The 72,089-nt window shown below is 46.7% G+C and overlaps 2 protein-coding genes across 2 annotated transcripts; one reads left to right on the top strand and one right to left on the bottom strand.

The window, feature by feature from the left end:
- The first annotated feature begins 38,054 nt into the window (after window positions 1–38,054).
- LOC139833363 (uncharacterized) lies at window positions 38,055–41,797 on the top strand. The gene is made up of 3 exons (XM_071823626.1): window positions 38,055–39,483; window positions 39,561–39,777; window positions 41,706–41,797. Exons 1-3 carry the CDS (start codon window positions 38,458–38,460, stop codon window positions 41,795–41,797), a joined length of 1,335 nt encoding a protein of 444 aa, XP_071679727.1. The 5' UTR covers window positions 38,055–38,457.
- LOC127314151 (alpha-1,3-arabinosyltransferase XAT3) lies at window positions 41,721–46,068 on the bottom strand. The gene is made up of 6 exons (XM_051344614.2): window positions 45,646–46,068; window positions 45,362–45,472; window positions 45,231–45,278; window positions 44,995–45,117; window positions 44,726–44,824; window positions 41,721–43,121 (listed from the first exon to the last, which is right to left on the bottom strand). The coding sequence occupies exons 1-6, from the start codon at window positions 45,791–45,793 to the stop codon at window positions 41,953–41,955; spliced, it is 1,698 nt and encodes a 565-aa protein (XP_051200574.1). The 5' UTR covers window positions 45,794–46,068; the 3' UTR covers window positions 41,721–41,952.
- Window positions 46,069–72,089: the final 26,021 nt, after the last annotated feature.

Below are 72,089 nucleotides of genomic sequence, written 5' to 3'. Positions count from 1 at the left end.
AAAGTCTAAGCTTGGGGATGCCCCCGTGGTTCATCCATGCATATTTAAAGAAGACTCAAGCGACTAAGCTTGGGGATGCCCAAGGCATCCCCTTCTTCATCAACAATTTATCAGGTTTCTTCTATTGGAACTATATTTTTATTCGGTCACATCTTATGTGCTTTACTTGGGGCGTCTGTATGCTTTTATTTTTGTTTTTGTTTGTGTTTGAATAAATTCGGATCCTAGCAATCCTTGTGTGGGAGAGATACACGCTCCGCTTGTTCATATGAACACTAGTGTTCTTAGCTTTACTTTTAATGTTCATGGCGAAGGTTGGAAACAGAAAATGCTACATGTGGTAGTGGTATAATGAAACACTTGCATAATCTTGTAGATCATTGAGCTTTGATAACTTGATTCTTTGCAAACGTTTTGAGGTATTTAGATGGTAAGGCTTGCTGGATAAATAAGTTAAAATTAGTAGTGGATTGTTGTCTTTAAGCTTGTGCCGTACTACAAACTCTATTTAAATAGTTGAAGGTGTAGTTGGACTTGATAGCTTTCCATGTCTGAGAGTTCATCGTAATAACTAAGTTGTGCTGAAGGTCGAGGGAGCTAGCGGGGTACTTGTGCCACCGTGAATGGCCCTCCTTGGAGTAAATTTTAATCATGCTCTTAATGTTGAACCTGCTAGATGTTTGCAATAAGCTTGTGAGTTCTTTTTGACTAATGTTAAGCTACGGTGGCACTTCCACCATCCAAATTTGCTAGCCTCTTCGGTAGTGTGCATTGCCTTTTGCTCACATTGAGAATTGTGCATACTTCGCCGGTACATCCAAACCCGTGGGAGGACTTTCTCTTGTTCTCCTACACATAAGCCCATACATCTCCTCAAAACAGCCACCATACCTACCTACCACAACATTTCCATAGCTGTTCCGAGATATATTTACATGCCATGTTGTCATTTATTATTTATACATTGCTTTGCATGATTCTATACAGCTGATGTGAGGTTTACCCATGTTACGCTAGATCATTGCACATCCTGCTACACTAGCAGAGGCATACAGTTTCATACATCATGTTTTATTCAATATGAGTTATTTGTACCAAAAAGGGTGTTGTCATATTAGGATGTTGCCCCTAAAAGTGAAAAGAGCCATGGAGGCCATCAAAAAGAGAAAAAGAAAAGAAAGAAAAAAAATAGAAAAGAAAAAGAAAAAAAAGAGAATAAAGAAAAAGGGGCAGCATTACTATCTTTTATCCACACTTGTGCTCATGTTTTAGCACCTGCATATTCATAGTCATCATTTGTGCTCATGTTTAGCACCTACACTCCATATGAGAGAGTTTTCATGTTTTACTAGTATAACTATGTGGGGAATTTACACTATAGAACTTGGGTTGTATATTCCAATGATGAGCCTCCTCAAAAGTGCTCTAGGTCTTCATGAGCAACCAAGTTGGATGCACCCCCACTAGTTCCATTGGAGAGCTTTCATACACATATGGCTCTATGTGCATCCGTTGCATGGCAATCACTACTCCTTGCATAGCTTCGATCATAAGGCTTCCTCTTGTCTAATGGTCACTTACAGCTTTGCAAGCCTTTCTTCCATTTGGCCTTCCAAACCCCCATTAACGTTCTTCATGCCATAACATCCTGGTGCTAATACCAAATGCTTGCACTCACCGGTTGAGTAGACTTCGAAACAGTGGATTCATGACGTTCATGTTTATGTTTACTTGACTGAATCCTTCTTATGTTGTGAAAATTTACTTGATGCTTAGAAGGAAGGATAGAACTTCTACGCTGAATACTTAACACATCTTTAATGAACTTTGTACGGTTTCATGTCTTTAAAGCAATAGTTCATGAAAACTTCTAGCTTGTTTAACTCTTGCATTATCATCTCTTATATCAATATAGACATTTGCTTTGAGTGATTTGATCTCAGTTCATATGCTTTACATCATTATTGGATCAAGATTATGTTGGTAGCATGTCACTTCAGAAATTATCTTTGTTATCGTTTACCTACTCAGGACGAGTAGGAACTAAGCTTGGGGATGCTGATACGTCTCCAACGTATCGATAATTTCTTATGTTCCATGCTTGTTCTATGACAATATCTACATGTTTTATACATACTTTATGTCATTATTATGCATTTTTCGGAACTAACCTATTGACAAGATGCCGAAGTGCCAGTTCCTGTTTTCTGCTGTTTTTGGTTTCAGAAATCCTAGTAAGGAAATATTCTCGGAATTGGACGAAATCAACGCCCAAAATCTTAAAATTCCACGAAGCTTCCAGAATACCAGAGAGGGACCAGAGGAGGGCCACAGGGCCACCAGACAGTAGGGCGGTGCGGCCCAGGGGGGCGCGCCCCCCTATTGTGTGGCGCCCCCGTCAGCCTTCCGACTCTGCCTCTTCGCCTATAAGAAGCCCCCTGACCTAAATCTTCGATACGAAAAAGCCACGGGACGAGAAACCTTCCAGAGCCGCCGCCATCGCGAAACTCCAATTCGGGGGACAGAACTCTCTGTTCCGGCACCCTGCCGGGACGGGGAAGTGCCCCCGGAAGCCATCTCCATCGACGCCGCCGCCTCCATCATGCTCCGTGAGTAGTTCCCCCGTGGACTACGGGTTCTAGCAGTAGCTAGTTGGTACTCTCTCTCCCATGTACTTCAATACAATGATCTCATGAGCTGCCTTACATGATTGAGATTCATCTGATGTAATCGGTGTTGTGTTTGTTGGGATCCGATGGATGATACATTATTATTAGTCTATCTATAAAGTTTGTGAAGTTATTGCTGCTGCAATCTTGTTATGCTTAATGCTTGCCACTAGGGCCCGAGTGGCATGATCTTAGATTTAAGCTCTATACTTATTGCTTAGATTGTATCTACAAGTTGTATGCACATGTCTATGTCCGGAACCAAAGGCCCCAAAGTGACAGAAATTCGGACAACTGGAGGGGAAGGCGTAGGTATGAGGATCACATGTTTTCACCAAGTGTTAATGCTTTGCTCCGGTGCTTTATTAAAAGGAGTACCTTAATAGCCAGTAGATTCCCTTGAGGCCCGGCTGCCACCGGCTTGTAGGACAAAAGATGTTGTACAAGTTTCTCATTGCGAGCACGTATGACTATATATGGAAAACATGCCTACATGATTAATAATCTTGATGTTCTATCTTAATGCTATTTCAATCCTATCAATTGCCCAACTGTAATTTGTTCACCCAACACTTGTCACTTGTTATTGGAGAGTTACCACTAGTGTAGATCGCTGGGAACCCCGGTCCATCTCTCATCATCATATACTCGTTCTATATGTCATTGGAAGTAGTATCAACTATTTTCTGGTGCCATCGCCTCTGTGTTATTGCTACTGCTGCCGTGTTACTGTTACTATTGCTCTCATATTACTGCTGCTTTCACATCACCCCTGTTACTAGTGCTTTTCCAGGTGCAGCTGAATTGACAACTCAGTTGTTAAGGCTTATAAGTATTCTTTACCTCCCCTTGTGCCGAATCAATAAATTTGAGTTTTACTTCCCTCGAAGACTGTTGTGATCCCCTATACTTGTGGGTTATCAAGACTATTTTCTGGCGCCGTTGCCGGGGAGGCATAGCTCTACTCATAAGTTCACCTGGGGAGTACACTCTACCTCTCTCTCTATTTTTATTTTATTTTATTTTGTTTTGCCTAGTTTACTTTTGTTTAGTTTATTTGTTCTTAGTTTATTTCTGTCTAGTATTATTTTGCTTAGTTTACTTTTGCTTAGTTTCTTTTTGTCTTGCTTTATTTTTCTCATATACCCAAAAATCCATAAAAATTTGAAAAATCGAAAAATTAAAAACTGTTGCTATGGAAGAACGCATAACCATGTTGGAGCTTATAGAATTATATAATAATTATAGAGAATCAAGAACGGGTAAAGTCATGAGTGCTGTGATAGAAAAATTGAATACAATTGCTAAAATCTTGCTTAAACGCCATGATATAAATTGTTGCTCTAAAGAGGATACTAAACATCTGAAATTTCAATGTGGCTTTAGTGAAGAAGTTTTAATTAAGAACTATAATTGGAATAACTATATTCATCTTGGTTCGAAGAGGTAGAACAATTTGTTTTGTTTATGGGAGCTTCAGAGATCGAATCCTTCATAGCTAAAAATTATGAAACTTGTGTTGTTTGTAAGGACCTTAAAGATTATGTCTCTTCCATCCTTAATTTTTGCATAGAAAGTTACATCAATAATCCTTATATTATTGATTATAAAGAGAGACTCATTAATGCACAAGAATGCACTCACAATTTGCAGGAACCTGTGGAAGAAGAAATTGATGAACCTGAAAGCTCATTGGATGAAAAAGAGGAGGAAATTGATGAACCTGAAAGCTCATTGGATGAAAAAGAAGAGGAGAGTGATGAACAAAAGGAGGAAGAATGGATTAGCTACCCATGCCAACCTTCTAATGAGAGTAACCCTTTAACTCTTACACTATTTGATTGTCCTCCATGCTTACCAAAGGAGGTTGAATGTTATGTTCCTGTGGATTCTCTTGAAATAGTACCTATGAGTAAAACTTGTGAGAATAATTATGCTACTGTTATCTATGATAATCCATGCTATTTTGATAAATCTTATGATAATGCTTTGTTTGTGCCTGATGTCGAAATGCATGATACTAAAGAGTTTTGCGTAGCAAATGTTTATGATAAATCTCTAGATGATGGTCTTATGTTACTTGATAATATTAATTGTACTACTAATGAAAATGGGATTGGAGAATTATTGACTTTATCTATGAGTCCCATATCTTTAGAGATATCTATATTATTGATAAAAGTGGGTTTGAAAGTTTGGATCCCACTATTTTTGAGCTTGATAAAAATTATGCGTTTGTGGATCATGAAAAGCATGCTGCATGTGATAGTTATATTGTTGAGTTTGTTCATGAAGCTACTGAAAATTATTATGAGAGAGGAAAATATGGTTGTAGAAATTTGCATGGTACTAAAACACCTCTCTATATGCTTAAAATTCTGAAGTTACTCTTGTTTTATCTTCCTATGCTTGTCACTTTGTTCTTCATGAATTTATTTGTGTACAAGATTCCTATGCATAGTAAGTGGGTTAGACTTAAATGTGCTTTGAATTTGCTTTTTGATGCTTTCTTTTGCTTCAACTCTTATTTCTTGCGAGTGCATCATCAAAATTGTTGAGCCCATCTTAATGGCTATAAAGAAAGCACTTCTTGGGAGATAACCCATGTTTTTATTTTGCTACTGTTTTGTTGTGTCTTGGAAGTTGTTACTACTGTAGCAACCTCTCCTTATCTTTATTTTATTGCAATGTTGTGCCAAGTGAAGTCTCTAATAGAAGGTTGATACTAGATTTGGATTTCTGCGCAGAAACAGATTTTTATCTGTCACGAATTTGGGCTGGCTTCTCTGTAGGTAACTCAGAAAAATCTGCCAATTTACGTGCGTGTTCCTCAGATATGTACGCAACTTTCATTAGTTTTGAGTTTTCTGATTTAAGCAACGGAAGTACCTCTTAAAAATTCGTCTTTACTGGCTGTTCTGTTTTGGCAGATTCTGTCTCTGTTTTTTGCATTGTCTCTTGTGGACTTTAAGCAAGGCTTTCTACACATGGAGAGGTGTAGCTAATGTTTTATTGAGTTCTTGCAATGTGTCACTACAGGACTAAGGTGGATTAAAGTTTTTTCGAGTACTAACCCCTCTAATGAAGTTTATGAGAAGTTTGGTGTGAAGGAAGTTTTCAAGGGTCAAGAGAGGAGGATGATATATGATCAAGAAGAGTGAAAAGTCTAAGCTTGGGGATGCCCCCGTGGTTCATCCCTGCATATTTAAAGAAGACTCAAGCGTCTAAGCTTGGGGATGCCCAAGGCATCCCCTTCTTCATCAACAATTTATCAGGTTTCTTCTATTGGAACTATATTTTTATTCGGTCACATCTTATGTGCTTTACTTGGAGCGTCTGTGTGCTTTTATTTTTGTTTTTGTTTGTGTTTGAATAAATTCGGATCCTAGAAATCCTTGTGTGGGAGAGATACACGCTCCGCTTGTTCATATGAACACTAGTGTTCTTAGCTTTACTTTTAATGTTCACGGCGAAGGTTGGAAACAGAAAATGCTACATGTGGTAGTGGTATAATGAAACACTTGCATAATCTTGTAGATCATTGAGCTTTGATAACTTGATTCTTTGCAAACATTTTGAGGTATTTAGATGGTAAGGCTTGCTGGATAAATAAGTTAAAATTAGTAGTGGATTGTTGTCTTTAAGCTTGTGCCGTACTACAAACTCTATTTAAATAGTTGAAGGTGTAGTTGGACTTGATAGCTTTCCATGTCTGAGAGTTCATCGTAATAACTAAGTTGTGCTGAAGGTCGAGGGAGCTAGCGGGGTACTTGTGCCACCGTGAACGGCCCTCCTTGGAGTAAATCTCTTAATGTTGAACCTGCTAGATGTTTGCAATAAGCTTGTGAGTTCTTTTTGACTAATGTTAAGCTACGGTTTTTGGCACTTCCACCATCCAAATTTGCTAGCCTCTTCGGTACTGTGCATTGCCTTTTGCTCACATTGAGAATTGTGCATACTTCGCCGGTACATCCAAACCCGTGGGAGGACTTTCTCTTGTTCTCCTACACATAAGCCCATACATCTCCTCAAAACAGCCACCATACCTACCTAACACAGCATTTCCATAGCTGTTCCGAGATATATTTACATGCCATGTTGTCATTTATTATTTATACATTGCTTTGCATGATTCTATACAGCTGATGTGAGGTTTACCCATGTTACGCTAGCTCATTGCACATCCTGCTACACTAGCAGAGGCATACAGTTTCATACATCATGTTTTATTCATTATGAGTTATTTGTACCAAAAGGGGTGTTTTCATATTAGGATGTTGCCCCTAAAAGTGAAAAGAGCCATGGAGGCCATCAAAAAGAGAAAAAGAAAAGAAAGAAAAAAAATAGAAAAGAAAAAAAAAAGAGAATAAAGAAAAAGGGGCAGCATTACTATCTTTTATCCACACTTGTGCTCATGTTTTAGCACCTGCATATTCATAGTCATCATTTGTGCTCATGTTTAGCACCTACACTCCATATGAGAGAGTTTTCATGTTTTACTAGTATAACTATGTGGGGAATTTACACTATAGAACTTGGGTTGTATATTCCAATGATGAGCCTCCTCAAAAGTGCTCTAGGTCTTCATGAGCAACCAAGTTGGATGCACCCCCACTAGTTCCATTGGAGAGCTTTCATACACATATAGCTCTATGTGCATCCGTTGCATGGCAATCACTACTCCTCGCATAGCTTCGATCATAAGGCTTCCTCTTGTCTAATGGTCACTTATAGCTTTGCAAGCCTTTCTTCCATTTTGTAACACCCCAAATTTCAATAAAAAGAAAGTTAGAGAATTCCAGAAAGCAAATTTTCAAACAAACAAAAACTTTTCTTTTTGCATATAGTACCATGCATAGGACTTGTGCATTTGAGTGATATGCCATGATGATTGCTTTTACTTGTATTTGCTATGCTCTAAAACCCTAGTGTGATCATATGAAGATCACCAACCAAATAAAACAAAGAGGATGAAAATCCATAAAATGCAAAACCCTAAAAACCCTAACATATGCCCTATGGCATTTTTATAAATTTTGACCCTAGACCTATTTGGTCTTCACCATTAGTTGAATAATGTTATTAAACACTTATTACAACTTTTGGAACCAAAGTTTCACAATTCAAATGAAATTCAAACACAATTCCCACTCACATATGATAATGGTCAAAACTGAGATTTATAGTCTGATCACCACTTTGAGCCCCTGCAATTCAATTTTCCCAAACCAATTCTTGCTAACTCTTTGCACCATTTCAATGTCAACATCAAGGTGAACAACTTTGATGAAGATCACCCTGCCAAATTCATCTTTGATCAATAGCTATGCTCATCCAAAGTTGCAACATTTTAACAAGTGGAACAATCTCACACTTGTCAATTTTTGCAATTCTTGAATTCTACTTTTTCCACCACCACCTCAAATCACCTCTGGTCATTTACAACTAATACCAACACTCACTTTTCAAAAACTTTCACCTTTTGAATTATTTCAAATTTGGACAATTTTGTAAATTCCAAAATCGGGCACTATTTGCAACTATTGCAAATAGTGATTCTACTCTAACTAACCTACCCCAACCTATTCTAAATGGTCCCCTGGTTCCCTCTCTCACTAACACCAGCATAGAAACCCTAGGGAGAGAGAGAGAACAAGCAAGACATGGCCATGCCGGCCATGTTCTTCTCCCCCTCTCATCCTTGCACCTCAGCCCTGGCCCTGGTGCCCACACTCGCCACCGCACACTCCTACACCACCCTAGCCAAGCCACGGTCGAGCTCGACGCCAACCATCGCCGGAGATCGCGCGCCAAGATCAGCCCTGGATGCCGCTCGCGTCGCGCATGGATGCCACTGGCCACGCGCCGCGCCACCACCTCGAGCCCTCCCTGGACCCCCTGTGAACGCGTTGAGCACCGCAGTGACACCGCGACGCCGCCAGACACGCGCCCAGCCCAGACCCGTGACCGCCGGCGCCGGAGACGACGACCACATCCCGTGAATGCCGCGGCCGTCGTGGAAGCAATGCGACCCAACCAGGCCCTCCCCGACCAAGCCGTCGCCACCGTTCGCCTCGCCTGGACACGTAGAGCATCGCCATGACCACGCCTAGCTCGACCAGCCGCCGGAGAAGCCGCGCCATGGTCGACCTTGCCACTGCCCCGCAACCCGTGCTCAATCCTATAAATAGAGAGTTCCCTGGAAGCAACTGAGCACACCACCTCACTCCCCACCCTTCACCACTTCGCCTAGCACCGTTAGCCACCTCGATCGTCGCCGGAGCAAGGCCAATTGCAAGATCGGAGCCGCGGAAGCCCTGGAGCAATCGCCATTGATCCAGGCCACCTCGAGCTCCGCCACTGCTACCAGCTGCTTCGCCATCGTCCACACCTTCCCCGAGCACACTGCCATCCCTCGCTGGAGCCGCCGTAAGCTCTCCGACCCCCTACCAGAGCCGCCGGTGAACTCCCCTCTCGCCGGCGGGACGATGAACTGGAGCCGTTCGATCGGATTCTAATCCTACGCCCCACATTGAAACATACCGCTTCGGGCGTTATGAGCCACTGACGCCTGGCCCCCACCCTGTCAGGCAGCCCGCGCGTCTGTGGACCGTGGCTGGGCTGGACTGGGTTGGTTTGGGCCGTTTTCAAATTGTTTAGCCCAACTAGTTTTCCCGCCGGCCTGTTAAATTCAAATCCAGTTTAATTATTACAAATCCATTTCAATACTGCCCAAACTTTGAATTTTAATATTTTCAATTTGGCTAAACCAAATTTAGTGAATTTTATATTGTTAGAAAGCCACTGAAATTCTCTACAACATGCCACTGGCCCCATGGTCAGATTCTTTGTAGAATAAATATGATAAAAATAACAAGACAGGGACTTTTCCCTATTCAAATAATTCTTAAAAATCAACCAAAATAGATATTAAGTTATTTCCAACTCTAATAGCTCACATTTGACTTACACTAATTGTTTATGCAATAAAATGGTGTGGTCACTTTGCATGATCATGCCATGGTTTAAGGAATGGATATTTTGACTAGTTTAACTAGTTGATATTGTCCAAAACTATTGAAGTTAAATTGGGTGAAGTCTTACACTTCACTTAAACTTGTCTCACATGGATTCATGGGATGTTTGGACCCCTGGACTCAAACTCTCTTATATGAATTACTTGAGATTTAAATCAAAGGTAGTGTTATTTAAATGGTATGAGGTGATCCACCTCATTTAAATCATTTTCCCAAATGATGATGATGATGAACATTTGACTTAGGTCAATATGAGTTCATACATGATTGTTTGAGAAATTAAATCTTAAGAAGATTTCAATGAGAGGAAATTATTTCTCAAGAACCCTATGGAAACTATCTTTTACATATGAAATACAAAGAAGTGAATTCTATTTAAACCCCACAACCCATGCACCCTAGTTAATTTATTTGTGTGCATAGAATAGTTTGTGTGTTATATGTGATGTATGGAATAGCCATTGAATTAGTGAGTAATTATACTCGTATTCAAATTTAGACGGTAGCACCGGAGAGTACGCCGAAGAAGAAGGTTGCTACCAAGAGGAGGAGGAGGAACAGTTTGAGAACTACCAAGGCAAGCTAATATTCTTGCAAAGTGCAAAGCCCCCTTGGGGCAAGGCACCATGTTTCTTACCTTTTCTATATGAACCCATCCCAAGTTTTTACTTTACAAGTTTTTACTTGTTTTCTAAATGAGTTACTTTTATAGTTAACTTTGGTCAAAGTACAAGTTGATTACTAGAGTAGTGAGTTAGCCTTCTGCAAGCAAAGCAAGTTAGCACCCCTCAGGAATGAGAGCTAGTGCTAATGAATTAAAAATTGACTACTCTAGATGGGAACAATGTGAATTTGAAGGATTTTTGAAACCTTGGAATGAAGATGCATTCCATTGAATGATTTTTTGAAGGTGAATATGAACAAGAGAAGATGGTGATTTTTGATAAAACAATGATGTTGGTTTGAATGCGATACCTTTCCAATTATTAAGTACCCCCACAATACCTGATTATGGGTAGGGCTTAACTGGAAGTTTATGCGTCTTAGTATGGGTTCCCTCTAAACAAGCGTCATCGGGGTTATGCCGAAAGCTGCCTCTACAACAAAAGAAACGATATGATATGATGCGAAATGAGGAGAATGTCCGGCCCAAGCCCTGTGCAGTTCCCAGGCTGACTGTCTGTCTTCATTGGGAGGCCAAGCTCATGGGGAGAGGTGCTCATACTAGGGTTCGTAAGTGAAAGGTTATGGTTGATGATCCGCGTACTGTGTTACGATGATTCGGGAAAATCCCGACGGATGAAATCAAATGTTGTGGCACAAGTGTGCAACCTCTGCAGAGTGTAAACCTATTCGAATAGCCGCGTCCACGGTTACGGACGGTTGGAAAGGCCATACAGTTTCCGATGTCATATCTTTGAAAATGAGGTTGAAAAGGGTGATGGTGAATGACTTGTGGTGGATTGAATTGAAATCACCACTTGAATGGTGGGAATGACACTAATGTTCCCACTTGAGTTAGTTAGCACTTGAATAAGCTTTTCTCAAACTTTGTGAACTAAAACTAGCTTTATGCAAATAAAACTAGAGCTTAGCAAACCATACTAGAATGTCTAGCACTTACATTAGTATTAGTTTGCGAGTACTCAATGTACTCACGGCTTTGTCCCTGGCTATTCAAATGGCCAGAGTATGAAGATGACCAAGGAGATGACCAGCAGGATGCCTACGACAACTAAGCGCCTTCCGACGTCAAGCGTTGGCCTGTGGACTAGAGAGTCCTTGTATCTTACGCTTCCGCTATGTTGAACTATGAACTTGTGTTTGTTCGTTGATCAATAGATCAACTATTCGTGTAATATGGATCAGGTGATCCCAATTTGTAAGACTTATGGTTTGTAATGAATGATGACTGTGATACTTAACTATTATGCCTCGCAACAACAATATTCCTGGGATTGCGATGTATGACATAATAGGCATTCGGACTTAAAAATCCGGGTGTTGACAAGTTGGTATCAGAGCCATTGTTTGACCTTAGAAGACCTTAGTTAGAATGGGCGTTCTGAAAAATTTAACTTTGAAATCAAATGGAAGAAATTATTTGTGAAAATTTACTACACTCTTGTCTTTGAGACTTTGCCAAAATTTGAGGAATCATGTTCTATCTTATTTGAATCAACTTAAAACTTTGCCACACTGTGCACTCTCTAACTTACTCATCCAATTCTCTTTCAGATGGAGCCGAATGAACCCATCAACACCAAGTTTTATCAGCTTGGGAACGGAGGAAGCTTGATCTTCGAGCACGACCTCAACGCCGTCTCTGACTTCCTTGGGCGCCCACACCCCGAGTTTCACGGGGTTCAGCTGGACGACACGCCCGGAGGAGAGTTGCAGTGGGTGATCACTGCCGACTTGAGGGGCAAGATGGAGCCTCCCACCTCGGAGAGGATCCTCTTCTCCTTCCGCGAGAGCAACTGGCTCGACGGACTCGCACGTGGCCTACAGGAGGCACTTGCACGCCTCTGTGGACAGAACGTGGTGCGCATCCTCGCCTCTCGCTACGCCCACCTTGTGAGGCGTGATGCTGCGGGAGTGCCCATGGAGCTGCAGCCGCACCCTGAGTTGAGGCACCATGCTGAGCACCTGGACTTCATGCTCTACCAGACTCAGAGGGACCTCGACGCCACTCGCGCTTACGCGAACCAGACCCATGCTCACATCACCGAGCAGGGTGAGGCGATCAAGCTACTCAACAACGACCGCAGGAGCCTTCGCCAGCAGCGTGCCAAGAAGGACGCTACGATTCGCCGCCTTCGCGCCCGGATCGCGTCACTTGAGGCCACTGTCAAGGCCCAGGAGGATCAGATTCGTCAGCTGGAGGATGACGATGGAGGCATCGACATTCAGGGAGGAGACGCCTTTCTGAGCGATGACAACGACTTTGAGGAGGACGAGAATACCGAGGAGGAGGACTACGAGTTCCTGGAGGCAGGACCCGACGACTACGTCCCGATCGAGGTCGATGATGAGGAGTAGTTGCACTAGTTCACTTATAGTAGGTGTGAGTTGTATCCCGTCCTTTGTATCGTAGCATGAGAATGGTTCTTAAAACCATTGGAGTATGTGTGTAGTTTGTACTATGTGTTGCATGAATGAATGAATGTTATGTTTGTCATGAAAAGATTACAAATTTTCAAATGTTTTTCAAACTTAACCAAAATGAACCATAGAATGTTCCCTCTTATCTCATAATCTTCTACATCTTCAGATGGCCCCTCCGAATCGCACCAACGACGCGATGCTGCAACTTCTGCAAACCATGCTTGCAGACCGGGAAACCGAAAGAGCCGAACGCCAAGCCAACCTCATCGCTTTGCAGAACATCGCCAACCAAGGCCATGGAAATCATGACCACCCCAGATCCAAGCTCAAGAACTTCCAAAACACCAACCCTCCGGTGTTTAGCAAGACCGAGGAGCCCCTCGACGCCGACGATTGGCTCCAGACTATGGAGAACAATCTTGAGGTAGCCGGAGTGGAAGCCAACGAGAAGGTGTTGTTCGCCACTCACTATCTCGCTGGACCAGCCCGCGCTTGGTGGACAAGCACCCGTGCCATGAACGGAGGTCAATTCATGACTTGGGAAGATTTCAAACTCAAGTTCAGCAAGTACCATGTACCCCCGGGTCTTATCAAGAAGATGAGGGATGAATACCGTGAGCTGAAACAAGGTCGCATGACGGTGGTTGAATACCGCGACAAGTTTCTCACCTTGTCAAGGTATGCCCCTGATGAGACCGACACCGTTGAGAAGAGGAAGGAGAGATTCCTGAACGGACTGCATGATGAGATGCAGACTGTCCTCGTCAACATCCCCTTCGCCGACCTCGAAGCCCTTGTTGACTCTGCCATCCAGATGGAGGGCAAGTTAAACCAAGCCAATGAGAACCGCAAGCGCCGCATGGCAAGTCAGAGTGGATCAAGCCACCCCCAAAAGTTTCGCCCTAGCTCAAGCGGAGGTTTCACTCCGAGAAACAACAAACCCCAGATGCAGAACTCTCGCCCCGGTTATCAGAACCGGAGTGGAGGAAACTCCAAGCCAGGAGGCTACAACAACAACAACAACAACAACAACAACAACTACAACCGCGCTCCACCCCGAGCCCCTAACAACAACAACACCAACACCAACACCACTCCCAGAACCGGAAGCAATGCCGTTCCCGTTGCGAACAAGCAGGACAAGAGCACTATCACTTGTTATGAGTGTGGTGTAGTGGGGCACTACTCCAACGAGTGTCCCAAGCGTCTTGCCAAGCTCGCCGGCAACACCGTTGCACCTGCTCAGCAGCAACGCCGTGTCTCCACCGGCAAGAAGTTCGTCCCCAACAACCCCAACAACCGCAACGGCCGCCTCTACCACATGAACGCCGAAGAAGCCCAGGAAGCACCAGATGTTGTGCTGGGTATGTTTTCTGTCAACCACATCCCTGCTAGAGTGTTGTTTGATTCTGGAGCATCTCATTCCTTTGTCACCGAAGACTTTGCATCAACAAGTAAAATTCAACCCCTCAGTTTGAAGCATGTTATGATAGTTCAAATCCCAGGATCAACCACCAAAGCCAGAAAATTTTGCAAAAATGTGCCAATCAAAATCCATGAGGTAGATTTCTTTGCAAATCTAATCATACTTGGAACCAAAGGTTTGGAAGTTGTCCTAGGAATGGACTGGATGTCCAAGCACAATGGATTGATAGACTGTGCCAAGAAAGCCATAACCATGACTAGCAGCACCGGTATCGTAGTTGAGCACGTCTCTGAAAAACTACCCAGAAAATTCACCTGCAACCAAAGTGTATCCAAGCCAACTCTGGATCAAATCAGGGTCGTTTGTCGCTACCCTGATGTGTTTCCGGATGATCTACCCGGTATGCCCCCGGATCGGGATATCGAGTTTATCATCGAGTTAATCCCCGGAACTGGACCCATCGCCCAGAGAGCCTACAGCATGAACGCAACCGAGCTCGTGGAACTAAAGAAGCAAATAGACGACATGTTAGCCAAAGGTTTGATTAGACCAAGTGCATCCCCCTGGAGATCCCCCGTCTTGTTTGTCGACAAGAAAGATGGTGCAAATCGTTTATGCACGGACTATCGTAAGCTTAACGATGTCACCATCAAAAACAAATACCCCTTACCCAAGATAGAAGACTTGTTTGACCAACTCACCGGATCCCGAGTTTTCTCCAAGATTGATCTTAGAACTGGATACCACCAACTGAAGATCCGAGCCACCGACATTCCAAAAACTGCCTTTACCACCAGATATGGGTTGTATGAGTACAACGTCATGTCGTTTGGACTGACAAATGCCCCCGTTTATTTCATGAATCTCATGAATAAGATCTTCATGAACTTTTTGGACAAGTTTGTCGTTGTGTTCATCGACGACATCCTCGTCTACTCCAAGTCTGAAGAGGAACATGAACAGCATTTGGAGATTGTTTTAGAAACCCTTAGACAACACAAGTTGTACGCCAAGTTTAGCAAGTGTGAGTTTTGGCTGGAAGAAGTTGGATTCCTGGGACATATCTTGTCTGCAGGAGGAATTGCCGTAGATCCCGCCAAAATCAAAACTGTTATGGAATGGAAAGCCCCAACCACACAAACCGAGGTCCGTGCTTTTCTTGGATTAGCCGGATATTACCGCAGATTTGTAGAAGGTTTTTCGAGCATCGCTTGACCAATGACCCAACTGCTGAAAAAGGACAGAAAGTTTGAGTGGACCGACAAATGTGAAGAGAGCTTTCAACAGCTCAAGAGTAGACTGACAACAGCCCCAATCCTGATCATGCCAGATATCGCAAAGCCCTTTGATGTATATTGCGACGCCTCCAAGACTGGACTTGGATGTGTGCTTATGCAAGAAGGCAAAGTTGTGTCCTACCTTTCAAGACAACTCAAGCAACATGAACAGAATTACCCAACCCACGACCTCGAGCTTGCAGCCGTGGTCTTAGCCCTGAAAGTTTGGCGTCATTACCTCATGGGTAATCGATGCGAGATCTACTCCGACCACAAAAGCCTCAAATATATTTTCACCCAGAAAGAGTTGAACATGAGACAACGCCGATGGATCGAACTGATCAAGGATTACGACATGGAGATTCACTACCACCCCGGCAAGGCCAACGTGGTAGCGGATGCTTTGAGTCGACTGCCGTGCCAGTTGAACTCCATGCTCGCAACCGAACAGCCCAGCTTGCACCAAGAGTTTGAACAGTTCAGACTTGAGCTTGTTAGTGAAGGATTCCTAGCCAGCATAGAACTGCAACCCACCTTGGTTGGTCAGATCAAGGAAGCCCAGAAAGACAACGCTAGCATTGACGGAATCAAGAAACAGATAGCCAAAGGAAAAGCCCCCGGATTCACCGTAGACGAAGCCGGAGTTCTTTGGTACAAAGAACGTCTCTACGTACCATCAGACTCTGACTTGAAACAAGTCATCCTGCAAGAAGCCCATGATACCCATTATTCAATCCACCCCGGAGGTACTAAGATGTACCAGGACCTAAAGGAACAATTTTGGTGGCACGGAATGAAGAGAGAGATCGGTAGCTATATCGCTAAGTGTGACATCTGTCAGAGAGTTAAGGCAGAACACCAACGACCCGCCGGACTGTTACAACCCCTCCAGATTCCGGAATGGAAATGGGACTCCGTAGGAATGGACTTTATCACCGGACTGCCCAAATCTAGCAAAGGCAATGATTCAATATGGGTAGTGGTCGATAGATTGACCAAAGTCGCCATTTCATCGCCGTCAAAACCACCTATCAAGGCCCCAAGTTAGCTGAACTTTACATCTCCAGAATAGTCGCTCTGCACGGAACCCCCAAATCGATAGTGTCAGATAGAGGATCACAGTTCACCTCGAGGTTCTGGCAGAAAGTGCATGAAGGACTAGGCACTCGCCTAAATTTCAGCACCGCCTATCACCCTCAGACCGACGGACAGACTGAGAGAGTAAACCAGATACTGGAAGACATGCTTAGAGCATGCGTACTGGAATACGGATCCAAGTGGGAAGACTGCCTACCCTACGCCGAATTCTCTTACAACAATAGTTACCAAGCCAGCCTACAGATGGCCCCATTTGAAGCCTTGTACGGAAGGAAGTGCCGTACCCCCCTGAACTGGTCAGAAGTCGGAGAGAGCCAAGTTTTCGGCCCAGATGTTCTTCGTGAAGCCGAAGAGAAAGTCCACAAGATCCGCGAGTACCTCAAAACGGCGCAATCCAGACAGAAGAGCTACGCCGACAAGAGACGTCGGGAGATGACCTTTGAGATCGGAGACTTCGTCTATCTCAAAGTATCCCCCTTGAAAGGAATGCAAAGGTTTCAGTTGAAAGGAAAGCTTGCACCCCGCTATGTCGGACCTTTCCAAGTCCTTAGCCGCCGAGGTGAAGTATCTTATCAACTGGAGTTGCCTGAAGAAATGTCGGCTGTGCACGACGTGTTTCACATCTCACTTCTCCGGAAGTGCCTTGAAGTCCCGGACAAGACCGAAGTGTTCAAGAACATCGATCACCGATCGGTGGATATCAACAAGGATCTGACTTACCGCGAAGTGCCGATTCGCATATTGGAAGAAGCCTACCGAACCACCCGCACCCGAAGCATCAAGTTTCTGAAGATCCAATGGAGCAATCATACCGAGGATGAAGCCACATGGGAACGTGAAGACTTCATGAAGAAGGAGTACCCAGATCTCTTTAGTACCTAACTTTCTTTTCGATCTCGGGACGAGATCTTTTGTAAGGGGGAAGGGTTTGTAACACCCCAAATTTCAATAAAAAGAAAGTTAGAGAATTCCAGAAAGCAAATTTTCAAACCAACAAAAACTTTTATTTTTGCATATAGTACCATGCATAGGACTTGTGCATTTGAGTGATATGCCATGATGATTGCTTTTACTTGTATTTGCTATGCTCTAAATCCCTAGTGTGATCATATGAAGATCACCAACCAAATAAAACAAAGAGGATGAAAATCCATAAAATGCAAAACCCTAAAAAACCCTAACATATGCCCTATGGCATTTTTATAAATTTTGACCCTAGACCTATTTGGTCTTCACCATTAGTTGAATAATGTTATTAAACACTTATTACAACTTTTGGAACCAAAGTTTCACAATTCAAATGAAATTCAAACACAATTCCCACTCACATATGATAATGGTCAAAACTGAGATTTATAGTCTGATCACCACTTTGAGCCCCTGCAATTCAATTTTCCCAAACCAATTCTTGCTAACTCTTTGCACCATTTCAAAGTCAACATCAAGGTGAACAACTTTGATGAAGATCACCCTGCCAAATTCATCCTTGATCAATAGCTATGCTCATCCAAAGTTGCAACATTTTAACAAGTGGAACAATCTCACACTTGTCAATTTTTGCAATTCTTGAATTCTACTTTTTCCACCACCACCTCAAATCACCTCTGGTCATTTACAACTAATACCAACACTCACTTTTCAAAAACTTTCACCTTTTGAATTATTTCAAATTTGGACAATTTTGTAAATTCCAAAATCGGGCACTATTTGCAACTATTGCAAATAGTGATTCTACTCTAACTAACCTACCCCAACCTATTCTAAATGGTCCCCTGGTTCCCTCTCTCACTAACACCAGCATAGAAACCCTAGGGAGAGAGAGAGAACAAGCAAGACATGGCCATGCCGGCCATGTTCTTCTCCCCCTCTCATCCTTGCACCTCAGCCCTGGCCCTGGTGCCCACACTCGCCACCGCACACTCCTACACCACCCTAGCCAAGCCACGGTCGAGCTCGACGCTAACCATCGCCGGAGATCGCGCGCCAAGATCAGCCCTGGATGCCGCTCGCGTCGCGCATGGACGCCACTGGCCACGCGCCGCGCCACCACCTCGAGCCCTCCCTGGACCCCCTGTGAACGCGTTGAGCACCGCAGTGACACCGCGACGCCGCCAGACACGCGCCCAGCCCAGACCCGTGACCGCCGGCGCCGGAGACGACGACCACATCCCGTGAATGCCGCGGCCGTCGTGGAAGCAATGCGACCCAACCAGGCCCTCCCCGACCAAGCCGTCGCCACCGTTCGCCTCGCCTGGACACGTAGAGCATCGCCATGACCACGCCTAGCTCGACCAGCCGCCGGAGAAGCCGCGCCATGGTCGACCTTGCCACTGCCCCGCAACCCGTGCTCAATCCTATAAATAGAGAGTTCCCTGGAAGCAACTGAGCACACCACCTCACTCCCCACCCTTCACCACTTCGCCTAGCACCGTTAGCCACCTCGATCGTTGCCGGAGCAAGGCCAATTGCAAGATCGGAGCCGCGGAAGCCCTGGAGCAATCGCCATTGATCCAGGCCACCTCGAGCTCCGCCACTGCTACCAGCTGCTTCGCCGTCGTCCACACCTTCCCCGAGCACACTGCCATCCCTCGCTGGAGCCGCCGTAAGCTCTCCGACCCCCTACCAGAGCCGCCGGTGAACTCCCCTCTCGCCGGCGGGACGATGAACTGGAGCCGTTCGATCGGATTCTAATCCTACGCCCCACATTGAAACATACCGCTTCGGGCGTTATGAGCCACTGACGCCTGGCCCCCACCCTGTCAGGCAGCCCGCGCGTCTGTGGACCGTGGCTGGGCTGGACTGGGCTGGTTTGGGCCGTTTTCAAATTGTTTAGCCCAACTAGTTTTCCCGCCGGCCTGTTAAATTCAAATCCAGTTTAATTATTACAAATCCATTTCAATACTGCCCAAACTTTGAATTTTAATATTTTCAATTTGGCTAAACCAAATTTAGTGAATTTTATATTGTTAGAAAGCCACTGAAATTCTCTACAACATGCCACTGGCCCCATGGTCAGATTCTTTGTAGAATAAATATGATAAAAATAACAAGACAGGGACTTTTCCCTATTCAAATAATTCTTAAAAATCAACAAAAATAGATATTAAGTTATTTCCAACTCTAATAGCTCACATTTGACTTACACTAATTGTTTATGCAATAAAATGGTGTGGTCACTTTGCATGATCATGCCATGGTTTAAGGAATGGATATTTTGACTAGTTTAACTAGTTGATATTGTCCAAAACTATTGAAGTTAAATTGGGTGAAGTCTTACACTTCACTTAAACTTGTCTCACATGGATTCATGGGATGTTTGGACCCCTGGACTCAAACTCTCTTATATGAATTACTTGAGATTTAAATCAAAGGTAGTGTTATTTAAATGGTATGAGGTGATCCACCTCATTTAAATCATTTTCCCAAATGATGATGATGATGAACATTTGACTTAGGTCAATATGAGTTCATACATGATTGTTTGAGAAATTAAATCTTAAGAAGATTTCAATGAGAGGAAATTATTTCTCAAGAACCCTATGGAAACTATCTTTTACATATGAAATGCAAAGAAGTGAATTCTATTTAAACCCCACAACCCATGCACCCTAGTTAATTTATTTGTGTGCATAGAATAGTTTGTGTGTTATATGTGATGTATGGAATAGCCATTGAATTAGTGAGTAATTATACTCGTATTCAAATTTAGACGGTAGCACCGGAGAGTACGCCGAAGAAGAAGGTTGCTACCAAGAGGAGGAGGAGGAACAGTTTGAGAACTACCAAGGCAAGCTAATATTCTTGCAAAGTGCAAAGCCCCCTTGGGGCAAGGCACCATGTTTCTTACCTTTTCTATATGAACCCATCCCAAGTTTTTACTTTACAAGTTTTTACTTGTTTTCTAAATGAGTTACTTTTATAGTTAACTTTGGTCAAAGTACAAGTTGATTACTAGAGTAGTGAGTTAGCCTTCTGCAAGCAAAGCAAGTTAGCACCCCTCAGGAATTAGAGCTAGTGCTAATGAATTAAAACTTGACTACTCTAGATGGGAACAATGTGAATTTGAAGGATTTTTGAAACCTTGGAATGAAGATGCATTCCATTGAATGATTTTTTGAAGGTGAATATGAACAAGAGAAGATGGTGATTTTTGATAAAACAATGATGTTGGTTTGAATGCGATACCTTTCCAATTATTAAGTACCCCCACAATACCTGATTATGGGTAGGGCTTAACTGGAAGTTTATGCGTCTTAGTATGGGTTCCCTCTAAACAAGCGTCATCGGGGTTATGCCGAAAGCTGCCTCTACAACAAAAGAAACGATATGATATGATGCGAAATGAGGAGAATGTCCGGCCCAAGCCCTGTGCAGTTCCCAGGCTGACTGTCTGTCTTCACTGGGAGGCCAAGCTCATGGGGAGAGGTGCTCATACTAGGGTTCGTAAGTGAAAGGTTATGGTTGATGATCCGCGTACTGTGTTACGATGATTCGGGAAAATCCCGACGGATGAAATCAAATGTTGTGGCACAAGTGTGCAACCTCTGCAAAGTGTAAACCTATTCGAATAGCCGCGTCCACGGTTACGGACGGTTGGAAAGGCCATATAGTTTCCGATGTCATATCTTTGAAAATGAGGTTGAAAAGGGTGATGGTGAATGACTTGTGGTGGATTGAATTGAAATCACCACTTGAATGGTGGGAATGACACTAATGTTCCCACTTGAGTTAGTTAGCACTTGAATAAGCTTTTCTCAAACTTTGTGAACTAAAACTAGCTTTATGCAAATAAAACTAGAGCTTAGCAAACCATACTAGAATGTCTAGCACTTACATTAGTATTAGTTTGCGAGTACTCAATGTACTCACGGCTTTGTCCCTGGCTATTCAAATGGCCAGAGTATGAAGATGACCAAGGAGATGACCAGCAGGATGCCTACGACAACTAAGCGCCTTCCGACGTCAAGCGTTGGCCTGTGGACTAGAGAGTCCTTGTATCTTACGCTTCCGCTATGTTGAACTATGAACTTGTGTTTGTTCGTTGATCAATAGATCAACTATTCGTGTAATATGGATCAGGTGATCCCAATTTGTAAGACTTATGGTTTGTAATGAATGATGACTGTGATACTTAACTATTATGCCTCGCAACAACAATATTCCTGGGATTGCGATGTATGACATAATAGGCATTCGGACTTAAAAATCCGGGTGTTGACACATTTGGCCTTCCAAACCCCCATTAACGTTCTTCATGCCATAACATCCTGGTGCTAATACCAAATGCTTGCGCTCACCGGTTGAGTAGACTTCGAAACAGTGGATTCATGACGTTCATGTTTATGTTTACTTGACTGAATCCTTCTTATGTTGTGAAAATTTACTTGATGCTTAGAAGGAAGGATAGAACTTCTATGCTGAATACTTAACACATCTTTAATGAACTTTGTACGGTTTCATGTCTTTAAAGCAATAGTTCATGAAAACTTCTAGCTTGTTTAACTCTTGCATTATCATCTCTTATATCAATATAGACATTTGCTTTGAGTGATTTGATCTCAGTTCATATGCTTTACATCATTATTGGATCAAGATTATGTTGGTAGCATGTCACTTCAGAAATTATCTTTGTTATCGTTTACCTACTCGGGACGAGTAGGAACTAAGCTTGGGGATGCTGATACGTCTCCAACGTATCGATAATTTCTTATGTTCCATGCTTGTTCTATGACAATATCTACATGTGTTATACATACTTTATGTCATTATTATGCATTTTCCGGAACTAACCTATTGACAAGATGCCGAAGTGCCAGTTCCTGTTTTCTGCTGTTTTTGGTTTCAGAAATCCTAGTAAGGAAATATTCTCGGAATTGGACGAAATCAAAACCAGAATCTTAAAATTCCACGAAGCTTCCAGAACACCCGAGAGGGACCAGAGGAGGGCCACAGGGCCACCAGACAGTAGGGCGGCGCGGCCCAGGGGGGCGCGCCCCCCTATTGTGTGGTGCCCCCGTCAGCCTTCCGACTCTGCCTCTTCGCCTATAAGAAGCCCCCTGACCTAAATCTTCGATACGAAAAAGCCACGGGACGAGAAACCTTCCAGAGCCGCCGCCATCGCGAAACTCCAATTCGGGGGACAGAACTCTCTGTTCCGGCACCCTGCCGGGACGGGGAAGTGCCCCCGGAAGCCATCTCCATCGACGCCGCCGCCTCCATCATGCTCCGTGAGTAGTTCCCCCATGGACTACGGGTTCTAGCAGTAGCTAGTTGGTACTCTCTCTCCCATGTACTTCAATACAATGATCTCATGAGCTGCCTTACATGATTGAGATTCATCTGATGTAATCGGTGTTGTGTTTGTTGGGATCCGATGGATGATACATTATTATTAGTCTATCTATAAAGTTTGTGAAGTTATTGTTGCTGCAATCTTGTTATGCTTAATGCTTGTCACTAGGGCCCGAGTGGCATGATCTTAGATTTAAGCTCTATACTTATTGCTTAGATTGTATCTACAAGTTGTATGCACATGTCTATGTCCGGAACCAAAGGCCCCAAAGTGACAGAAATTCGGACAACTGGAGGGTAAGGCGTAGGTATGAGGATCACATGTTTTCACCAAGTGTTAATGCTTTGCTCCGGTGCTCTATTAAAAGGAGTACCTTAATAGCCAGTAGATTCCCTTAAGGCCCGGCTGCCACCGGCTGGTAGGACAAAAGATGTTGTACAAGTTTCTCATTGCGAGCACATATGACTATATATGGAAAACATGCCTACATGATTAATAATCTTGATGTTCTATCTTAATGCTATTTCAATCCTATCAATTGCCCAACTGTAATTTGTTCACCCAACACTTGTCACTTGTTATTGGAGAGTTACCACTAGTGTAGATCGCTGGGAACCCCGGTCCATCTCTCATCATCATATACTCGTTCTATATGTCATTGGAAGTAGTATCAACTATTTTCTGGTGCCACCGCCTCTGTGTTATTGCTACTGCTGCCGTGTTACTGTTACTATTGCTCTCATATTACTGCTGCTTTCACATCACCCCTGTTACTAGTGCTTTTCCAGGTGCAGCTGAATTGTCAACTCAGTTGTTAAGGCTTATAAGTATTCTTTACCTCCCCTTGTGTCGAATCAATAAATTTGGGTTTTACTTCCCTCGAAGACTGTTGCGATCCCCTATACTTGTGGGTTATCACCTGGGCATTTATGTTTTGCTGTACAAATACAGGCAAGCAAGAAACCACTTTATCATATCTTTTTATGAGCATTGCAATCCTGCTGATAGATATGTTTCATGATGCTTATTATTAGTTTGTTAGAATCTTTTTCATGATTGACATAACTATTAGATCACTTTATTTGCATTTATCTTATTATGAATTGCCTAAGTACTCGTCCATATAATGAGAATATTTACATCATATGAGCAAATGTGTTCGTGAAAGTTCTTTTATCGCACTCAGTTGTTAACTGAATTGCTTGAGGACAAGCAATAAGCTAAGCTTGGGGGGACTTGATACTTCCAAAACATATCTACTTTCCCGAACACTTTTGCTATTGTTTTGCCTCTAATTTGTGTATTTTGGATACAACTAACACGGAATAACGCTGTTTTCAGCAGAACTGCCCTGGTGTCTTATTTTTGTGCAGAAAATCAACTTTCAGGAAAATCCCTGGAAATAATTGCAATGGGCCAATTTTTACAGAAGACCCACGGAGCCAGAAGACGAGACAGAGGGGGGCCACGAGGCGCGCACACCACGTGGCGGTGCGGTGGACCCATGGCCGCGCCGCCACATGGGGACGCCGCCTCGGCCAGCCCCCGGTGCTCCCCTCTGGACTACTTAAAGCCCTTGACCTAAAAACGCACGGGGGTTCGACCAATTTTCCAGAAGACATCCAGAACTCCGCCGCCATCAGTAACCCTATTTCGGGATCAGAAACTCCGTTCTGGCACCCTGCCGGGACGGGGAATTGGAGGAGATCATCGCCATCATCGCCACCGATTCCTCTCCATCGACCATCCATGCTTCCCCCATCCATGTGTGAGTAAATCCCCGCTGTAGGTTGAAGGGGATGGTAGGGATTGGATGAGATTGTTCATGTAATAGCCATAAGATTGTTAGGGCATGGTGCCTAGTATCCATTGTTGGTACTTTTATGATATTGTTGCAACTTGTTATGCTTAATGCTTGTCACTTAGGGCCCGAGTGCCATGATTTCAGATCTGAACATGTTATTGATTCATGATGATATTCATTGTTTTATGATCTTACCTGCAAGTTGTATACACATATTGCTGTCCGGAACCCGAGGCCCCAAAGTGACAGAAATTGGGACAACCGGAGGGGAAGGCTATGATATGAGGATCACATGTCTTCACGGAGTGTTAATACTTTGCTCCGGTACTCTATTAAAAGGAGTACCTTAATTACCAGTAGTTTCCCAAGAGGCCCGGCTGCCACCGGCTGGTAGGACAAAAGATGTTGTGCAAGTTTCTCATTGCGAGCACGTACGACTATATACGGAACACATGCCTATGGTTATTTAGTACTCGGATACTGTTTTATTATTATCTGCAAATGCCTTGTCTTGATTATTACATGAGTTATCTTATCCATGCAGCGCCCATTCATCCATCCCTATGCCTACAGTATTTTAATCCTGCTGTTTACTATAATCACTACTGCTGTCTTTATTACACTGCTGCTTATATTTCACTACTGCTACTGCTATAAAACTGTTGCTACTGATAAACTATTGCGAGCAAGTCTGTTTCCAGGTGCAGCTGAATTGACAACTCCGCTGTTAAGGCTTAAAAATATTCTTTGGCTCCCCTTGTGTCGAATCAATAAATTGGGTTTTACTTCCCTCGAAGACTGTTGCGATCCCCTATACTTGTGGGTCATCGAGACTATTTTCTGGCGCCGTTGCCAGGGAGCATAGCTTTATTTGCAAGTTCACCTGAATTGATATTGTTCGCTGCAAATCCTCCATCATGGGTAAACATCGCGATGCTAAAGTCGCCATATTACCATCCACTACAAGAAAAGGTACAACTCTGAGTACCTCTGCTGCTCTTGATTCACCATCTGTGATAAGTCAACTTGTTTCACCACCACAAGCTTCACGTGTTGGTACTTCTGCTGAATCTGAAAATTCCTCTGATAATTTTGATGATGCTTCTACTGTGCTTGATGATAATGGTTCATTAGGTCCTTTTCTAGATGCTACAATTGCTAGGTCTAGACAAATTGAAAATACTGAAATTCCTAATGAAAATACTGTTACACCTGTTAATTCACCTGAGTCTGTTGAACACTCTGGTGATGATCCTGATGAAGATTATGTGGAACTTGATGATGATTTTATTGATAAATGTAATGCTACTATTGGTGCAAGTAACATTAAAAAGCTTCTTGCACAACATGATGTTAGATATAAACTGTCTCCTGATCCTAAATTTGCCACATCTCCTATAAACATTAAAGATAAGGATTATGATTTTTCTCTTGATTTATCTCATATATCTATTATTGAGAAAACACCTTTTTGTGGTACTGAAAAAGAAAGTGCTGTAGAGAACATGAATGAGCTTTCTACTTTGAGTAGGTTGTTTTCTGATGATATCAAGAAGCGTACTTATTTTGTTGCTAAATTTTTTTCCTTTCTCATTAAAGGATGATGCTAAAACTTGGTATAATAGTTTGTCTCCTAATTCTATTGATAGTCCAAGAGGTTTTCTTGATGTTTTCTTTCAAAAATATTTTCCTGCTAGTGCTCAACATATTGCTTTGCAGAAAATTTATAGTTTTAACCAGGAAGATGGAGAGAAATTTCCTGAAGCATGCATCACCAACGTGGAACCTGCACAACACAATCAAAATACTTTGCCCCAACTTAACAGTGAGGTTGTCAATCTCACCGGCTTGCTGAAAACAAAGGATTAAACGTATGGTGTGGAAAATTATGTTTGCTTGCAGAAAACAAAAGAGAACAATGATTGCAGTAGGTTGTATTTCAGATGTAAAAGAATGGACCGGGGTCCACAGTTCACTAGTGGGGTCTCTCCAATAAGATAAATAACATGTTGGGTAAACAAATTACAGTTGGGCAATTGACAAACAGAGAGGGCATAACAATGCACATACATATCATGATGACTACTATGAGATTTACTTAGGGCATTACGACAAAGAACATAGACCGCCATCCAGCATGCATCTATGCCTAAAAAGTCCACCTTCGGGTTAGCATCCGCACCCCTTCCAGTATTAAGTTGCAAGCAACAGACAATTGCATTAAGTATTGTGCGTAATGTAAACAATACAAATATCCTTAGACAAAGCAGTGATGTTTTATCCCTAGTGGCAACAACACATCCACAACCTTAGGGGTTGTTGTCACTCCCCCAGATTCAATGGAGACATGAACCCACTATCTAGCATAAATACCCCCTCTTGGAGTTACAAGTATCAACTTGGCCAGAGCCTCTACTAGCAACGGAGAGCATGCAAGATCATAAACAACATATATGATAGATCAATAATCAACTTGACATAGTATTCCATATTCATCAGATCCCAACAAACACAACATGTAGCATTACAAATAGATGATCTTGATCATGATAGGCAGCTCAAAAGATCTAAACATGATGGCATAATAGGAGAAGACAACCATCTAGCTACTGCTATGGACCCATAGTCCAAGGATGAACTACTCACGCATCAGTCCGGAGGTGGGCATGGTGATGTAGAGCCCTCCGGTGATGATTCCCCTCTCCGGCAGGGTGCCAGAGGAGATCTTCTGAACCCCCCCCCCCCCCCCCCCCGAGATAGGGTTGACGGCGGTGGCGTCTCTGGAACTGTTGTCGTATTTTGGCTCTCGATGCTAGGGTTTTTGGAGACGAAGGAATAAATAGGCGAAGGGGCAGCGTCGGGGGAGCCAGGGGGCTCCCTCCCCACATGTCGGCGCGGGGGGGCCCACTGCCGCGCCGCCCTATGGGGTGGGCCCCTGCTGGCCTTCCTCAACTCTTCTTCGGTCTTCTGGAACACTCCGTGGAAAATAGGGCTGTGGGCTTTTGTTTCGTCCAATTCCGAGAATATTTGTAAACCAACTTTTCTGAAATCAAAAACAGCAGAAAATAGGAACTGTCACTGTGGCATCTTGTTAATAGGTTAGTCCCAGAAAATGCATAAAACATTATAAAGTGTGAATAAAACATGTAGGTATTGTCATAAAACTAGCATGGAACATAAGAAATTATAGATACGTTGGAGACATATCACCAGCCAATGTCCACTGATACTTAATCAAATCCTTCTATAGGCGTTTGAACATGTTCTCGTCGGTGACTTGAACATTCATATGGAGATACTGCTGCTAGGTTGATGCCCAAGAGATTGGCGCGACCAACTCACCCTTGAAATCCCATAGGTGCTCATTTCGGCCATCAGGATGCTCGTCCTCAATGATCGTGTCGTGCATGATCATGCAATAGGTCATCACCTCATGCATAGTCTTCGGCGACCATGTTCTTCTCAGGTGACAAACAATTGCCCACCGAGCTTGGAGTACACTAAATCCTTGCTCCACATCTTTCCTGGTAGCTTCTTGCATCGTGGCAAATCTCTTTGTTTTTTCCGTGTTATTAAGGACAGTCTTCACCGGTGTGGTCCAGTTAGGATAGATGCCATCAGCAAGATAATATGGCTTATCATATTCATTTCCATTGATCTTGTAGCTAACGTGAGGAGCTTTGCCTTGCATAAGCCTGTTGAAAACCGGAGAGCGGTGCAACGCATTGATGTCATTGTTGGAACCGACCATGCCAAAGAATAAATGCCAAATCGATAAATCTTGAGATATCACTGCTTCAATAATGACAGTTCATCCCTCCGCGTGGCTCTATATTGACCCTGACATCCAAATGGACAGGTCTTCCACTCCTAGTGCATGCAATCTATGCCGCCAATCATGCCTCGGAAACCTCTAAACTCGTTGATAGACAACAGCCGCCTTGTGTCCTCCATTGTTAGCTGCAGAACATTTCTGGTAAGAGGTGAAGCCTAGCGCACCAGTGGCATCGGGACTGCATTGGAAGTACGGGTCGTAGTCTCTGATGTCTCGTAGAATACCCATGAACAGGTCCCTCGACATCTTTTACCACAGCCGGAATAATTTTTTGTGAACACCGAATCGGTGCGGTCGAAGTAGTCCTTGTGAAGCCGGAGGTGCCCTTTCACTCTTTTGCGCGGCAAACTTTTTGAGCGGGCACTACTAGAAAAAAGCCTAGCCGTAGATTGCTAGCAGTGTAGTGCACCACTTTACTAGCGCGCCACTGCTATATAGCACTGACGCACCGAAAAGTGATGCTCCACTAGTAGGCACGTTAGCAGTAGTGCACCTGGCCAACAGTGCGCCACTCCTAACTTTCTGATTCGTCCACCCGCTTCCTAGGCTTACCAACCACTTTTTGGTGGATAGCAGTGGCTCACCACGCCATTTAAAAAAAAAAAGATAAAAATATGGTACCATGGTGCACCGCTGCTACTTGAGATAGCAGGGGCGCTCCATGCCATGGTGCGCCCTTGCTAAGAGGGGTACAATATTTTCTGCCAACCCCCCCCCCCCCCCCCCCCCTCCCTTGGATTGCCTTCTAGTTTTTCAAAAAAAAATGATGAAAAATCAAAAAAGTATAATCCTTCGAGATGTCCATGTGTTATGTCATCTAGCTACAAGGAATTTAATAAACATGAATTTCGATTTTTTTTTTGCAAAATGTTGTCATGTATCGGTAAAACAGGATATCTGGTTGCATACGACCTCCGATAAAAATCTTTTTTATATAAAAATGTATCTACGTGAAATTTTATATCCGATTTGTATGCCCTCCGGACGTAACTTTTAGATTCCGAAAACTCTACAAGGAAACATGACTTTTTCCAAGTTTTAGATTTTGGGAAGAAATTTCAAAAAAAAAGAAAAAAATAGCAGTGGCGCACCAAGCCACTGCTAAGTTTCCCTCCTTCGAAATTTGAAATGGCCCGGCCACCCTTTACCCTTATCCCCACCCTCTTCCCTCCACACATTTCCTCCATCCTCTCCTCTTTCTCTCCTTCTTCTCCTCCTCCTCCTCCTCCTCCTCCACTCCTCCAAATCCGGCCACCTCCTCCTCCACTTCTTCCCCCTCCACTCCGGACTTTTCCTCCTCTAAATTCGACATCCTCCTCCACTCTGGCCTCCACTTCCACTCTCTCATCCTCTACTCCGGCCTCCACTTCCACTCCCTCCTCCTCCAACTACGGCCCCCTCCTCATCCTCCACATCCACTCCCTCCTCCTCCAACTACGGCCCCTCCTCCTCCTCCACCTCCACTCTTTCTCCAACTCCGGACACCTCCTCCTCCACTCCTTCTCCAATTTCGGCCACCTCCTCTTCCACTTCTTCTCCAACTCCGGCCTCCTCCTCCTCCTCCTCATCCTCTCCTTCCTTCCTCTTCTTCAGCTGCAAGTGGAGCTTCACATCACAGAGAACGTAATAAGATGCATACTAGAACGAAAATGCAAAAAATAATTGAAAATTTTGAAAAAAATCCAGATCTAGATCCAGGTCCAAATTCAAAAAATTTACCGGTGACGCACCTCTTTTTTGCGTAGTGGTGCACCTCGGCCATATAGCAGTGGCGCACTAGGTGATGCGCCACTGCTATTTGGATTACCAATGACGCACCACTAGTGCGACACTACTAACAGTTAGAAGTGCCGTGATAGCAGTGATGCACCCAGGTGCGCCACTGATACCAAAACTAGTGCGCCACTAATAAGGCTTTTTTCTATTAGTGGACCCATCACGGAGCCTCGGCGCACCTGCGTCTAACTAGCATTGTGCTCGTGGAGGATGTAGGCCGGAGCAGAAGCCATGTTCTACGTCGTCTGCTCGGACTTGTCGTCGGAATAGGAGTCCATGGCCTCACTTCGGAACTTTTCGAGCGACTTCCACATGTCCATCTGCGTGGTTAGCAATTGCGGATCAATGTTCGCTCACAATGATGCACAAAAAATGAATTAGAAACCGACCGACACAATTGACCGAACATGTCCTTGGCGGCAAGGCCGATCGATGCAACCTACCCTGACTCGGATCCTATTCTTCGGTGCGGCGAGGCCCGAACAAACGGAGTGTACTACGGCGGTGCGGTGGGGTGGGGTTGGGATGGCGGCATCGCACCAGCGCAGCAAAAGAAGGGGAATATGAAGCAAATCCGGGTGGTTGATTTCGCTATCCCTGACCTGCGGGACCGGGTTAGAATACGAGGACACTCGGTGCGAAACTTGGCGCATATTTGGGTCATGTTTGCTTCTCCGCGGATAGCTCGGTCACTATGCGTCGGGCCGCAAGGTCTAGATGCAGGCGCATTTTTCAACCGCGTGATCGCAAACGGATGCGGTCGTCGCCCCATTGGAGATGCCCTAATGAGCATAGGGGGTCAGTTTTTTTTGCATATCTGTACAAATGAACAACTTTTTACTATTTTTTCATATTTATTGTTTTGGCATCAGAAGTACATAGAAGATAACGGCCAAAGCTACACCTTCCTAACTGTATAGTCAAATTTTAGTGTATTTTGTATTGTAGAGGGTAAGAGTGAGGAAAGAAGCTTGTACACGGTAAAACCGACACACACTAAAGTCTAAAGAACACTGCTCTCACACACTCAGCATTATGCTTGCATCATATAGGGCTAGATCAAGCATAGTTAACAAAATTAGATGCACATTCCATACGATTCATATATCTCTCGTAAGCACTCCATTTTTTATGTGTCTAGTTCAATTTTGCGAGGTTCCATGGGGCAAGGCACCGTCTATCATACCAGATCATATCCATTATCACCGTAATTTTTTTGCGGTGTTTGATAGTTTGGTCAACGAAATCTCAACATAAATCATGTATTGGTGGAGTGGTACTCAGAGAGCGAACACCAGAAAAATTAGGTTTCCTCCTTCCGAGCGCTGCCGCTAGGCCCACTCCGTCATCGCTCGCCTATCCCTCCCATCTTGTCCCCTACCCCATCGTTTGACCCCTGTGTCGTCCCTCGGGGCGGACAGGGGGACCAATCCTCAAGAAGCCCAGGATACCAGCGAAGAAGCATCATGTCGCCATTGCAGCTGGCTTCGACCACATCGGGCCCTGCTTCCCTAAGGGCCACGGGGACCCTCGGGTTGCTTGCAGCGTAGGCGGCGGAGGTTGGATGCAGGGCCGGCGGCCTCGGGTCGGCGGTGGGCGACAACAGCGGGCTTCACGCTAGTGGCGCGGATGCTTTCCTATTGTCGGTTGGAGGTGGTTGTCGACTCCTTCGGCCGTGAGAGCGGCAACGGGGTCGATGGATGGTGGGTGTCCTCGCTATTGGATGCATCGGCGCTCGGGCCGTGTGGATGGTTGGGGACATGGTGGGCTGAGGGTTGCAGGTGGTCTGGCCAAGAGCACGATGCAGAATGGCAAGTCAAGATCCGGGCTAATGCCTTGTCCTCAGTGGCTGGCCGGCCGGCAGCTGGCCAAGGTCGGCGATGATGACGGATTCGGGCGTCGCTCCCTTCTTCTAGGCATCTCCAAGATGATGTCCTGCCATCCTTGTCTGGGGAAGGTTCGGGGAAATCCGTAGATCCGTCGTGATCGATCGATGGCGGCGCTCTTGTGTCATATTCCCTCTTGAGGGCATCGATTTGGAGTTTCTTAGGTCGGAGGGACCTGTGGAAGATGGTTGGTATTGGCGTTGCGAGTTGTGTGGTGACGATGACAACGGTGAGTGGATCGGAGTCGCGGCATGTCCTTCGTCACCTGATGTCTCTGTTGTGATGGTGAAGTCGGAGTTGCAGTCGTGGGGCGACTTGTGGCAACGATGCCACTTAATTGCCGCGTGGATTTCGTCGGTGCAAGGTATGCAGATTTCTCCAATGAAGGTTACGAAGTCAGAGTTGCCTCCTCCACGACGTGCTTGGAGTCGAAGGTTTGGCATAAGCCGACATAGGCTCTGATGTCGTTTGCGGCAAGTGTCTCGTTGCCGGTCATCTAAGGTGAAGTCTGAGTTGCCGGCTCGTGGAGGAGTGATTACGATGACACTCGATGACGTTCTCAATGGTCGTATAACTTCTCGATGGAGTGTGTGCTCCGTGTGGATGGCCAGGTTGGCTGGGATGCTCAGTGTGGTCGTGTATGGCGACACATTGGTGCGGTGCGGTTTGTGTTGGCTTGGTCCTGTTCTTGTAGGTTTTCGTCCATTTTTCTCCTAAAAAAATATGCACTCTCTTTCTTAATTAATGGATGAGATAAAGTTTTTGCCTCCTTTTAAAAAAATATTCATGAAGTTATCTTCTGCCCCTAAATTATAGAAAGATAAGAGACGGGTAAGGTGTTCGAAAACTGTAAACGGAGGCCGAGCCGAGCTACATGTAGCCCTTTATTTTTAAAAATTCGGAAATCATAGTTTTAAGTTTTAAAAAAATAGAAAAAATTCTGAATCAACGTGTAAAATCTCAATGTGAAAGTCTTTGCATTTGTAGAGTACACAAAATAACAAAATCTAGCTTAGATCCACACATTTGTTATTTTTATGTAGCCTAAAGTACTACAAATTTCACATTAAGATTTTGTATGTTTGTAGATTTCATAATTGGCTGCCAAGACTCTCTAGCTACCAAATCTCGTCTTTCCGCTTACACGCGCGAGGAAACTCCATAATCCAGATACGGCTGGGACGCGGCTGCGTCCAACTGCGCCTGGCCAGGTCACATCAAGCAGCTCAAAATGTCTGGCTCGATCAATCTCACGGACCGTGTTTTTCAGCTACGGCTATTTTTTCGAATTAACGGCTAGTAATTGGCCTTCATTTGAAATAACACATACTATTTTTTCGAATTTGTCCAAGTGACCATATTTATGCATTTATAAATTATTAAATTATTGTTTAAAGAAAAATGTTTAAAAGGATAATAAAGACAACATAAGAGATAGTAAAAAATAGAAATTAATACGATCTATTATGTACTAAAAGCAAAATACTGATTACGGATGTTTAAAATAGAGAGATGTGGTTAATCTACATCATTAAAATTATTTTAGCCGTTAGATCTGTAATTTAATGGTCAAAATTTAAAGATTTTACGTAACATTTACTAGCACATATTTTGCGAACATACATGACATGTCATGTTTGACACGATACATGCACCATCCATGTAAGGAAGAAAATCTATCTATCAAAATTAGCATTATTTTAGCCTGTAGATCTGCAATTTAATGGTCAAAATTTAAAGATTTGACGTAACCAGCACATGTTTTGCGAACATATTGACATGTCATGTTTGACACGAGTACATGCACCATCCATGTAAGGAAGAAAATCTATCTATCAATAGTCCGGTAACTATAGTTGTCGTGAAAAGATATTTAACTGGTACAGAAGCTAGAGCGCGAAGGAAGGTTTGGTGCTCTTCGTCCCGGTTTCTTCTCCTCGTTCAAGACTTTCTTTTTGCCCGGCAGTGACTCGTCGTGCCCTGCTGGTTGGCATCCTTGGTGCCGTGGAGCTACCGTCTTCGTTTCTGCAAGGCGTGTGTTTATGTTGTAGCGTAGTATTATAAACTTCTCAGAGTGTTCCCGTGTATCTTTTGGCCGTAGATGGTGTGGTGTGGTGTTGTGTGGTACGGAGGGCCTTGTGTAATCTTGACCTACTGAGGACTTTGTTAATTTAAAATCGGGTTTTCGAGCCTTATGTTTTTTTCAAAAAAGCACAAAGGAATAATATAGGCAGGATCAATTATGAAATGACAGCCGAGTGCGGTTAGGATAGTTTTAATGACACACGGTTCTCCCAACAAACGTAGGATAGTAAAATTGTATGGATCATCTAGAAGTTCTACATGCAGACGGCAATACACAATTAAACTTGATCGTGTAGAATCGGGCCGGACACGGAGATCTACGTAGGCACGTGCTGAAAAAAGATTTGACGATCGCTGAGATTACTAAATGGTTTAGATTCGTTTTCCATAAAAAAAAAATTGAGGCACCAGGTTAATTTACATGTGCTTATAAAAATATAAACCAACAATATAAATCTGAACGTATCAGATTAAAAAATAAAAAGTTTTACGTATATTATACATGTACAAAAGTGAATTCATAGCACGGAAACCTAGATGAATGCATAAGTTCTTTAGGAATAAGAGTACATAACATACCGACAGATCAGTTTCTTGCCAAATATTGATTCCTAAAGCAATTGAACCGGTTCACCGGTCATGTACGAGAATGGACGTACCCGGCTACATGTAATTAAAAAAACCTCATGTAATCAAAAATATATTTTCTAAAATATTTTATGTTATCCAAGAGTTGGAGACTTCTTGCCACTATACCCAAATGATCTTAACAAATTAATTTCTGTAGGTGAGTCTCGAACTCGGACCAAAATATTCTAATTTGCCAATGGGGAATTCTCTCTTTGGGATGTTTCTAAATAATCTTAGGTTCTTTCCTACTTCTATTTGTGTTTATTACTTTTAATTTAAGATAAATATTCGTATACAAAAAAATTCACCAATTGGAACTTGGAGTACGCATTCATATTTGGATTATACTACCATATTTTAGAAGAGTGTCATGTATTTAAAATCAGTATAGAAAATTAGATGAAGAAAATTCCACATGGAGCAATAAAATTTCTCATTAACGAGTTATCCTACCTATCAAAAATGGATAAGTTATTTTCTATTAATTACATCATTAACAAATTACTTTACTATTCTATTTAGAAAATCATTACACGTTAAAGATGATACGTATAACAGATTTATTCTTCACCCGAACGCCTTGCTAGTTTATTAAATGGAAGAAATGCATGAGAAAACAAAGAAAAAAAAGGCTTGCGGTGAGGTTGGGGGCTACCCAGTTATCTCATACAAACGAAAGGTCAAATTTAGGAGCAAGCCGTAGCTGAAAAACACCGTCCGTGAGATGGATCGAGCCAGACATTTTGAGCTGCTTGATGTGGCATGGCCAGCTGCAGTTGGACGCCGCCACGTCCCAGCCGTATCTGGATTATGGAGTTTCCCCGCACGTGTAAGTGGAAAGACGATCTTTGGTAGTCAATGATGGAATCTACAAAAATGCAAAATTTTAATGTGAAATTCTTAGTACTTTAGGCTACACAAAAATGATAAATGTGTGGATCTGACAACCTCACCGAGGGAAGGATCTCCGTGAGACCCGAGGCCCTATTGCCTATGAACTAGGTTCGCCTTAATTGTGTCGAGCGGGCCACCGAGGTCGGGCCATGCGTCGTCGAAGATGCGGTGTTGCGCCGCATCCATAGCCACGGAGCTATAAGCATGATCACCAAAAAGGTGCCCTTGCGGGCAGCCGTTGGGATCGGTCCGAAATCTTAACCCAACCAAAAGAACACGCGTGGTAGGAGTAGTTTCTCTATTGCACGTCTAAAGCTCCAAATAGGAGCTCGAGCTCGCCAGTCAACATCTCCCTCACTATCAATGTGTTATCCTTTTAGAGTCTTTTGCATTTTTGAGAATATGCTCTTTCTCTATATATATTTTTTTTTAGGGATCTTTATATATATAGTCAATCTGTTTTTTTTAGCCCAATGTAATCAATCTGTTGGGTCAAGTTCGACTTGGTCCATCAAAGTCGGGTGCTTGCTTGTGCTTCAACCCGAGACACGGTTGTGTATACGCGGCTCCGCAGTCGGACTGGCCCATTAGTGAGGTGCTACGCGGTACGGATCAAACTCAGGCCAATTCATATCATTGAAGGCATCTCCAAACGGGGGCGATGCATTTTGGACGGTTAAAATGTCCGTAAGCGTCCGTTTATCTTATCTCACGGACGCGAAAATGATTGTGTGTCCGTTTGCGACAGGGGTGGCTTCAGCGGGCCGACGCTTTTCCGACGCGGGCCAGTTTAGTTTCAGAAAATTGAGTCTAAAGTTTGTAGCCTCAAATTAGCTTAAATTTACACAAAATTATAGCCTTAAATTACGTCAAATTGAGGTCTGAAATAAGTTCATCACGCTTTGCACATGGTACGGCGCAAAGTGGAGTCCAAAAGGGGCACAGCAAGGCATCGATGTCCTCCACATTTTGCGTCGGTGCTCACTCATCATGCGGGCCTGACCCGGCCCCGGCGTCGCCAACGAAGCCCCCGCTGTAGATCATGGCCTCGATGTCTTTCTCATGCCGGTCCTTCCAATAGGCCTACGAATCACCGGACGTCAGACCCATGACACACGGCAGTCACACACATGGAGAGAGCTCACGTACCGGGTTATCCATCGTCGGGGCAGATGGTGCCATTTCGTCAAACAGGATGCGGGGCACCGGCATGCTCTCCTACGGTAGCTGACGTGTCTTGTGTGTCGCTCCTGGGTACGAGTCACCGCTTCTCGACGTTCGGTTGAGGTCGGGAACCGGCGCCCCATTGAACTGCACCGGCGCCACGCCGGAGGCGAACCGCGACGCCGGGTGGACCTGCAAGGGAGCGGGAGTTCCAGGACGCGCGGCTGTGAACTTACTGAGCTCACCAACGAGGCCGGAAGAGTGACGACGGTGATCCCCTCTCGCTTGACGATCATGTAGGCCTCCGCTAAGCTCGGATGGAGGCCTACTTGCGCGGCGCCGGCTTTCAGCTGCATCTGCCACGCCTACGGGTTGGCCTCCAGGGCGGCGGCCGCTGCATTCCTCTCCTTCAGGTTCATGCGTCGGCCGCGAAGCTTCGCGTCCTCGACGCCTTTCTACTCCTTGGACAGCACCCTCTTCGCCGCCTTCGGCTTAGCATCCCGGCTGCCGGTGGCGGCCCGCTTTGCTTCCGCCGGAGCTGCGGCCTCCATTGTGGCTATGGTCGTGGCTATGGGGAGTGTGGGGCAGCGGCGGGTGCGATGGTTACCTCGGAATCCATGGTGGTGGCTGCGGCGGCGAGGACTTCCATCGCTTCTGGACTGCTCGCGCCGATCTACTTTGATTTTTCGCGCGGGAAATGGCCACTAGCGGGAATGTTATCGGCATCCCTGCCACTGATGCGCGGGTCCTACGTAAGTTTCGGCGGACACTCGGCAAGACCACGAAGCATCCGTGGAGACGCAAACCTGATGCATATTTGATCCAGGTTTACGTCGCCACGGACGGTCCGGTCACTTTGCATCGCCCCGCTGGAGCAGTGCCCAGACTCATTTTCAATCACGGTGGACGCAAACCTCGGTCGCTCAGCGTCCGTTTGCATGGTCCCGTTGGAGATGCCCTGACAACCATGATCCTGGCCACAATCCCTCGAAAAAATCAAAAAGTTGTTCCAGCTTACTCACATGCTCAAAGTACAATTCCATGTTCTCTCGGAGTGTTCTACCATTAGAGCATCTCCACTCGTCCCCCCGACGAGGCCCCCGAGCGACGTTTTTTCCATCCGGACGGCGAATTTCGGCCCAGTCGCGCCCCCGGTTCCTCGTTTTCGTCCGGATTTGGCCCTTAATCCATCCGGCGAGCCCACGCCACCCCCGGCCCCCCGGGGCGCGCTCGGGGACTCCGGACGAAAGGTTTTGGCGCGAAACGTCGTGTGGACCCGCGTAGTCGGCGACTGGAAAACCTAATCCTGTCGATTTTCCCTCCAATTTGCTTGCATATCCCCATTCCCTCCAATTTGCTTGCATATCCCCATTCTCTCCCGCCGAAATCCCCCAATCTCCTCGTCTTCCAGCTCCAGTTCCTGGCGGCGTCTTCTCGTCCACCACCACTCTCCTCCTCGTCTTCTCGTCCACCACAATGCCGCCGAAGGCGCCGGCGAGGAAGATGCGGGCGAAGAAGACGAAGCCGCCGGGCATGTCGAACGCCGAGTGGGCGGCGGACGAGCAACGGCGAGACGTGGAAACAAGCGCCAGGGCGGAGAGGGTGAAAAGAGCCGCCGCCAAGAGGTCGGCGGAGGCGGCCCAGGAGGAACAAGCGAGGCTGATCAGCATGGCCTATAGCGGCGGCATGTTCCCCGGCCAATGGCCGACGCAAGGTACAACAAGTTCCCCGTCTTCCTTCTCGCCTTCGCTGTACTCGCCGTCGCCGACTGCCGTGTTCCAAGAGGGCGCCTACGTCCAACCGTCCAAGCCCACACCGTCGCCGCCCGAGCTTGGCGTCGGCGGTGGCGGCCTGTTCGAGGACACCTCGCCGGCCATGCGACGAGGGCCGCTCGCGTTCGGTGCGATGGCGGCGCCGAACGAAGAGGAGATCCACGAGATGATCACCTCCGGCACCACCGCCGCCGCTGCGAGCCCGGGATTCTTCATGACCGCCGCCGCTGCGTGCCCGGGGTTCTTCACGCAAGAGGAGACGAGGGCGACGGCAGCTGTGGCGGCGCGCAACGAGCATCGCGAGGATGTTGCCGACGGAAGCCAAGCCGTCGAAGAAGAAGGCGAGGAAGAAGAAGAGCCAACTCAAGCCGCCGCCAACCTGTCGAAGGAGAAGAAGAAGAGGAAGAAGGACTCGCCGCCTGCCGAACCGCGTATCAAATGGACGCCGAAGGAAGAGGAGTGCCTCGCCGAAGCTTGGATGACCGTGTCCACGAACGGCATAATCGGGGCCAATCAGTCGTTCGACACATATTGGCTTCGAGTGAAGCAGGCGTACGAGGAGCGCAAACTCGTCGATCCCTACTTCAACAAGACGAACATGAACGTGTTCCGGGGAGACAAGGCAATGGCCACCCATTGGGGGCTCATGCAGACGGCGTGCAGCAAATGGCACGGCATACAGGAGGAGTGCGAGAAACGGCCGATCAGCGGCCACGACATGGAGCAAAAGGTATGCTCCGTCGACCCTGCATCACCGAGGTACATCGTCGTTAGCTGACCCGCATCGCCGTGCTCTTTTTTCCCCAGCTGCGCCGAGCTTTGGACATGTACACGGACGACACCAGCCTGCAGTTCAAGTTCCTCAACGTCTACGCCCGCCTCGAGAAGTGCGAGAAGTGGAAGGAAGTCCGCACGACCCTGTCGAAGAGCAAGACCGAGCAGTACAACCCCGACGCTCCGGCGGCAAGCGCGCGGAAGGGCGCCCGAACTCGGCCGAAGAAGCTCAAAGAGCTCAAAAAGACGGGCAATCCCGCCGACAGGATGCAGTCGTCGATCGACAAGTGCTGGGCCGACTTGAGGACGCACGCCGACGGGAGGAACGACAAGTTCGACGGCAGGTGGCGGGAGATGCTCGCCAACCAAGGCGTCCGGATCGCCCTGCTGAAGACGACGGCGGCGGCGAAGAAGAGGAACACAGACTTGGCGTTCCTCATGGGCGGCGGCGACATGGAACTGATGGACGAGGAGACGAGGAATTGGTACCAGGGCCACCGCAACGACATCCTCCGAGCCACTCCGGCCAGTCCTTCGTCGTCTCCGCCGGCTCATACCTCGTCTTCCTCACCATCTACCTCGTCGACTGCGGCTGCTTCGACGTCCACTGCCGCTGGTTCATCATCCGCCGCCGCAGCCGCTTCGGCCACGACGTGTGAGGAAACTGGTCCGTCGGACGAAGCCGCGCCGGCCGGGACTGCCGACGAGCCTGTTTCCGTGTAATTTCCCTCCGATCGCCGATCTGTGGCTGATCCTTTTGCTCCTTTTGCCGATCAACTGGCCGTACTTGTAGCGCGGGACGGCGGTTTGTTTGAATTTAAACTCTATCCGCCGAACTCCGGGTGGACGACTGGAAATACGGTACTCCCCACGCCTTAATTTCGTCCAATCCGGAGGTAGTTTCGTCCGGATTTGGGCGTGGGGAGCCCAAACGAGTGGGGATGCTCTTAGTTTAGAGCTTATATAGCAAACAAACCATGTGGAAACAGGGGCAGTTCCCATAATTCTGATTGATCCTGGTGCACTTTAGCACCTTCTTAGATGGCAATACACTTCAGCAGATTGGATTATCATATGGTTGGTAGTTGGTACAGGAAAGTCGAAATATTTAAGGATTAGTCTAGCGGGCGGCCGCATGCCTATTAGTGCATATGAGCGGGCGACTAAAAAAGGAACATGCTACCTTTGTCAGTGTGAACACATACCATTTATAGCTAGACATTCACTGATTGTAGCACATGCACTACAATGACATCATGCACATTAATTTTTCTTTTCAAATGCTTAAAATCATATAACTTTTACACCAGATGTCGAAATTAGGATCCGCTTTCACTTTTGAATTTCTTGCGACGAGCTCTTCAAAACTAGATCTCATTTCTATGTATTTTGATGTAGTTTTTTTAAAGCAACTTTTACATGCGACAAAGCAATTATAATGCAAGATTATGCAACTTTAGTGTGGGGCGAAGCAACTTTACTGCACAACGTAAATCTACATTCACAACGAAAGTTGCATCGCTAGACGCCAAAGTTGCTCAGCCATCCATCAAAATTTATTCGGTGGGTACTAAAGTTGCTTCGCTGGACCCCAAAGTTGGGCCATCACAAATCAAATTTGCTCTGTCGAGTACCAAAGTTGCTCTACAGGAAACTAAATTTGCTCGGTCAGGCACCAAAGTTGCTCGGTTCGAGAATTGTGTCGCCAGGCACCAATGTTGTTGTGCAGGGCACTTAATTTGCTTCGTCACGCATTGAAATTTCTTCAATGGACACCAAAATTATTTTCGGGCACAAAAGTTGTGCCTTCGTGTACCAAAAAGTGTATATGTTCGTTGCACACCAAAGTTGCTATGTCGCACACTAAAGTTGTTTTGTTGCATAATAAAATTGCTCTGTTGCGTAACAAAGTTGCTTGAAAAAAAATTCGTCGAAACATATGAAAATGTGGTCTAGTTTCGAAGCTCTCGTCGTGGGGATTTTAGAAGTGAAAACAAATTATAATTTCACCGCACGGTTCAAAAGTTATAGTTTTTTAAAAAACGAAAGCTGACATGAGCTAGCCTACCAGCCGGACCGCAACCTCCTGTCGCCTAGTGCATGTGCCCAGGACATCCGTCTGGCACACACCCGCCCATAAGATTTCAGGAATATTTAAATGCGAAATATTTTTTGCAGAACAATTTAGAGAAATGGAGATGAGCCTGAGGGACCTATATTATGATTTGAATGAATTTCGTTCCATCTTGCAGCGACGCTGCGACGGATAATTTATATGATAGTTTACACAAATAACTCCTAGAAAAAAAATCTATAGATGAGCCATACATACATTCTCATACAGGCCACGAGAGAATGAAAAACTACACAAAACGAATCTGGTAAACGTGGAAGGTTGTACAAGAGCATCCAAGACCAGTTCTATTTACGGGTTGAGATTGTCCAGTGCTTCCAAGAGAATAGGTCTGAACCTCTTGCAATCCAGCTTCACATTCTGCTTGTCCATGAAGGTATGTCTGATGAACTCAAATCCACGCTTGTGGAACGAGATAGGGTTCTTGAAGATCTCATGGTCCCTCGGGTATTGATCGGTGAGGCTGCTCTCGTCGACACCGATAGCATACTGCTTGTACCTTAGACCCATCATCTCAGCTGGGTCACCAAAATCAATGCGGGATATCCAGTCCAGGCCGCCCCATGGCACAATCTGAATGAGTGTGGCATTCTGTGGCAAGAACACGCAGTTCGTGAGCCCAGCCCCATGGACACCCATCATCACGTCGACTGAGTTAACCAGCTTCGCGAACCCAGAGATGTCGGAGCTCACATTGGCCTCATCAATCACCACCTCAAAGCCGAGCCCCTCGGCCATCGCAATGATCTCATCAAGGTTGAGGAACATTCTTGTGCGGTGCCTCTTGATGATGAGCAACCTTGGCTTGACCTTAGGGTTCTCTCCGAGCATGACCGCGGTGTCCTTGCCCAGCGAGTAAGCCCCACGCATGAACCTGTTGAAATCAACCATTGTAACACCATGCGGCGATTTTGTTGCGTCAATGGTGAACTCCATGTACGAGTGCAGGCCGACGATAGCATGCTTGAAGCAGTGCACCTGGTCATCCTTGCTAAAGTCAATAATAGGGTACTTGGACAACTTCTGGAGCACCGTGTGGTACTTGATCGTCCACCAGAGCGCCATGTCCGTTATGAGGAATTGGACCTCGCCGTTGAACTCGCTGGCGGTGGTGAAGAGCGGCACCATCACGTCGGTGAAGTCATGGAACAGGTTGCCCGTGTACCCAGTCAGTGAAAAGATCACAGCAGGCACTTCATGGTACTTGGTGCACTCGGCGGCCACTTTGCTTGATTTCACCGTCAGCTCGGTGATGTGGCTGAGGCAGAACTCGTCACCTTTCCGAGGGTAAGGCTTAATCTTCCACACCTCGTCTCTCTGTGAACCCTCAGGCTCCATGTACAAGACTGAAGTTGCCTTTGGGTGAATTCGAACATCACCACGCATCTCACACACATTTGCTCGGAAATTTGAGAAATCACACAAGGGTTTACTTCCCTGCTGCTGGGTATTACTTGCACCTGAGAAAATGGAAGATTCTTACATTATATGAGGAACGTGGTATGTTCATTAAAAAAGGGCAACATGCAAAACAGCTGGATCAGATCCAGTGGATACAGAAAGCAATGATAAGGCATCAATAATAAGAGCTGCGACACGTGATGCAAAGTAATCAATGCAAGCTACTGTGGGTGTCACTGAAAACGGCATTCGATTGATACTAATATAAAACTGATGATAATATAAAATTGTGTCTGGAGGTCTGGATCATGTGGATTGAAAATGGATGCTTGTAAAGTGCTCCATACCAAAGATGATTCAAAATTCCCAGTTACTCAGTTCAAAGGCCACTACACTGTTCTAGCTTTGTGCCCCATATAATGCTCCAGTTCAAATACCGTGCTTCTACCGCGACATAGCATGCATGTCTCGCGTTGATCTCGTGCTTCAAGTTTCGTGCTGTGTATATCATCATGTTTTGTCGTGTTTCGTAAAAGTTGGCCTGACTGGTATGGTGTGCGCGATAGTTAGCATGCCCGGTAGGAAGACTTTCTTTGAAGGTAAACAGTGGGAGAGCATCCCGCTGCAATTTTATAGAAAGACATTTCACTCTCCAGTTCTACTTCTACCACACCACAGTACAGTACTAGTCCAGTAGCACTAGGATTTTTTAAAGAACCAGTAGTCTGGTTGTACTGCTTCTATTCTGTCATCAGAAACAGAATCAAGTTCTTAATGGAGTACTACTCAGACAACAGATAGGAACAGAGGATACACGAAATTGTCAAATCAAATAAATGAATGGGCGCTGGTCAGGCAATGCACAAGAAATGGATAAATCGAATAAATATCGATACCTTGCTGCTTAGCAGTTCCAGCGTTTGGCTCGATGTATTATCTAGTAAGGCTGGAGGTATAACCTTGTTTTCGAAAAAAAATAGAGCTATGGCCGGTATCACTGAAAACTGCATCAAATTGATACTATACAATTGTGTCTGGAGGTCTGGGTCCTGTGGATTGAAAATGGATACTTGTAAAATGCTCGATACTACCGACGATGCTTTTAAAATTCCAGGTTACTCGGATGAAAGGCCAGTACACTGTTCTAGCTCGTGCCCATATAACTCTCCAGTTCGAACACGGGGTTTCAACCGTGCCCGCTACCTAGGATACATTTTTCTGGTGTCGATCTTGTGCTTCAAGATTCGTGCTGTGCTATACCATGAAGTTTTCGCCGTGTTTCCTAAAAATTGGAGTGACTGATATGTGTGCACGATAGGAAGCAGGCACGGTAGAAAGACTTGTTTGAAGATGAGAGCGTCTACTTGCAATTTTATAGAAAGACATTTCAGGCTCCAATTCTACTTCCACAAGTCCGCACCTCAGTACCACCAGTCCACTTGCGCTACTCTGACAAAGAGCCCGTATTTTTAAAGAACCTGCTTCTATTCCGCCATTAGAAACAGAATCAAGTTCTTCATGGAGTAGTACTACTCTCTGACAAAAGCAGAGCCATTCCGCAGACGGAAACAGGGGATAAACGAAATTGGCAGATCAAATAAATGAATGGGCGCTGCCTGCGTCAGGCAATGCACAATGAATGGATAAATGCAGGAGCCTGTACCTTCTTGCTTAGCATTGGAGGGGTCGTCGGCGTCGTGAATGGTGTAATTGGAGACGGTTGGGAGCGTGACTTTCTTCTCCTTGTCTTTCCTCTCCTCGCCTGCGCACATATCCAACCCATTCCACATTTCAGACCAAACATCGGAACAGCAGGAAAAAAACATGCAACGACTCGGCTCGGTTTGAGGGAGTCAAATCACGGATCCGTTAGCAATCGGAAGACTAGTACGAGACTGTTTGCTAGTTATGGGCAGAACTGCGACGGCTAACCTAACATCTCCGAGTCCGATTTATGGCCGCTCCCGTCCCTGTTGTGGGTGGGATCCGTCATCCCGCTCGCCGGGTCCGGCTCGCTCAGCACGTTGTTTTCTTCCTCCTTGCCGTCTCTGATCTCTGAGAAAGAGGTTACCACACGCTGTTAGCTAGACCGGCAAGGTGAGCTGCGGGGGAAAAGGCAGAGCAAAAGAGGACGCCTTTGGGGTGAAATGAAAGTGGAGATTGGTTACCTTTTGGTTTCACATCTGCCTCGTCGTCCACAACTTTGGGGTCGCCGCCTGCAGAGAGAAAACCGGCGCAAGGTGTTCAGGTAAGCCCGGTAAACAAACTGGTGTAAGGCATGGAGGGTTGAATTATTTACCGAGAGCGCCGGTGGGGATTTTCTTGGAGGCGACAACGGGCGCCTGCTTGTCGACCGGCTGCTGGATCAGGATGGACGCCGGCGCCTCGTCCGTCGGCAGCTTGCCGCTCACTGCAAGAACAAGAAGTCAGTTACTCCGCCTTTACACGACGATGGGCCAAGTGGTTAGCTGGTAGGTTCGTTAGTTAGTTAGAGATAGCGCGCGAGTGAAGACGAAGCAGCAGAATTAAGCCGGGCCAATCGACGGAGAGTCTAGCTCTAGCAAGGTGGAATTGAGGGCTTACGGCCGAAGAGGATGGCTTCGGGCTTGGAGACGACGACGAAGGTGAGGGAGACGAGGAAGAAGCCGACGACGATGACGAGCAGGCGGAAGCGCCGCGACTCCTGGCGGGCGCCCCGCACCAGCTTCGAGCTCGGCCGCTCCTTCATCATCGCGCCCGACCCCTGCACCTGTCCAGCTCGAGGAGACGAAGACCAGCTCTCGAGGAAGGAAGGAACGGAGAGGCGTGTAAGGAAGGAAGCCGGGGAGAATAGAAGAAGGGAGGGGGACAGTGGAAGATGAGCGAAGAAGGAGTAGACGGAGTCAGTCCTGGCCCGTTGCGTGTGTACTTGTGCGTCTGACCAGGCAGCGGAGCCCGAGGAGGTGGAGAAGGTGGCTTCGCTAGCTAGCTGGCCCGAGTTTGGTGTGGAACTGCTGGCTGCTCTGTCTGAGTTATCGATGCCGTCAGCTCGAGCTGACAGGCATTAGCCCCCGGTCAAATCAAATTCCCGGGCCTTCTTTCCTCGGTACCGGGAAAGGGAAACAGGAGTGGCGTAACGCAGCCTTTCTAGCTCCCCGTGTACCGTGTCCGTGCAGAGGGGGCGCACCGGCGGCGAGCGACGGCGCGGCCATCGGTGCCTGCGGGATTCGTGCGAGGTGGAGTGCTGCCGCTGTCGGAGACTTTCGAGCGGCGGCGAGCGGGGATGGATGGTGGGGACGCGAGCACTGGTTTTGCTCTCCGCGGAGAGCAAAGTGTCAGAGCGACAAGGACGGATGCCATCGGGAAGTTGCAGAGCAGCCCATCCCGGCCGAACACGCTCGTGACCGATCGGCCACCGGTTTTGACTGCTTCCTCATTTCACGCGTGTCCATACTTGCGTCGGGCGGCCCCAGCTACTACTCCAGCCAGGACCTGCCTGCACTGTGCTGCACATCATGTGATGGGGTTTTCGTCGGCGTCTCTGCCAGATTTACAGTGGGATGACTCGGCTTGGCTGGAGCTAGGCATTTCAGGGATGGGACGCCTTGATCCGGTGTCCTTGCTCCTCCTATTTTTTTCTGGTCGATTTCGACAAATTTACCCTTTTACGGAAGTTTAGCATGATTTGATTTTATTTTAAAAAATATTTAAAATCTGATATTTTTAGTAGCATCTCTCTCCGGAGCGCTATCCTCTCCACCGTAGCGCCACCAACGATTTTTTGAGAACCAATGAATCATGACCTCCTCCTCCATTAATTTCGCCAAAACGGCTAGAAATCTAGAAGGAAGAGCATGAAATTCCAGCGGTGATAGGAGAACAGAAAAGGAAGGAAAACGAGGAGGAGAGAGAGAATTCCATGCGATGAACGACAGAATGAGGAGTCAATGCGGCTGGTGTTTTCTTTTCTTTACGGATAGATGCGTGCGTACAACGTACATGGAATGACTCCAAAGGCCTCGTCTGAGAGTGTGTGTGGCTGAGAGCGTGTGTGGGCTGATTTCATTAGTCAACAATATTTAAGCGTGAGGGCCTAGCATCTACTCCGTGTACGTAAGTTAACTGGGTGGGGGCCCTATCGATCGGGAGGCCCCGTGAGGCCGCACCGGATGCACCGACTCAACGTCGGCCCTGCCGACAAGGACGCTATCCTTTTGGAATATGTTAAGTCGCGTGGTGTGACCTCATCCCCTCCCTCTTCCACTTACCCCTCTCACCTCGACCAAGAACGAACTAGGGCGCGCCCACCTCTCTCTCCCATCTCAATTCTTTCCCCCCAATCCCGCAGATCTGAAGATTTCTTCGGTGGATTTCGGTCTCCATTCCTTAGGCATTCTCTTTCGATCCCAACAAATTTATTCAAAAATGTTGTCTCATTAGATCCTATTTTTTGTAGTATTGGTGAAACTCTAGATCATCACAAATTTTAAAATTTGTATGGTCTTGTGGATTTTGTTTTAGGTTGATAGTTGTATTAGCCTCTAGATTTAGTGTTATACATTGGACCTATTTTTTCTAATTAGAGTTATGGTATGTGACTATGATTTGTTGTCAATATTGCCATGTATGTTTAGAGCTTGGTACTGTAGACTTAGATAAACTTGGAATATGAACATCATAATTGATATACTTAGTGCTTATGCATTTGGTTTTTACAATTATTTTTTTGATGGTAAGACTTGTTGTAGGCATTATTGTTCACTTATCTTAGTTTTCAAGCATTGGTGTAGGCATTTTGTGTTGCTTTTTTCTTCTTAGTACTGTTTGCTTATCTTGTTTTGGAAATATCGTCCGTAGTAACTTTAATTTAGGTATGCCGTCGTCCGATCCGAAGGAAACACTGAGGAAGTGGAAGCACAAAGCTGACCTTTGGCCATCCAATTTTCCCGAATGGGCGGAACGAGCTCGTTGTTGGTGCGGTTTACCTTTGTGTTTCCAAGCGATGTGATGATTGGGATGGCAAATACGGAAGGAGGTTTTAGATGTATCCTAACTATGCACATAACAAGGCCAATCCAAGAAACCCATAAGACTACCCACCGGTATGGGTCTCCACTCGTAATGATTTTTTCTCGAGTGCTTGCTATTAATCATATTAAGTGTGTATTTGTAGTCTCCTCCTCTTTGTCAATTTGTGAAGTGGATAGATTTGGAGCAAGATCCCCAACACACAAAAGAGGTTGCGTATGAGGAGCAAAGAATGTGGAACTACATGTTCCAGTTGATTCCTGAGGAGGAGCGAGAGAAAAAGATGAAGATTAGACTTGAGAAACAACGTTTGGAGAAAGAGAAGAAGGAGCAAAAACAGAAGGATCTTCGTGAGGCGGAATGGGAGAAAAAGAGAGAGAGGGCTCGTCGTGCAAGGGAAGAGACGAAAACGGAAGAAGACGCAACCAAGTGGAAGGAAAAGTACCCGTTGGACTCAATAGAGTCATGTATTCAACTTAAATTCTTTAGAATTTTTTGTTGCAAACTTTCAGGCTTAATGCCACCTATTTGATGAACTTTTCTTTGTGTCATGCACTTTAATCTTGTAAACTTTGAAGCCGGGATTTTGTTGTTGTGAACCTTATTAATTTTAAGATTGTCGTTGCCTATTCGACGGTACCTTGGAGGAGGGATCCTCACGAGGGGGAGAAGAAGTAGGGGTCATCGGGCGGAGAGTCCTCGGGACGGTGGTACGCGATTTACCTAGCTTGGGAACACCTGCACGATGACAGGTCAGGGTGGGCATTCGGTTTTAACCGAAATTTCGGTTCGGTTTTTGCGGTTTTGAACAAATTCGGTTTTCAAAAATGGTAACCGAAATTGGCATAAAAATTTAGGAAACCGAAGATTCGGTTAACCGACAAATTTGGTTCGGTTTTCGGTTAAAACCGAATGAACCTACTCACTTGAAAAAATAGTAGGCATCACCGAAGAAAGCACATAGTGATTGACATATCAACAGAAAAAGCATCAATCACAAGAAGAAATCGACAAATGAGCACCAATCGTGGAGGGATGCTATTTGGTAGGCTGCGGCACTCGTGGTACAGGTGCATCACTCGTGAGCGATTAAAAGGGGTAGCTAAGACTTCGAGCGACGTGTTCTATTATGCAGGCTTCACGCTATATTAAGATAGTTGAATGAACAATTTTTGGAACATCAAACGCAATTGGGCTTCTATGGAATGATCGGTTTATGCACAAACTGATGGTAGGTTACTCAATTCGGTCTATTCGGTCTTGTTCGGTTGGTGGGGCTAAAAACCGAATTCTACCAAATTTAATTCGGTTAGTATAAATGGAAACCGAAAAAATAGCGGTTAATGGAAAAAAACCGAGATTTTGGTTAGTTCGGTTTCGGCTTCGGTTCGGTTTTCGGTTTCACAGTTTTTATGCCCACCCTGAATGACAGGGCCTACTGCTGCTTGTCTTGAATTATCTGGACGCTTTCTCGTTGTTACAATGAGTTGTGACTGTGCCTCTATGGCTCCCGGGATCCGGCTTATAAAGGCGCCAGGATCTAGGGTTTACACGGAGAGTCCTAGCCGGAATACAAGATGCCTAACTATGAAATATTACATTGCCGTACACGTCAACGATCCACCTTTCCTTATACGCCGTATTGGATCCGGATACTTCATGAGCCTTCACGGATCCGACTATCTGCATAGGTTGGTTGAGATCTGGCTCCTGTTCCTGGGCTGGACTTCATCCATGTTCTATCAACAACAACTGGGCCGCCCGATGGGCCATATGCCACCATCACCATCTGTGGGCCTCCCGGGCTTGCCGGATCTAGACCACGTCGTTGATATACCCATAAAGTATACCCACAATAGTAGCCCCCGAAGTTCTTCAAGATTTGTCATTCCTCCGCCTATCTCTGTCCGGAGCCGAAGAGAATCTCGAAGAGCTTCCAAAACTTCATCATTTCTGACTTCATTCAACCGGAAATCATTCGCCTTCTTGTAACGGTAACTTAGCAGATTTCTTGCCCACGTCGCGCATAACTTCCCCTTCTTCGGCGCTAAATTTTCGGATATGCGAATCTTTAGCCGGAAATCTCGGAGGCGCGCAGTTAGGTCACCACTGCGTCCATTTCACCGCTTTTGACCTAAAACACGTGGCGATCATCCAACGGTGCGACCGTTCTGTTCCCACCGTAGGATCTGACTCAAGAATCTCCGCGTGAAGCCTATAAATACCCCATTCGAGAGGTCATTTTCACTTTTTCACCGCCCTCACCACTTCATCTTCTTCCTCGCGCCAGCGCCGCTCGTTAGATCTCACTTCCGGCGAGCTCCTCCCCGGAAAGCTTCAAACGCCACTGCTCCAAGGTCTCCCTCGACCCAAGCTGCTCGCGGTTGAGCCGGATTTGCCTCCGCCACCGATTCGTGGTCTCGCCGGAGGCCTGCACGTCGAGCCTGCGAGCTTCTTCTTCGCCGGCGTCACGGGGAACCGCCACGCCATTGCCGGTAAGCCCACCGGACTTGTAGAAGATAGACTTAGCGGGATCCGGCTTCTTAAGTTTTCACCATATGCATGCCGCCGGAAACATGTCCACTAGCTCACCTAAGTTCACTAATAGCTCTCCGAATAGTCCACCGCCAAACCCAACAGAACCAACTTTCGTTGAGACTTTAGCGTTCCTTCCGCCCAATATTTCCGATATTAGGTTAGATCAACGTTATTCCTCCTCTTCTAGCAACATCCTTGGTCGGATCCCAACAGCCGAGGAAATCCAAGCGGAAATAGAAGGGCAGGCTAGAATGGCTGCTAAAGTTCTGGAGGTGGAGCAGAAGAAGGGTTCAAAGGCCCGGAACCGTGAAGTGGAGAAGGGTCAATGGTGGCCCCACGAAATTACGGAGTTGGAACTCAGAGCCTTCGCAAAGGAAGGATTCATTGCTCCGGATACCTGGAGTTTCAACAAAGACTCCAGCACTCCGGCCCCAGAACCTGACGAACGTGTCTTCACCAAAGCTTGGGTGGAGCGCGGCCTCTCTCTTCCTCCTTCCGAATTCTTCCTGTCGGTGCTTAACACCTATTGTCTCCAACCACACAACATCCAAATTCCTTTCTCCTCCTCTCCAACTTTGCAACTCTCTGCGAGGGCTATCTCGGAGTCTGTCCGGATATCCGCCTCTGGCAGTTTTTCTATTGAGTCAAGAAGGAGACCAAGGACAATGCCATGGTGAATTGCGGCAGCATGACTTTCGTGCTCCGCACCAAGAGGGTTTATCCAGCTCTTGCATCCCACGAATCCGTCCGGTACTAGAACACCGGATGGTTCTACGTGAAGAACATCTCAGTTCCAGGCGTCCATGATGGTCTCCCTGCTTTTGCCAACAAGGCTCCGGAGGAGCTCGCCAGCTGGAGCCTCATCCCCGCCCTTGCCCAGTATCCGGAGCTGGACAAGATGGCCCGGAGGATCTCCTGGCTGGTCCATGACGGTTTATCTGGAATGGACCTGACCTTGAGCTGGTTCACTCGCCGGATTCAGCCGCTCAAGTACAATAAGCGGTTAATCTGCGAATACTCTGGAGTCAATGATGAGCTGCGGGTGACCAAAGATAACATGCCAATAGATTCTCTAAACAAGAGGATCCGGACACTCGTAAGATCGCTAGGGGCCAGGAGGTGCCGGAAATCAACAAGGACATGTACATCAATAACACGTGCCCTCCGGTGCGTCTTCTCACTTAGTCATTTTCCATCTTATATTTGAAATGTTCTAACTTCTTCAAAACTTCCTCTATCAGCTCAATTCTTTGGCGGAGGATGGTTTTAGAGATGTATTCCGTCTACCTGCTGACGCCGGAAGGGCGGAGGAGGATCCGGAGGATGAAGTAGAGGAGGAAGATCAAGCTCCCAAGAAGAAAGCTGCTCCTCGCGCTCCAAAACGTCCCCGCACCAAGGTTTCTGGCATTGACGCCGGAACCAGCGGCGAGGCCTAAGCCAAGAAGGCAAGGACCAAAGCTCCTGCACGCCTCGACTCCAAGAAGGCGGAGTGCGGCCGCATCAAGCTTTTGGCCACAGCCGGAAGAGAGTCATGCCTGCAACTTCCCGGAGCCACGTAAGTGTTCCGAAATACAAACTCCTAGTTACGATGTTAAAACTTTATTGCTTATGTCTTTTCTTTACTTGGTTCAGGAGCCAGAAGATCACCGCTTCACGGGTTAGCACCCAGAAGCCTATTACCAGTTTTCTGATGACGTCTCCGGCCGTTGGCCCCACCACTCCAGCTCCGCCAAGTACCTCCAACCTAGCTTCCCAACCTACTCCGCCTGAGGCTCACCCCACCCCTGATCCTACCGCCGAAAATAAAGTGGAAATAATTCTAGTGAGCAGCGGGAAAAGAGGCAGAAGCTGCTCCGCCACAAAGCGAGCTGCTCCGGAAGAGGCTCAAGACAAAGGTCCAGAGGAGGCGGAAGTTGCCTCTGCGGATAAGGCTGAAGCTTTGGTTAAGGATGTCGTAACGTTTCCGGCCAAATTTGGTGATCCTTATGATCTTTATTCCATGCCCAAGGCGTACTCCCACAAATTTATGGAGGCGGAGAAATGGGAGCTCGAGCAAAATCTTCTTAACTCCATGCTAAACAACGCATGGGGTAAAGCTGATGTTGAATCTTCCGAGATTCAAAATCACAAAAGGGAGATCGGCGAGTTCTTCGACCAACTCCTCGTCAAACGCAAGGTAAACCAATCTTCCCAGTAGCCCCCAAGTATCTAGGCGGAAACTTAACAATAGTTTGGACCTTGATACTTTGAGTAAACTAGCCTGAGAAAATTTAAAGTGTCGTGGTAGCCCCCAAGCGTCATGGCGGAAAATTTCCTACAGTGATGCTTCGAAAAGATCTACACTTAACCATACGCAATCGGAACTTATCCTTATCTTTCACTGCTGTAGGAACAACAAGCGCTGCACTACGAGCTCCACAAGAACATCTCGCTGCAGTGTCGCGTTACCCTTGGGCAGGCGGATCAGATTCACGATGCCAAGGAGAGGATTGCGGAGCTGGAAAAAATTGCTGGCGGAAGCCCAAGGTATGTCTCCGACCAAACTGTCAATATTCCAAATTTTCGACTTTGAACTTACTTTGTTTTATTTGAATAGGTGCGTCTACTTCCCTGGCAACTGCTTCCTCAGAACTGGAGAACCTGCGCTCCGCCCACAAGGATTTGGAGTCAAAACTGAAGGAGACGGAGGTGGCGTGGGAACTTGCTGATCCGCCCAAAAGAATTCTGAGTTTATCCGGGAAAATACTGATCTGGTGGAGAAGCGGAGGAAGGACAGTGCTACTCTGAAAAGTCTCCAACAAAACGTCCAACACCTCCAGACCTACATGAGGACGGCGGAGCAAGGTTGGGACCTGCTCAATTTCGGCATCATGGGTAAGTATCTGGAACTCAAAACCAAATCAGTTCCCCGTAACCCTAAATGACATCTAACTCTGATCAACTTTTTTTTATTTTATAGAGCCACTTGGATACAACGAGTCCCAACGCGAACAGTTTCCGCGTGATGACTTGATCAAGCTGGCCGGAGATGACTGCAGGGACTTAATCTCCGCTTGCCGCAAGATCTGCCACAACTTGGTGATCAAAGAGAGCTGAACTTGTGACGTCCGAGGACTTATCCAGAAAATGGATGTCCTGCCGGAGCTTGTCGTCGATCTCCAAGCTTCTTCAGCCAGAGGCGCCGCTCAAATGTCCTTGGCGATGTGCCTTGCTCATGATCCGACCCTTGATATAGATCTAGCCACTACTGGTATTCCTCCAGATGCATATCCAAGTGCGCTCTTGGATGCTTGAAGTGGTTAGACCACCCAGATCGCACGGCGCATCCGCCACGATGAATTCTACGACAAGGTCGTGCTTCCAGCTGATGAACCTCTCGAAGCGGAGCTTGAGATGAAACGTGAAGCGGAGGCAAGGCCAGCCGGATCCGGGGACGGAAGCTAATTTACCTAGACCAGTTCCAAGGAAGCTGAGGAGAACAAGTCCAAGGGCGTTGATGAAGGCGTTGCTTCTCTGACTAAAGATGCTGAAGAAAGTGATGATGTTGTTGTTTCTTCTCTGGCTAAGTAAGCGGAGAAAAACAAAGCACAAGCTGACGATGAGGGTCGTTCTTCCCCGGCCAAGGAGAAGTGAAAAACTTGTTCCTGCGGAAAAAATCATAAACACTGCATCATTTTGGCCCCATCGAGGGTTTGTAATATAACTTAAATATTTTTAAGTAGCTAGGACGAAACAAGTGCATGGGCGGAAAAAGCTTATCCTGCTATCTGTTTGATTAGATATGCATGTTTCGTTATTTGAAAGCAAGTGCTAGTTTCTACGTTTTCCGGCTTGCTTATTTGACCTTCCACGAGCCGGAAGACCTTTAGCCGAAAAATGCTCGCCGATAGCGACGAAGCCCAATGGCGATCCGTCAGTAACCGCGGAAACAAGCCTCCAACCAAGGTGCCGGAAATCGCTACCAGGAATCCATAAGTTCGCAACAAAAAACTCATCCACTAGAAAACTTAAGCTTGCGTCCTAAAGGACGATTTTGAAAATCACAACTTTTATACACGCCTAGGCGGAAACATCCAGCTCCACGGTTTTAATAGGAAAATATACATGACCCAAAAATGAACAACTAAAGGAGGTAAAAGACTCAGAGAGTGAACCATATACTTTATTTTATTGATCATGTATCATAATCTATTATCTATTATATATTAAAAGCAGAATACACATGTTTAAATAGAGACATCATGTTAATCCACATCATCATAATTATTTTCGATAGTTAGATCGAAAATTTGTGGCTAGGATTTTATAAGATTTACGTAACAAATATGTGAGACATGTTCCAGTAAATTAGTCCAACACGTTTGTTCCAAATAATTAGTCCAATAGATATGTTTGTTCCTGTTACGTAGATGCACAGCCAGACCTAACACGATAGTGAACAGCCGAACCGGTTCAATGCAAAAAAAAAGTACTACGAAGAGATACGTTCAGCCAGAAAAACAAGGAAAAAGATCAAACGGGATATTCCACGATTTACATCTTTCGTGTGTTTGTTCCGTAGATGCGCAGCCAGACCTGACGCGATAGTGAACAGCCAAACCCGGTTCAATGCAGAAAAAAGTACTACGAAGAGATATTTCACGATTTACATATTCCGTGTGTCATGGAGAGAACTTCAGGTTATGTCCCGTGGAGAGAACTTCAAGAACCAAGATAGATTGATTGTCTACGCACAACCTGGGTCACCTCGATCTATACGTAAATTATATTTGTATCTACAACTTAAGGGCTATATATTTAATTATGGGTCCCGCTATTTTTTCCAAGTGCTATTTTAAAATCAACTCCCAACACGATCTAAAAAAAAGAACGCAGGGCCGCCGCCATAATACCTGGAGTTTCACCCGAGTTGTTTGTCCTCCACCGCTGCTCATTTCCATGATATAAATTCTACACCGCGGGTATCAGGCGTTTTGCTAGATAGATGGCATAAAACTCTATCATCTATCAAAACCAAATCAAACCGCTCTTTCCATGCTATTTCGGCACATGCATGACGGCGATCGACGGTTTTGTTGCCTTTTTACGTACTTAGCCCACTGGCAGGCGATTTCGCTTGCCACTGCACGTTTCTATCGGCAGGAATTCTACAGCAGCGACAGATTGTTAGATGGCATGGAACTCTATCATCTACAATAACTTTATCAAACCGTTTTCTCCATGCTACTTTGACGCATGGCGGCGAATGGCGGTCATGTCGCCTTTGTACATACTTAAGCTCATTGTCCGGCTATTCCGCTCGCCGCTGATGCCCGTTTCTATCGGCAGAAATTCTACACCATGGGTGCCGGAAGTTTGGTAGATGTCATAGAATTCTATCAAGAATCTAATATATCAAACCGCTATCTCCTTGAGACTTGGGTGCGCAGGACGGCGGTCTGCAGTTCTATCACCTTTGTACGTACTTAGCCAAACAGTTGGCGATTCCGCTCAAATATTTTTGTGAATATAGCTAGGCGACCGTCGATTTGCTCGTATATATATACGTACCTAGCCTGGCGAACCACGTCTCTAGCACTTCATGTTCAGTGTACACCAATCAGACATATAGGAAAATCACTGGTTAGCACTTGCATTGTTACTTTGTTAGGTTGAGTTAGCTTAGGAAAATGCATTATTTCAATCAAGCAGCAAATTGACAGTACTCGATTGATTGAGTGAGATTACAGAACTACGTCCTCCCATCAGACATAGCCATGTAACATACCATAGAAAATACATGGGAGAGAAATTTTACTACACTAGGTTGAAGAGCGGGGACAACACATCGATGTATTAAAACATATAAAAACAATATACCTACATTTTAAAATAACTGATATATAAGCATTATTTCGCTGCTCTATATTTATCTGACCATATGCAAATATACCATTATGAACATGGAAAACAAAATAATACCGATAATTTTTTTTCAAAATAAAGTGCTCTAAAATACCATGTATTACAAAATGATTATGTAATTAAGAGAAGGGAAGTTGTAAAATAAACTAAAACGAAAGTTCATATTGTCATGTGTGCCGAATTGGAGAAATTATTTCTTATCAGTTCATTAAGACAATTTAATATGCTATTCAGTTTTCACTATCAACTAAACAACATCATAATTTGGACCACAAATAAACTTTATAGTTCCGTATCTAATACCAATGATTGTGTACATGGATGTTAACATGCAGTACCCAACAACATTCCATAAACTCAAGGACGATAAAAAGTATATAATATGCCATGAGATAAATATAATTGTATGTAACAATGTAATATCATGTACAAATAGCACAAATGATCACAGATTGGTCCTTCCAAAATGGAAAATATATAGATATTCATCCACAATATAAAGATGGGTATAGATGTTGCCTGCACATGTGATGGTTTAGTTGGCAAACTAGGTGTTCATAGAGCTTCACTATACACATTGCATAATATAAATATGTCTCAAACCATACATTTAATTCTCACACAATCTTAATTTAATAAAGATGATGCCCTCGCATTTGCGAGGGCCACTGTGCTAGTTATTATAAAGTATGTAATGCAAAAATTGCTAAGTGTAGAAATGACGTAGATGTGCTATATTTCAAGGACGATTTGTTTCATCGTATATGTCATCCGGATCCTCTGAAACTCGCGGTCACAGTTATCTGAGCGTGAAAATTTTCCATAGACTGTGATGTTGGTTCCATTGTTGCATGGCATCTTGAGCTTGAGATACGTATAATGTGGCACAGCCATGAACTTGGCATAAGATGGTCTCCCGAGTATAGCATGGTACTGCGATTTCCAATCTACTACCTCGAACTCTATCTTTTCCTTCCTGAAATTATCAGGTTTCCCAAAGATAACATTCAAGTAAACTTTGCCAAGAGAGTACGCTGGTAAAGTGGGGAGGATGCCATGACAACATGTATCAGATTCTTCCAACATCCTCATGTAATTCCCATATCCTTGACTGTGTTCGCGAATATCAGATTTAGTCCGCTTCCGCCATGCATGAAGACTTTGCTCATATTGTATCCTCCTATTTGCGCCTCAACTATCAAGGCAGCATGCCCTGGCTTTGGGATTGTCATCGGGTGATCCGCTTGTTATCACCAGAATTTGACCGAGTCAGAGGTGGGCCGCGATCAAGATGGACTTAAATATTATATACGGAAGAAATATGATAAGGTAGATCCAAGCCAATCCACCTAAATTGATGCCCGATCTTTCACAGCGAGAACCTGGGGTAGAGAATCCTCCCAACAACGCGATGAACGCAGCCTGGAGAAGAGGGAACGAATCCAGCAAGCAACGGATCGATGAATCGATACGCCTCAAACCTGAGCTAGACAATCCTTGATGAACACAAGAACCTTCGCAGCGGATATAATAGATAGACGGCAGCGCCGTACCCCCGGAGGGATGATACACGTGAACACACGCAATGGGGAAAACCCTAAACTTTAGACTAAACTTGTTCTTAGCTAAACCCTAGCCGTGCCATCTCCTTATATGAGAGGGAGAGCTGGCCGGCCGGGCCTCTTATTGGGCCTAACCTAGTTCGACTTGGACAGGCCCAAGTCAAACAGACTCTATTAAAACCCTAGATGGCCCACAGCATGACCTGGCTACATTATTTCCTAACATAGAATGAATGACACAACCTTAGACTTAATTATTACATGGCGTAGGTCGTCCTAGCGTGTCACTCCTGAATCCTCGATGGCGTACCACCTAGGTTGGTGGAGTCCTGAAATTAGGCTCCACATAGGCCTCCGTGCCCATATCATCCTTCCCCCCTTCAAGAAGCGTTGTCCCCAACGCGTGAGGGTCTTCTGGAAAAGGTGACGTGATATGAACATGACACGTCCTCGCCGTCCTCAAGTCTTGCTTGCCTTCCACACCACATCCTCCCTCGCGGCCTTCTTGACTTGATACAGCACTTGGCGCCTCCTTTCTTCTCCACATGAGCTTGGACTTTGGCGCCAATTCCTTCTTCTTGCGAGGTTTTGATGGACCCTTGTGTCGCTGCACATGACCCTGCACAAGATGTGTAATTCCTGGACCACATAGATGTCTCACACGTCCATCTTTGCCTCGATGCATCCGCGGTGTCGCGGAAAACTGGACTACAGTACACCGAGCACGGTAGTGCCGCTGCCCACTGTCACCACTGACGCGCTGCGCCACAGCCGGTCTAGGCGTCGGTTGACCGGTCGGCTGACCGGCCCGGCCGGTCCTGGAGCCGGTCGGCCGGCCCTGGCACCGGGCGGAAACCCCATCAACACTGGTTTCTCGAACCTTCTCGCCTCCCACTCCTCCCACGCGCATCTGCGCCATATGTACTGGAACATCATCAGCACAAACATCATCAGTCTGCATACTAGCATCAACACAAACTGGAACTGTAGCACATGCTGCAACATCCACATCAACAACAAGTGTAGCTTCATCCGGCTTGTCACCAACAAGAACTGGCTTGTCATCTACAGGCTTGGCTGAAACTTCACCAACATCAATGCTCGGAACATCATGCACCTCTAGCTGCACTTTAGGCTTGTGCAACTTCTCTTTACGCACCACTAACTCCACATCGGACTTGATATGATCATCACCCATAGGCTTCAAAGTCCGCTGTTTGCCACCATGCATAAAAGAATATGTATTTGCTCGCCCAGCATGTGTCACATTGCGATCATACTGCCAAGGACGCCCAAGTAGCAATCCACACACCTCCAATGGCAACACATCGCAATCGATCTCATCAACATAATCATCAACTGTAAATGGCACACGCACCTTGTGAGTAATCTTCAGCATACCACAGCTATTCAACCACTCAAGACGCTTAGGTTCAGGAAGACGCCATGTAGACAACCCCAACGCTGCCACCATCGCCTTGCTAATGCCATTAGTACAGCTACCACCATCAACCATCAACTTGCAAGCCTTGCCCTTGATAAAGCACTGAGTCTGAAACAAACTCCACCGCTGACCCTTGTCAATTGTCTTGCAAGCATCATCTTGTACCTTCTTGAGTTGCATATTCAGCCCACTCAATGGTACATCCTCCTCAACAGTCACAGTAGCGCTCTTGGTATCAGAGCCAGGTTTCCTCTCCTCTGAAGATTTCACCTCGACCTTAGTGACTGTTGGTAGTGGAACAACCTCCTGAATAGGAACTATGCACTTGTCCACTTTCTCTATTACCTCCGTCAGGCACTTGCTTACTTCCTTCAATGCATGCCCAACTCCGGATGACTGCGTACGTTTCTCCATTGGTAGCCCGAAACCACCACGAAGAAAATTTTTGAAGTCCACCCAAGTATAAGCATACTCGCCTCTATCAACTGCATTACACCAATATATGTCCAACTCCTCATCCACATGCCGGTGAGCTAGAAGACAGGCATCATAACCAGTGAACTTCCCTTTGCAGCGACGACATCGTTGGAAACCCAACTCCATGTACTTCTCCCAATCCTTGTACTGCTCAACCGTCGTGGAACGGCGTAAATACCACTTTAGTCCTGACACAGAATGCGGTACGTCCTCCCAACGGCGGATATCAAGGTAATCATTGAAAACATCACCGGATTTCGTGCCACGTGAACACCGTATGCCACGCACATCATCCCCAAATGAAGCAACAACAGTAGTAGCATCAAGGAGCATCGCCGGAGAAACAGGAGCAGCAGTAGCTAGTATTGCTGAAGAAGCAACCGCAGTAACAGGAGAAACCGTCGGAGGAAAAACCGCAGCAGTCGGAGCCCGCCCGGCCCAGGGCCCGGTTAGACAGGCCTCCAGACCGGCCTGTCCGGTCACGGGCCCGGTTGACCGGTCGCCAACCGGATACATCGCACCGGAACACAACCGGACGATTTTTTGCGAACTTCCCGGTTTGCCGCCCGGTTGACCGGCCCCCACGCCGGGCTGCCCGGTCTGTGGCCCGGCTGACCGGATTTCCGACCGGATTTTTCCTGGTCGCGAAATTTCGTCTTCTTCCCGATTCTGGTCGCGATTTTGACCTCCGAAACAGCCATGGATGACCTCCAAACTTCACCAAACTAGGCCAAACTTCCTCCAACCAACCTCCTTCGACCGAGAGCCAAACTCCTCCGATCTTAGAGCCAAACTTCTCCGATGCAAACCGATCAAAGAGATCGATCAACAACACCTCGCCGTGAGCAACCCAGAAAGCTGATACCACATGATACGGTGGATCCAAGCCAATCCACCTAAATTGATGCCCGATCTTTCACAGCGAGAACCTGGGGTAGAGAATCCTCCCAACAACGCGATGAACGCAGCCTGGAGAAGAGGGAACGAATCCAGCAAGCAACGGATCGATGAATCGATACGCCTCAAACCTGAGCTAGACAATCCTTGATGAACACAAGAACCTTCGCAGCGGATATAATAGATAGACGGCAGCGCCGTACCCCCGGAGGGATGATACACGTGAACACACGCAATGGGGAAAACCCTAAACTTTAGACTAAACTTGTTCTTAGCTAAACCCTAGCCGTGCCATCTCCTTATATGAGAGGGAGAGCTGGCCGGCCGGGCCCCTTATTGGGCCTAACCTAGTTCGACTTGGACAGGCCCAAGTCAAACAAACTCTATTAAAACCCTAGATGGCCCACAGCATGACCTGGCTACATTATTTCCTAACATAGAATGAATGACACAACCTTAGACTTAATTATTACATGGCGTAGGTCGTCCTAGCGTGTCACTCCTGAATCCTCGATGGCGTACCACCTAGGTTGGTGGAGTCCTGAAATTAGGCTCCACATAGGCCTCCGTGCCCATATCAAAATACGTGAATCGGCCTTATAGGCAAAGTTGGGCCAGTTTGCCCATATATCTATAATATAGTAGATCGCATCTTAGATAGAGTTTTACCCGTGCACGGTTAGGTGCACGCCTAAATTAGAAAGTCCCCTGGACTATAAATATGTATCTAGGGTTTATGGAATAAACAACCAACGTTCAACCAACAAATCAATCTCGGCGCATCGCCAACTCCTTCGTCTCGAGGGTTTCTACCGATAAGCATCATGCTGCCTAGATCGCATCTTGCGATCTAGGCAGCACAAGCTTATGCTCGTTGTTCATGCGTTGCTCGTACTGAAGCCTTTTTGATGGCGAGCAACGTAGTTATCTTGGATATGTTAGGGTTAGCATTGTTCTTCGTATCACATGCTATCGTAGTGCAACCCTTGCATGTCTAGCCGCCCTTACACCTATCCTAGGTGTAGGGGCGGCACCCCGCTTGATCATTATCTAGTAGATCCGATCCGTTACGGTTGCTCCTTGATTCTTCAAGGATTAGTTTAATATCTGCAATAGTTAGGCCTTACAAAGGGTTGGAGGATCCAGCGGCACGTAGGGTGTCGTTTGCTAGTCCTAGACAGGATGTTCCGGGGATCAACCTCGTGTTGGTTTTTAGGCCTTGTCTAGGATCGGCTTACGATCACCGTGCGTGGCCGCGAGGCCCAATCGTGAGTAGGATGATCCGATTATGCGGTGAAAACCCTAAATCGTCGTAGATCGCATTAGCTTTATCTTGATCAAGCAGGACCACCATATATTCGTGCACCTCGTACGAATCATGGGTGGATCGGCTCCTTGAGCCGATTCACAGGATAACCTGAGAGCCGATCGAGGCTCGTATTTAATGTTTACGTGTATGCCATGCATGAAACTAAGCGAGGCATCTCCATCACCTTCCTGACCAGGTATAGGTCAGGTGGCACGCCCTTGCATCAGCATCGGACGTGTGTACCAGAGGCTTTGCGGGCCGTCGCTCGGAGGGACCAGGGCCAGTCGCAGCCCTAAGTTGTTCCCGGCTCTACTGTGTTGCCCGTCGCTGCTCGCCGGTGGGTTTTGACCGCAACACATTCTGGCACGCCCGGTGGGACAATCTTCGACATCAACCCCATCGCCATCTACATCTGAGATGGCGGAAGGCACGCCAGTCACGTACGACGATCTGCCAGAGGAGCTCGAGAAGAAGTATGACGGTGTCAAAGCTCTCCTCGAGGCCGACCCCTTCCCCGCCGCCAACACGGTGGAGTGCGCTTACCCTAAGGGGTGCCAGCCAGGTTTTGCGTTGAATATCAACATGGTCGAGCCTGGGCACCACTCTGGGAAGGACAAAAGCGAGGGCAACCGCTCTCGTAGCAAGGACAAAGAGGAAGCCGCCCCACGCGATCGGCTCCGACATGATGGCAAGCGTCACATCACAGAGGGAGAAGTGAAAGACGTGCGATATCATCGACCTCTCTCTGATCATCTCCTCAATAAATACGTGAGTCAGTATGACCAGCGCCGGCGGTACAATAGCGACGATGAAAGGGATCGTCTAACTAGCAGGAACGCCAGGAGACATCGTCGGCAGGGTCGCGATGAGGAGGGATATGGGCGCCATGCCAAGGAAAAGTCGAGAGAACAGGACGACGGGGATAAACACTGGAACCGCCCTTTCTTCAAACACTGCTGGGATTCAGGAATGAGCCGATTGCCTACAATCGGCAACTGCCCAGAATGTGGGCGGAAGAAGAAGAGTGAAGCGGGCGTATCAGTGTTCAAACATCTAGGACCTCTCCCGCCCAGAAACAAGCGAGCCGAGTCCTCTCAGGAAGGAAACCTCGAAGAATTAGAAGATGACTACGAAAAAGAGGAGGACAAGTACCACCGGCCAAGGTGGTGCCCTGATGGACTCAGCCGTTCCCAAAAGCGTAGGGTTCAGCGATTGCGTGGCTTGGAGGAAGCCGAAAAGTTGTACCTGCATACGCTAAGGAAGGCGCAGCCTGATCTGGCCGCGAAAATTCAGCGAACTTTAGATGAAGAGGGTCGACCACAAAGAAAGGAGTGGCGCCCCAAACAAAGGAAAGCCGACGATGAGGTATTGGCTGGCACGAGTACGATGTAAACGTGTTGAGCAATACAATCAAAATGGGGGCCGATTCCAGCAATCGGCCCATATTATCCTCGCTACACGTTCTGCCTGTGTTCAGTGTCAATCTAATAGGTGACGGAGAGCTGGGACATGGTTTTACATCTGCTGGTGAGCTAGAAGAAATCTACCTATGTTCAGGTATCAGTTTTTGGATGACTACGGAACCGATATCTGCAGTAACCTGGCAGATTCGGCTCGGGGGCACCTAATCGGATGAACATGTGCAATACAGGGGCAGCAAAATATGGGGGCCGGTAGAAAAATCGGCCAGTAAAAAAAAAGCCGATACACAGACATCCGATGCACAGACACCGACTTGGGAACATATCTGAAGGCAACAGTATATAAAAAAGCCGATGCACAGTCATCGACTTTAGAAGTACGAACTCAGCAAAGCATCGATCAGTTTACAACCTGAGGCTCTATTGAAGGAACGCGTTGAGGGCATGAAGTGCGTCAGCACGGATGCGATCCACATCGGCGATCTCAGCCTCGTCATCCTCGTCTTTGCCCGTCACCAGCTGACTGCTCAGGGTACGAATTTCAGCCAGATCGGTCTTCAGATCGGCTGTGAGACCTTTTGCTTCCTCTTGAGAGCGGGCAATAAGGGCTTCCTTGTCGTGGATAAGCTGCTTGGTCACCCTGACCCTCTCTTCAAGGTTCTCCAGTTCCTTACGCAGGGTACTGAGGTCGGCACTAGTGGCAGAGGTGTCAGTCTTGGCGTCTAAGGCAGCCTTTTTCTCGTTGAGCCGCTGACACTTGGCTGCTATGTCGGCTCTCAAAGGAAGCTGGGCGTGGCGAAGGTTAATTCTCTGACGAGCTGACTGCACCCTCGACTTGAAGACCGACAGAGTCACAGCTGGCCAAAGCTTCACCTGCAGCGCCACCGGGAGATGGGACTGGGTGTCTTCGAGGATGCCCTTGACTTCCTCAGGGTTTTCGACTAGGGTCTCAACTGAGGATGAGAGCAAAGCCTGGAGGCGCTGGAGTGGACCACGAACCGTGCTAGGACTTGGCTCTTCACCCGCCTTGGGGGTAGCTGGTTCGATGGATTCAGGATCGAACGTCAGCAAGCTTGAAGGATCACAACCCTGGCAGACGAACAAAGGCAACATTAGCATACAGCAGAGAAAGGGGTAGAGCCCAGGAAGTGGAGTGTACCTCTCCCAAAGTAGGAGGAACAGCCGATGTTGTGACGATCGGCTTTGCCATAGGCTTGGCTAGGTTCACCACTTGGCCAGCCACGCCCGTTGATGTTCCTAGGTCTAGCGTGGCGGATGGCATCGGTACCTCTTCAACGTCCCCGCTAGAGGTCTCATTTGTCTGCAAAAGAAATGGTGAGCCTATCCAAGCAGCAATGGGACTGCATGAAATATAAACCAGGGAAGTAATTACATTTGAGACCCCCTGGCTTGATGGAGAAGCTCGTGAGTCTTTGCGAGCCCTTTTGACGCATCGACGCTTCACGCGTGACCCTGATTTGGTCGGGGCTTGGAAGGCAGGAGGCTCGGGGGTCGACCTTTTCTTAGGAGTCGGCGCTGGCGAGGCCGTCTGGCTCTGTGTGGTGGACCTCTCGGAATTGTCCGAGCTCGAATCCTTCTGGCTGGATTCTGCATCCCCGCCGGAGTTCTCTTCGGTAGAAGTCTGTAGAAAGAAATACAAACATGTTGCAAAAAAACTGGGAGAGCAGAAGAATGTGGACAGGGCAAGCCAACTTACGTGCAAGCTTTCATGGGCAGGGGCTTTGCGTTTTAGGGTCTTCCTGGCAGCCACCTTCCTCACTGCCGTCCTCGCCTGAGGTGAGGCTCGGGGGGCAACTGGCCCCGAAGATGCTTTACTCTTGGGAGCCGATTTCGATGAAATCGGCTCACTCTGCATTATAACTTTCTTCAGGGGAGGCGAGCTCCGGTAGAAGAGAACCACTGGAGCCGGAGGAAGGAATTCGAAGGGGGAACCGTCGGCTTGCGTGGGATCCGGACCATCTTGTTGCTACCAGAAAATGAAGTCAAGTTACAGATAATCACCATAAACTATCGTAAGAGATTTATGGGTAATGGTACCTGGTCTGCAGGGACGTCATATTCGGCGTCAAGTTGTCTCAGCAGTGGCCCAAGAGCTCTTCTGAAGGCATGGGTCTTCCACATGAGCCACCAAGTCTCGAAACCATCGGTAGTGAAGGTGAAACGAAGGTCGTGGGGAATCGGAATGGCCAGAGCATCAAAGAAGGTATAGCACCTTTGGCCAGTAAGGATGTCAGGCAGTTCAGCTCTGCTTGCTGTCAGGTGGTGTAGGAAGAGGTGTGGAGGCACCTGCCCAAGACCAAGCTATCGGGCTACTACTACCGGTTGGTAAGACTCATAGCCAGGCTTGATGATCCGGTTTGAGGTACTCATGCCAACTGGGAGAAAGCAAGGGCGAAGCATGATAGAATACAGATGCCGAGTGCTAGCGTCATCGGAAAAGTTATCCAATCGGAAGGAGACTGGGTTCTCAAAGTTCTCCGATTCAGTATAAGGAAAGAACAGAGGGTTGTCCAAACCTTGGAAGAAAATCTTGAACCACCCTGCTGCTTCTTTTGGGATTAGCCTGCTGCCTGGGAGACCATACAAAGCTTGGCCATAGCTGGTGCATCGGATCTCCTTTCCATTAGCATCTGGGAAGGTGCAGGTGGCCAAAGGTGGGAAGTCTGGGATCTGGCTCTGAAAGTACAGCTGAGCCCATAACTGAATAAACCACCAGGGGCCTCCAGTTTTAACTGTCCTCTGAGAGAACAGCTTGACAGACATCAATTGAAGAGATCGATAGACCTCTCCAAGAAACAGTTTGCCGAGACCAAGTTGGGTGCCTTTGGCAAGTTCATAGGCCAGGGAGAGGTAATTCTTAGTAGCGGCGAGTGATGGGCCACAGAATATGAAGTGCTCCAACCAGAAGTTCAGGAAGGCTGTGTGTTCTCTCTCTGTCACAGGACCTTTGGTTTTCATATAACGATTGAGGTAGGCACCCCAGCTGGTACATTCTTTTTTAGAGGAAAGGGTGAAAGGAACTTTCGGCAGCTTAAACGCAGAAGGGCTTGGGGATGCAATGTCTAGGCCTGTGATCATGGCTACATCCAGCAGAGTTGGCGTCATAGGGCCATGGCCAAACATAAAGCAGTTCAGTGCATCAGACCAGAAGTAGCCGATGGTTTTCAGAATGTTTTCATTCTTTTCAAGAGGAGACAATGATAATGACAAGGCATCGGCTATCCCTATGGCTTCCCAGGTGGCATAGTGGGTTTTGGATACTCTGTTGTACCACGCCACCCATCCCTCAGGAGGATTAGGCCAGGCTCGCAGGCAGTCGGCCCAGGAAGATAGATCTAAGCTCTGGTTCATGAAGGGGATTCTGTTAGCCTCGCATGAAATTAAGAGAGCGGGACTCTCGGAAGAACGTGGACCAAGGCACATGGAATTTACGAGAGAAGGATGTGGCAGTAGGATGTCTAAGACCTAAGATCAATAACGGAACAGAACATTAATTCAGGTGTTTGCCATTAATCCTAACGATGATTTGAATGACGAGAGGAGGTTAAGGATTACCTTCAGACCGGAGACCATGGCGTTAGTATTGGAGGATTCCGCCATTGGAGGTGCTGTAGAGCTGGGGTAGCGCGGTCGAGATCTGGGATGCGGCTGGCCCTGAATTGGAATTGCTCAGGCGGCGATTTGGGGATCTGAGTTTGCTTCTCAGACGGAGGTCGTAGGTTACCGTTTGGTGGGGCAGCTGGGTCGGCCTTACTCGTGTTTTTATGGTAGAGGCCGATGTGATGCCATCGGCTCTTTTGGGGGTCGTTTGACTTTGACTGCCGGCAAAGAGTTGATTGGAATACTCTTTCCTTAATAAAAGGAGGGTTTTTTACAATGAAGAGCCGGTTGCTCGAATGCTACCGATCCTACTCTACTAATTCTTGCTGCCCTCACTTTCGGCATCGTAGCTGCCGCCGGCGCTGCTTCTGGAGAATTCTTCATCACTGTTACCCCAGCTCTTGGCCGGGGTTTCCTCCTCCTCGTCGTCATCTTCATCTTCGCCACCATCCGTCCAGGCCCAGCCGCGGAAGCGCTTCGCCGGCGGCTTGCCGGAAGAAGTGATTGGGGAGAAAGTGCTGATGAAGCTGAGAAGGCCAGGCATCATGGTAAAAAGTGCTGTGACGGTTCTGTTCTACTACGACATGACCCGACGAAGGAAAGACAGAGTGATTTTGGAATTATCAATTCCAAAACCAGGGGGGCATGTGTTATCACCAGAATTTGACCGAGTCAGAGGTGGGACGCGATCAAGATGGACTTAAATATTATATACGGAAGAAATACGTGAATCGGCCTTATAGGCAAAGTTGGGCTAGTTTGCCATATATCTGTAATATAGTAGATCGCATCTTAGATAGAGTTTTACCCGTGCACGGTTAGGTGCACGCCAAAATTAGAAAGTCCCCTGGACTATAAATATGTATCTAGGGTTTATGGAATAAACAACCAACGTTCAACCAACAAATCAATCTCGGTGCATCGCCAACTCCTTCGTCTCGAGGGTTTCTACCGATAAGCATCATGCTACCTAGATCGCATCTTGCGATCTAGGCAGCACAAGCTTATGCTCGTTGTTCATGCGTTGCTCGTACTGAAGCCTTTTTGATGGCGAGCAACGTAGTTATCTTGGATATGTTAGGGTTAGCATTGTTCTTCGTATCACATGCTATCGTAGTGCAACCCTTGCATGTCTAGCCGCCCTTACACCTATCCTAGGTGTAGGGGCGGCACCCCGCTTGATCATTATCTAGTAGATCCGATCCGTTACGGTTGCTCCTTGATTCTTCAAGGATTAGTTTAATATCTGCAATAGTTAGGCCTTACAAAGGGTTGGAGGATCCAGCGGCACGTAGGGTGTCGTTTGCTAGTCCTAGACAGGATGTTCCGGGGATCAACCTCGTGTTGGTTTTTAGGCCTTGTCTAGGATCGGCTTACGATCACCGTGCGTGGCCGCAAGGCCCAATCGTGAGTAGGATGATCCGATTATGCGGTGAAAACCCTAAATCGTCGTAGATCGCATTAGCTTTATCTTGATCAAGCAGGACCACCATATATTCGTGCACCTCGTACGAATCATGGGTGGATCGGCTCCTTGAGCCGATTCACAGGATAACCTGAGAGCCGATCGAGGCTCGTATTTAATGTTTACGTGTATGCCATGCAGGAAACTAAGCGAGGCATCTCCATCACCTTCCTGACCAGGTATAGGTCAGGTGGCACGCCCTTGCATCAGCATCGGACGTGTGTACCAGAGGCTTTGCGGGCCGTCGCTCGGAGGGACCAGGGCCAGCCGCAGCCCTAAGTTGTTCCCGGCTCTACTGTGTTGCCCGTCGCTGCTCGCCGGTGGGTTTTGACCGCAACACCGCTCTACTGAACAGGATACTCTGACACGACCAATCGATATATTCTGGAATATTTGCCATAGTACTTTCTGTCAGGTTGATTTCTTGAGTGAGCTTCTTCATCTCTCTTCTCGAAACACCAGTTTTATGGATCATGCTCATCTGTCCCCGTGGTGGAGGAAAGGACTCGTTAGAGTTACGAGGCTGCACTTGCTGAACTTGGTGCTGAGGTGGTGGTGGTGACGGAGGGTTCGGCTGCTGCTGCTGTTGAATAAACTTCTCCATCTCGATAAACTGTCGACAGTCCCTGAGCAGATGACTCGACTTCTTCTTGTCATCCTTAGAATCAATGTATGCATGCAGGTAACAGGGGTGTTTAACTGCTCAGCAAAAGGCAGTTCTGGGATCCTTGAGGGTCGTGGTTTGTAGTTGCCACGATTCCCTGAATTACTGCGATTGTTGTCTTGTCAATCATCTCGCCTATCATCGTACCGATCATCTCGGCGATCATAATATCCCGCAGCTACCATGTCATGTTTGTACCATCGTATTCGCGCTCTTTCCTTTTCTTACGACGATCTCTTTGACTACCTGAGTCATGTCTCGTCTGGTCGTCGTCTTCATCGTCGCTGCGTGGTCGAGGCTTTCGTACGTTATCCTCGCAATCAGCCCAACTATTGGTGATTTCCATTAACTTGGTTATGGTCTTCAGCTTCTTTCGTCCAAGTTCCTCTATGTAAGATTCTCGTCAAATACCATCACTGAAAGCGTTGATTTCTCTATCAACAGAGACATCTTCAGCAGCGTTCAAGAGTTTAGTGAACCTCCCGATGTACGTGCGCATCGACTCTTTCGGCTTTTGCTGACAATGACGGTAACTCCTCGATTCCAACAGGCCTTATATACGTTGCCTGGAAATTTTTAACGAGGGAATCAACCAGATCCTCCCATGTTTTGATAGAACCCTTCGGCAGACCTCTCAACCAAGCTCTTGCCGAATCCTTTAAGTAAAGCTGCAAACATTGCATTGCCGCTATCTAGTTTCCTTTATGCAGGATCACGATCTGTAGGTAATCGTCTAACCAGGACCTCGGCTCTTGCTGCCGTCGTATTTTGCAGCATCAGTGGGAGTAGGTTTGAACCTTTTAGGTGGCTTCGTCTCCCGGATTTTGTAGCTTAAACAATCGGCTCCTCTTAATTCGCCGTCGTATTCCTAACTCTCTTCAGAATCATCACTATCATATTCTTCCCTCGCCGCTCGCCATCGTCGAGCTTTGTCGATCCTGCTCTGGGTAATATCATCTCGAGCATCTCTCGAACGATGCCTGAAGCCACTAGCTTGGTGTGTAGATTTCTCCTTCCGTGGAACAAGTTTGTCTCCAAGGATTGCAAGGCTTTCCAGAGCACCCCGATGAGCTTGTGCCATAGGACCTTTGGATGCTGGTTGCTGATTGATCAAGTAAGCCGCGAGCTTAGCGGTCTCCCCTTCAACTGTCTTTGGTCTCAACATACCCGCAGTGTCCGTAGGCATAAAAGATTTGGATAAGTTTGATGTTATTTCTCTTGCATCATCCTGTGAGAGTCTAGATAACTTTGAGCGATGGCTCCCTGCACCTTGACTGCTTCGAGACGCACTTGCATGCGAAGCCCTCCGACGCTCGCTAGATTGTTCTGCTGCCAGTAAACATCGATTGAGGTGGACCTATTGTGGGTATACTTTATGGGTATATCAACGGCATGGCCTAGATCCGGCAAGCCCGGGTGGCCCACAGATGGTGATGTGGCATGTGGCCCATCGGGCGGCCCAGTTGTTGTAGATCCTGAAGGATGAAGTCCAGCCCAGGAAAGAGGAGCCGGATTCCAACCGACCTGCGAAGGAGGCCGGATCCATGAAGGCCCATGAAGTATCTGGATCCAGCACGGCCTTGATGGAAGGCGGATCCTTGACGTACAAAGCAAGATATTGTACCGTAGTTAGGCAACTTGTATTCCGGCTAGGACTCTCCATGTAAACCCTAGATCAGTGCGCCTTTATAAGCCGGATCCCGGGAGCCCTAGAGGCACAACCACAACTCATTGTAACAATGCGAAAGCGCCCAGATAATTCCAGACAAGCAGCAGTAGGCCCTATCTTCGAGCAGGTGTTCCGAAGCTGGGTAAATCACGTACCACCGTCCCGAGGACTCTCCGCCCTATGGCCCCTACTTCTTCCTCCCTCCATGAGGATCCCTCCTGTGGAGTACCGTCGAATAGGCAATGACAGTTGGCGCCCACCATGGGGCCAGCGGTGACAGGAGGCCGGAACCGGGAGGGTTCCGCCATGGGAAGCTACGACGAATCCATCGTTGTGGGGCGTGTCCTTTACGCCGGAAACTTTCCGATCGTCCCCCAGGACGAGTGTTGGATTCCGTCTAGGACTAACCCCATCAAGCTCTCCATCGTCCCGATTGGCGGCATTCACGTCTTCATCGGCGAAACCATCGATTCCGACGGAAACGCCCTGGTAAGTAACTCTGAAGCGACCGCCACTGAGCAGGACGCAGTCGCAAAGATCCGATCTGAGATGATGGAGCTTCCTAAGGAAGATTCCACCTTAGATCTGGAAAAATCAAAACCCACCCAATCCACCCCTGAGCAGGAAACAACGGTGGAAGACCAATGCAGATCCGCCTGGGTTTCCCAGGTGTTAGAGAAGAAAAGGTGTCACTTTGTGCACTTCCTCGCACATACCGCCGGAACCGCTCCTCCTCCGGAGGATGCGGGACCCATGCAGGTTGAGGCTGACGGAACCGGCGACGCCCCGGAACAGCAGGAGGCTGCCGGAGATAGCAGCGCACCGGATCAGCAAGAGGATGCCGGAGAAGTAGAAGAATCAATCCTGGGCAACCTCAGTCCAACTTCCGACGATGCTTCGTCCATGAACATGGAGGAATTCGACCAGGCTCTAAAGGAGTTAGAGGGCGAAAAGGACGCTGAGGTGGAATCTGCCCCACCTAAGCAGGTCCTAGCGACCATAACTGGGTTGGGCGAAGACGCTGACGAAGATGAGACTCCCACCGGCGT

The sequence above is a fragment of the Lolium perenne genome, chromosome 1 (assembly GCF_019359855.2).
Source record: "Lolium perenne isolate Kyuss_39 chromosome 1, Kyuss_2.0, whole genome shotgun sequence".
Classification (NCBI taxonomy): Eukaryota; Viridiplantae; Streptophyta; class Magnoliopsida; order Poales; family Poaceae; genus Lolium; species Lolium perenne.
This window is presented reverse-complemented; position numbering and strand designations above follow the sequence as displayed.

What these genes read in the sequence shown, in the direction of transcription:
- LOC139833363 (XM_071823626.1), top strand. Translation starts at nt 38,458, where the DNA reads ATGCCGCCGAAGGCGCCGGCGAGGAAGATGCGGGCGAAGAAGACGAAG. An exon ending in GCCACGACATGGAGCAAAAG is followed by an intron (nt 39,484 to 39,560) that starts GTATGCTCCGTC and finishes TTTTTTCCCCAG; the next exon opens with CTGCGCCGAGCTTTGGACAT. An exon ending in CAAAGAGCTCAAAAAGACGG is followed by an intron (nt 39,778 to 41,705) that starts GCAATCCCGCCG and finishes TATTTTTTGCAG; the next exon opens with AACAATTTAGAGAAATGGAG.
- LOC127314151 (XM_051344614.2), bottom strand. Translation starts at nt 45,793, where the DNA reads ATGATGAAGGAGCGGCCGAGCTCGAAGCTGGTGCGGGGCGCCCGCCAG. An exon ending in GGCAGATGTGAAACCAAAAG is followed by an intron (nt 45,118 to 45,230) that starts GTAACCAATCTC and finishes CCTCTTTCTCAG; the next exon opens with AGATCAGAGACGGCAAGGAG. An exon ending in ATCGGACTCGGAGATGTTAG is followed by an intron (nt 44,825 to 44,994) that starts GTTAGCCGTCGC and finishes ATATGTGCGCAG; the next exon opens with GCGAGGAGAGGAAAGACAAG.